The sequence below is a fragment of the Taudactylus pleione genome, unplaced genomic scaffold (assembly GCF_031769625.1).
Source record: "Taudactylus pleione unplaced genomic scaffold, aTauple2 ptg000153l, whole genome shotgun sequence".
NCBI lineage: Eukaryota > Metazoa > Chordata > Amphibia > Anura > Myobatrachidae > Taudactylus > Taudactylus pleione.
Window position 1 is genome coordinate 1,511,152 of NW_028284555.1, and position 71,273 is coordinate 1,582,424.

Below are 71,273 nucleotides of genomic sequence, written 5' to 3' on the forward strand. Positions count from 1 at the left end.
GTCTGGGGACCAGCTGTGACTGTGGAAGCAGGAGAGCCCTCTGTGTGTCTGATGACCAGCTGTGTCTGTGGCAGCAGGAGAGGACTCTGTGTGTCTGGTGACCGGCTGTGTCTGTGGCAGCAGGAGAGCCCTCTGTGTGTCTGGGGACCGGCTGTGTATGTGGCAGCAGGAGAGCCCTCTGTGTGTCTGGTGACCGGCTGTGTGTGTGGCAGCAGGAGAGCTCTCTGTGTGTCTGGTGACCGGCTGTGTGTGTGGCACCAGTAGAGCCCTCTGTGTTTCTGGTGACCGCTGTGTCTGCGGAAGCAGGAGATCCCTCTGTGTTGTGTGGTAACCGGCTGTGTGTGTGACAGCAGGAGATCCCTCTGTGTGTCTGGTTCCCAGCTGTGACTGTGGCAGCAGGAGAGCCCTCTGTGTGTCTGGTGACCAGCTGTGTACACGGCAGCAGGAGAGCCATTTGTGTGTCTGGTGACCAGCTGTTTTTGTGGCATCAGGAGAGCCCTCTGTGTGTCTGGTGACCGGCTGTGTCTGTGGCAGCAGGAGAGCCCTCTGTGTGTCTGGGGACCGGCTGTGTATGTGGCAGCAGGAGAGCCCTCTGTGTGTCTGGTGACCGGCTGTGTATGTGGCAGCAGGAGAGCCCTCTGTGTGTCTGGTGACCGGCTATGACTGTGGCAGCAGGAGAGCCCTCTGTGTGTCTGGTGACTGGCTGTGACTGTGGCAGCAGGAGAGTCCTCTGTGTGTCTGGTGACCGGCTGTGTGTGTGGCAGCAGGAGAGCCCTCTGTGTGTCTGGTGACCGGCTGTGTGTGTGGCAGCAGGAGAGCTCTCTGTGTGTCTGGTGACCGGCTGTGTGTGTGGCACCAGTAGAGCCCTCTGTGTTTCTGGTGACCGCTGTGTCTGCGGAAGCAGGAGATCCCTCTGTGTTGTGTGGTAACCGGCTGTGTGTGTGACAGCAGGAGATCCCTCTGTGTGTCTGGTTCCCAGCTGTGACTGTGGCAGCAGGAGAGCCCTCTGTGTGTCTGGTGACCGGCTGTGTACACGGCAGCAGGAGAGCCATTTGTGTGTCTGGTGACCAGCTGTTTTTGTGGCATCAGGAGAGCCCTCTGTGTGTCTGGGGACCGGCTGTGTGTGTGACACCAGTAGAGCCCTCTGTGTTTCTGGTGACCGCTGTGTCTGCGGAAGCAGGAGATCCCTCTGTGTTGTGTGGTGACCGGCTGTGTGTGTGACAGCAGGAGATCCCTCTGTGTGTCTGGTTCCCAGCTGTGACTGTGGCAGCAGGAGAGCCCTCTGTGTGTCTGGTGACCGGCTGTGTACACAGCAGCAGGAGAGCCATTTGTGTGTCTGGTGACCGGCTGTTTTTGTCGCAGCAGGAGAGCCGTCTGTGTGTCTGGTGACTGGCTGTGTGTGTGGCAGCAGGAGAGGCCTCTGTGTGTCTGGTGACCGGCTGTATGTGTGGCAGCAGGAGAGGCCTCTGTGTGTCTGGGGACCAGCTGTGACTGTGGAAGCAGGAGAGCCCTCTGTGTGTCTGATGACCAGCTGTGTCTGTGGCAGCAGGAGAGGACTCTGTGTGTCTGGTGACCGGCTGTGTCTGTGGCAGCAGGAGAGCCCTCTGTGTGTCTGGGGACCGGCTGTGTATGTGGCAGCAGGAGAGCCCTCTGTGTGTCTGGTGACCGGCTGTGTGTGTGGCAGCAGGAGAGCTCTCTGTGTGTCTGGTGACCGGCTGTGTGTGTGGCACCAGTAGAGCCCTCTGTGTTTCTGGTGACCGCTGTGTCTGCGGAAGCAGGAGATCCCTCTGTGTTGTGTGGTAACCGGCTGTGTGTGTGACAGCAGGAGATCCCTCTGTGTGTCTGGTTCCCAGCTGTGACTGTGGCAGCAGGAGAGCCCTCTGTGTGTCTGGTGACCGGCTGTGTACACGGCAGCAGGAGAGCCATTTGTGTGTCTGGTGACCAGCTGTTTTTGTGGCATCAGGAGAGCCCTCTGTGTGTCTGGGGACCGGCTGTGTGTGTGACACCAGTAGAGCCCTCTGTGTTTCTGGTGACCGCTGTGTCTGCGGAAGCAAGAGATCCCTCTGTGTTGTGTGGTGACCGGCTGTGTGTGTGACAGCAGGAGATCCCTCTGTGTGTCTGGTTCCCAGCTGTGACTGTGGCAGCAGGAGAGCCCTCTGTGTGTCTGGTGACCGGCTTTGTACACAGCAGCAGGAGAGCCATTTGTGTGTCTGGTGACTGGCTGTTTTTGTGGCAGCAGGAGAGCCATCTGTGTGTCTGGTGACTGGCTGTGTGTGTGGCAGCAGGAGAGGCCTCTGTGTGTCTGGTGACCGGCTGTATGTGTGGCAGCAGGAGAGGCCTCAGTGTGTCTGGGGACCAGCTGTGACTGTGGAAGCAGGAGAGCCCTCTGTGTGTCTGGTGACCAGCTGTGTCTGTGGCAGCAGGAGAGGACTCTGTGTGTCTGGTGACCGGCTGTGTCTGTTGCAGCAGGAGAGCCCTCTGTGTGTCTGGGGACTGGCTGTGTATGTGGCAGCAGGAGAGCCCTCTGTGTGTCTGGTGACCGGCTGTGACTGTGGCAGCAGGAGAGCCCTCTGTATGTCTGGGGACCAGATGTGACTGTGGAAGCAGGAGAGGCCTCTGTATGTCTGGGGACCGGCTGTGTGTGTGGCAGCAGGAGAGGCCTCTGTGTGTCTGGTGACCGGCTGTGTCTGTGGCAGCAGGAGAGGCCTCTGTGTGTCTGGTGACCGGCTGTGTCTGTGGCAGCAGGAGAGCCCTCTGTGCGTCTGGGGACCCGCTGTGTATGTGGCAGCAGGAGAGCCCTCTGTGTGTCTGGTGACTGGCTATGACTGTGGCAGCAGGAGAGGCCTCTGTGTGTCTGGTGACCGGCTGTGTCTGTGGCAGCAGGAGAGGCATCTGTGTGTCTGGTGACCGGCTGTGTCTGTGGCAGCAGGAGAGCCCTCTGTGTGTCTGGGGACCGGCTGTGTATGTGGCAGCAGGAGAGCCCTCTGTGTGTCTGGTGACCAGCTGTGTATGTGGCAGCAGGAGAGCCCTCTGTGTGTCTGGTGACCGGCTATGACTGTGGCAGCAGGAGAGCCCTCTGTGTGTCTGGTGACTGGCTGTGACTGTGGCAGCAGGAGAGTCCTCTGTGTGTCTGGTGACCGGCTGTGTTTGTGGCAGCAGGAGAGCCCTCTGTGTGTCTGGTGACCGGCTGTGTGTGTGGCAGCAGGAGAGCTCTCTGTGTGTCTGGTGACCGGCTGTGTGTGTGGCACCAGTAGAGCCCTCTGTGTTTCTGGTGACCGCTGTGTCTGCGGAAGCAGGAGATCCCTCTGTGTTGTGTGGTAACCGGCTGTGTGTGTGACAGCAGGAGATCCCTCTGTGTGTCTGGTTCCCAGCTGTGACTGTGGCAGCAGGAGAGCCCTCTGTGTGTCTGGTGACCGGCTGTGTACACGGCAGCAGGAGAGCCATTTGTGTGTCTGGTGACCAGCTGTTTTTGTGGCATCAGGAGAGCCCTCTGTGTGTCTGGGGACCGGCTGTGTGTGTGACACCAGTAGAGCCCTCTGTGTTTCTGGTGACCGCTGTGTCTGCGGAAGCAGGAGATCCCTCTGTGTTGTGTGGTGACCGGCTGTGTGTGTGACAGCAGGAGATCCCTCTGTGTGTCTGGTTCCCAGCTGTGACTGTGGCAGCAGGAGAGCCCTCTGTGTGTCTGGTGACCGGCTGTGTACACAGCAGCAGGAGAGCCATTTGTGTGTCTGGTGACCGGCTGTTTTTGTGGCAGCAGGAGAGCCGTCTGTGTGTCTGGTGACTGGCTGTGTGTGTGGCAGCAGGAGAGGCCTCTGTGTGTCTGGTGACCGGCTGTATGTGTGGCAGCAGGAGAGGCCTCTGTGTGTCTGGGGACCAGCTGTGACTGTGGAAGCAGGAGAGCCCTCTGTGTGTCTGATGACCAGCTGTGTCTGTGGCAGCAGGAGAGGACTCTGTGTGTCTGGTGACCGGCTGTGTCTGTGGCAGCAGGAGAGCCCTCTGTGTGTCTGGGGACCGGCTGTGTATGTGGCAGCAGGAGAGCCCTCTGTGTGTCTGGTGACCGGCTGTGTGTGTGGCAGCAGGAGAGCTCTCTGTGTGTCTGGTGACCGGCTGTGTGTGTGGCACCAGTAGAGCCCTCTGTGTTTCTGGTGACCGCTGTGTCTGCGGAAGCAGGAGATCCCTCTGTGTTGTGTGGTAACCGGCTGTGTGTGTGACAGCAGGAGATCCCTCTGTGTGTCTGGTTCCCAGCTGTGACTGTGGCAGCAGGAGAGCCCTCTGTGTGTCTGGTGACCGGCTGTGTACACGGCAGCAGGAGAGCCATTTGTGTGTCTGGTGACCAGCTGTTTTTGTGGCATCAGGAGAGCCCTCTGTGTGTCTGGGGACCGGCTGTGTGTGTGACACCAGTAGGGCCCTCTGTGTTTCTGGTGACCGCTGTGTCTGCGGAAGCAGGAGATCCCTCTGTGTTCTGTGGTGACCGGCTGTGTGTGTGACAGCAGGAGATCCCTCTGTGTGTCTGGTTCCCAGCTGTGACTGTGGCAGCAGGAGAGCCCTCTGTGTGTCTGGTGACCGGCTGTGTACACAGCAGCAGGAGAGCCATTTGTGTGTCTGGTGACCGGCTGTTTTTGTGGCAGCAGGAGAGCCGTCTGTGTGTCTGGTGACTGGCTGTGTGTGTGGCAGCAGGAGAGGCCTCTGTGTGTCTGGTGACCGGCTGTATGTGTGGCAGCAGGAGAGACCTCTGTGTGTCTGGGGACCAGCTGTGACTGTGGAAGCAGGAGAGCCCTCTGTGTGTCTGATGACCAGCTGTGTCTGTGGCAGCAGGAGAGGACTCTGTGTGTCTGGTGACCGGCTGTGTCTGTGGCAGCAGGAGAGCCCTCTGTGTGTCTGGGGACCGGCTGTGTATGTGGCAGCAGGAGAGCCCTCTGTGTGTCTGGTGACCGGCTGTGACTGTGGCAGCAGGAGAGCCCTCTGTGTGTCTGGTGACCGGCTGTGACTGTTGCAGCAGGAGAGTCCTCTGTGTATCTGGTGACTGGCTGTGTGTGAGGCAGCAGGAGAGCCCTCTGTGTGTCTGTTGACTGGCTGTGTGTGTGGCAGCAGGAGAGCCCTCTGTGTGTCTGGTGACCGCTGTGTCTGTGGCAGCAGGAGAGCCCTCTGTGTGTCTGGGGACCGGCTGTGTATGCGGCAGCAGGAGAGCTCTCTGTGTGTCTGGTGACCGGCTGTGTGTGTGGTAGCAGTAGAGCCCTCTGTGTTTCTGGTGACCGCTGTGTCTGCGGAAGCAGGAGATCCCTCTGTGTTGTGTGGTGACCGGCTGTGTGTGTGACAGCAGGAGATCCCTCTGTGTGTCTGGTTCCCAGCTGTGACTGTGGCAGCAGGAGAGCCCTCTGTGTGTCTGGTGACCGGCTGTGTACACAGCAGCAGGAGAGCCATTTGTGTGTCTGGTGACCGGCTGTTTTTGTGGCAGCAGGAGAGCCGTCTGTGTGTCTGGTGACTGGCTGTGTGTGTGGCAGCAGGAGAGGCCTCTGTGTGTCTGGTGACCGGCAGTATGTGTGGCAGCAGGAGAGGCCTCTGTGTGTCTGGGGACCAGCTGTGACTGTGGAAGCAGGAGAGCCCTCTGTGTGTCTGGTGACCAGCTGTGTCTGTTGCAGCAGGAGAGGACTCTGTGTGTCTGGTGACCGGCTGTGTCTGTGGCAGCAGGAGAGCCCTCTGTGTGTCTGGGGACCGGCTGTGTATGTGGCAGCAGGAGAGCACTCTGTGTGTCTGGTGACCGGCTGTGACTGTGGCAGCAGGAGAGCCCTCTGTGTGTCTGGTGACCGGCTGTGACTGTTGCAGCAGGAGAGTCCTCTGTGTATCTGGTGACCGGCTGTGTGTGAGGCAGCAGGAGAGCCCTCTGTGTGTCTGTTGACTGGCTGTGTGTGTGGCAGCAGGAGAGCCCTCTGTGTGTCTGGTGACCGCTGTGTCTGTGGCAGCAGGAGAGCCCTCTGTGTGTTTGGGGACCGGCTGTGTATGCGGTAGCAGGAGAGCTCTCTGTGTGTCTGGTGACCGGCTGTGTGTGTGGTAGCAGTAGAGCCCTCTGTGTGTCTGGTGATCGCTGTGTCTGCGGAAGCAGGAGTTCCCTCTGTGGTGTGTGGTGACCGGCTGTGTGTGTGACAGCAGGAGATCCCTCTGTGTGTCTGGTTCCAGGCTGTGACTGTGGCAGCAAGAGAGCCCTCTGTGTGTCTGGTGAATGGCTGTGTACACGGCAGCAGGAGAGCCATTTGTGTGTCTGGTGACCGGCTGTGTGTGTGGCAGCAGGAGAGGCCTCTGTGTGTCTGGGGACCGGCTGTGTGTGTGGCAGCAGGAAAGCCCTCTTTGTGGCTGGTGACCGGCTGTGTCTGTGGCAGCAGGAGAGCCCTCTGTGTGTCTGGTGACCGGCTGTGACTATGGCAGCAGGAGAGCCCTCTGTGTGTCTGGTGACTGGCTGTGTGTGCGGCAGCAGGAGAGCCCTCTGTGTGTCTGGGGAACGGCTGTATATGTAGTAGCAGGAGAGCCCTCTGTGTGTCTGGTGACCGGCTGTGTGTGTGGCAGCAGGAGAGCTCTTTGTGTGTCTGGTGACCGGCTGTGTGTGTGGCACCAGTAGAGCCCTCTTTGTGTCTGGTGACCGCTGTGTCTGCAGAAGCAGGAGATCCCTCTGTGTTGTGTTGTGTGCAGACCGGCTGTGTGTGTGACAGCAGGAGATCCCTCTGTGTGTCTGGTTCCCAGCTGTGACTGTGGCAGCAGGAGAGCCCTCTGTGTGTCTGGTGACCGGCTGTGTACACAGCAGCAGGAGAACCCTCTGTGTGATTGGGGACTGGCTGTGTGTGCGGCAGCAGGAGAGCCCTCTGTGTGTCTGGGGACCGGCTGTATATGTAGTAGCAGGAGAGCCCTCTGTGTGTCTGGTGACCGGCTGTGTGTGTGGCAGCAGGAGAGGCCTCTGTGTGTCTGGTGAACGGCTGTGTCTGTGGCAGCAGGAGAGCCCTCTGTGTGTCTGGTGACCGGCTGCGTCTGTGGCAGCAGGAGAGCCCTCTGTGTGTCTGGGGACCGGCTGTGTATGTGGCGGCAGGAGAGCCCTCTGTGTGTCTGGTGACCGGCTATGACTGTGGCAGCAGGAGAGCCCTCGGTGTGTCTGGAGACCGGTTGTGTCTGTGGCAGCAGGAGAGCCCTCTGTGTGTCTGGTGATGGCTGTGTGTGAGGCAGCAGGAGAGCCCTCTGTGTATCTGGTGACCGGCTGTGTGTGTGGTAGCAGTAGAGCCCTCTGTGTGTCTGGTGACCGGCTGTGTGTGGCAGCAGGAGAGCCCTCTGTGTATCTGGTGACCGGCTGTGTGTGTGGCAGCAGGAGAGCTCTCTGTGTGTCTGGTGACCGGCTGTGTGTGTGGCACCAGTAGAGCCCTCTGTGTGTCTGGTGACCGCTGTGTCTGCGGAAGCAGGAGATCCCTCTGTGTTGTGTGGAGACCGGCTGTGTGTGTGACAGCAGGAGATCCCTCTATGTGTCTGGTTCCCAGCTGTGACTGTGGCAGCAGGAGAGCCCTCTGTGTGTCTGGTGACTGGCTGTGTACACAGCAGCAGGAGAGCCATTTGTGTGTCTGGTGACCGGCTGTTTTTGTGTCAGCAGGAGAGCCCTCTGTGTGTCTGGGGACCGGCTGTGTGTGTGTGTGGAAGCAGGAGAGCCCTCTGTGTGGCTGGTGACTGGCTGTGACTGTAGCAGCAGGAGAGCCCTCTGTGTGTCTGGTGTCTGGCTGTGTGTGCGGCAGCAGGAGAGCCATTTGTGTGTCTGGTGACCGGCTGTTTTTGTGGCAGCAGGAGAGCCCTCTGTGTGTCTGGGGACTGGCTGTGTGTGTGTGTGGCAGCAGGAGAGCCCTCTGTGTGTCTGGTGACTGGCTGTGTGCGCGGCAGCAGGAGAGCCCTCTGTGTGTCTGGGGACCGGCTGTTTATGTAGTAGCAGGAGATCCCTCTGTGTGTCTTGTGACCGGCTGTGTGTGTGGCAGCAGGAGAGGCCTCTGTGTGTCTGGTGACCGGCTGTATGTGTGGCAGCAGGAGAGGCCTCTGTGTGTCTGGGGACCGGCTGTGACTGTGGAAGCAGGAGAGCCCTCTGTGTGTCTGGTGACCGGCTGTGTCTGTGGCAGCAGGAGAGCCCTCTGTGTGTCTGGTGACCGGCTGTGTCTGTGGCAGCAGGAGAGCCCTATGTGTGTCTGGGGACAGGCTGTGTATGTGGCAGCAGGAGAGCCCTCTGTGTGTCTGGTGACCGGCTATGACTGTGGCAGCAGGAGAGCCCTCTGTGTGTCTGGAGACCGGCTGTGTCTGTGGCAGCAGGAGAGCCCTCTGTGTGTCTGGGGACCGGCTCTGTGTGAGGCAGCAGGAGAGCCCTCTGTGTGTCTGGTGACGGCTGTGTATGTGGCAGCAGGAGAGCCCTCTGTGTGTCTGGTGACCGGCTCTGTGTGTGGCAGCAGGAGAGCCCTCTGTGTGTCTGGTGACGGCTGTGTGTGAGGCTGCAGGAGAGCCCTCTGTGTGTCTGGTGACTGGCTGTGTGTGTGGTAGCAGTAGAGCCCTCTGTGTGTCTGGTGACCGGCTGTGTGTGTGGCAGCAGGAGAGCCCTCTGTGTATCTGGTGACCAGCTGTGTGTGTGGCAGCAGGAGAGCTCTCTGTGTGTCTGGTGACCGGCTGTGTGTGTGGCACCAGTAGAGCCCTCTGTGTGTCTGGTGACCGCTGTGTCTGCGGAAGCAGGAGATCCCTCTGTGTTGTGTGGTGACCGGCTGTGTGTGACAGCAGGAGATCCCTCTGTGTGTCTGGTTCCCAGCTGTGACTGTGGCAGCAGGAGAGCCCTCTGTGTGTCTGGTGACCGGCTGTGTACATGGCAGCAGGAGAGCCATTTGTGTGTCTGGTGATCGGCTGTTTTTGTGGCAGCAGGAGAGCCCTCTGTGTGTCTGGGGACCGGCTGTGTGTGTGTGTGGCAGCAGGAGAGCCGTCTGTGTGACTGGTGACCGGCTGTGACTATGGCAGCAGGAGAGCCCTCTGTGTATCTGGTGACTGGCTGTGTGTGTGACAGCAGGAGATCCCTCTGTGTGTCTGGTTCCCAGCTGTGACTGTGGCAGCAGGAGAGCCCTCTGTGTGTCTGGTGACCGGCTTTGTACACAGCAGCAGGAGAGACATTTGTGTGTCTGGTGACTGGCTGTTTTTGTGGCAGCAGGAGAGCCATCTGTGTGTCTGGTGACTGGCTGTGTGTGTGGCAGCAGGAGAGGCCTCTGTGTGTCTGGTGACCGGCTGTATGTGTGGCAGCAGGAGAGGCCTCTGTGTGTCTGGGGACCGGCTGTGACTGTGGAAGCAGGAGAGCCCTCTGTGTTTCTGGTGACGGGCTGTGTCTGTGGCAGCAGGAGAGGACTCTGTGTGTCTGGTGACCAGCTGTGTCTGTGGCAGCAGGAGAGCCCTCTGTGTGTCTGGGGACCGGCTGTGTATGTGGCAGCAGGAGAGCCCTCTGTGTGTCTGGTGACCGGCTGTGACAGTGGCAGCAGGAGAGCCCTCTGTGTGTCTGGTGACCGGCTGTGACTGTGGCAGCAGGAGAGTCCTCTGTGTATCTGGTGACCGGCTGTGTGTGAGGCAGCAGGAGAGCCCTCTGTGTGTCTTGTGACTGGCTGTGTGTGTGGCAGCAGGAGAGCCCTCTGTGTGTCTGGTGACCGCTGTGTCTGTGGCAGCAGGAGAGCCCTCTGTGTGTCTGGGGACCGGCTGTGTATGCGGCAGCAGGAGAGCTCTCTGTGTGTCTGGTGACCGGCTGTGTGTGTGGTAGCAGTAGAGCCCTCTGTGTGTCTGGTGATTGCTGTGTCTGCGGAAGCAGGAGATCCCTCTGTGGTGTGTGGTGACCGGCTGTGTGTGTGACAGCAGGAGATCCCTCTGTGTGTCTGGTTCCAGGCTGTGACTGTGGCAGCAAGAGAGCCCTCTGTGTGTCTGGTGAACGGCTGTGTACACGGCAGCAGGAGAGCCATTTGTGTGTCTGGTGACCGGCTGTATGTGTGGCAGCAGGAGAGGCCTCTGTGTGTCTTGGGACCGGCTGTGTGTGTGGCAGCAGGAAAGCCCTCTTTGTGGCTGGTGACCGGCTGTGACTGTGGCAGCAGGAGAGCCCTCTGTGTGTCTGGTGACCGGCTGTGACTATGGCAGCAGGAGAGCCCTCTGTGTGTCTGATGTCTGGCTGTGTGTGCGGCAGCAGGAGAGCCATTTGTGTGTCTGGTGACCGGCTGTTTTTGTGGCAGCAGGAGAGCCCTCTGTGTGTCTGGGGACTGGCTGTGTGTGTGTGGGTGGCAGCAGGAGAGCCCTCTGTGTGGCTGGTGACTGGCTGTGACTGTGGCAGCAGGAGAGCCATCTGTGTGTCTGGTGACCGGCTGTGTCTATGGCAGCAGGAGAGCCCTCTGTGTGTCTGGTGACTGGCTGTGTGTGCGGCAGCAGGAGAGCCCTCTGTGTGTCTGGGGACCGGCTGTGTATGTAGTAGCAGGAGAGCCCTCTGTGTGTCTGGTGAACGGCTGTGACTGTGGCAGCAGGAGAGCCCTCTGTGTGTCTGGTGACCGGCTGTGTATGCGGCAGCAGGAGAGCCCTCTGTGTGTCTGGAGACCGGCTGTGTCTGTTGCAGCAGGAGAGCCCTCTGTGTGTCTGGAGAACGGCTGTGTCTGTGGTAGCAGGAGAGCCCTCTGTGTGTCTGGTGACCGACTGTGTGTGTGGCAGCAGGAGAGTCCTCTGTTTGTCTGGTGACCGGCTGTGTGTGGCAGCAGGAGAGACCTCTCTGTGTCTGGGGACCGGCTGTGTGTGTGGCAGCAGGAGAGCCCTCTGTGTGTCTGATGACCGCTGTGTGTATGGCAGCAGGAGAGCCCTCTGTGTGTCTGGTGACCGGCTGTGTGTGTGGCAGCATCAGAGCCCTCTGTGTGTCTGGGGACCGGCTGTGTGTGCAGCAGCAGGGAGCCCTCTGTATGTCTGGTGACCGCTGTTTCTGCGAAAGCAGGAGAGCCCTCTGTGTTGTGTGGTGACCAGCTGTGTGTGTAACAGCAGGAGATCCCTCTGTGTGTCTGGTTCCCAGCTGTGATGGTGGCAGCAAAAGAGCCCTCTGTGTGTCTGTTGACCGGCTGTGTGTGTGGCAGCAGCAGAGACCTCTGTGAGTCTGTGGACGGGCTGTGTTTGTGGCAGCAGGAGAGCCCTCTGTGTGTCTGTTGACCGGCTGTGTATGTGGCAGCAGGAAAGCCCTTTGTGTGTCTGGTGACTGGCTGTGTGTGTGGCAGCAGGAGAGCTCTCTGTGTGTTTGGTGACCGGCTGTGACTGTGGCAGCAGGAGAGCCCTCTGTGTGTCTGGTGACCGGCTGTGTATATGGCAGCAGGAGAGCCCTCTGTGTGTCTGGTGACTGGCTGTGTGTGCGGCAGCAGGAGAGCCCTCTGTGTGTCTGGAGACTGGCTGTGTCTGTGGCAGCAGGAGATCCCTCTGTGTGTCTGGAGACCGGCTGTGTCTGTGGCAGCATAAGAGCCCTCTGTATGTCTGGTGACCGGCTGTCTGTGTGGCAGCAGAGAGTCCTCTGTGTTTCTGCTGACCGGCTGTGTGTAGCAGCAGGAGAGCCCTCTGTGTGTCTGGGGACCGGCTGTGTATGTGGCAGCAGGAGAACTCTCTGTGTGTCTGGTGACCGGCTGTGACTGTGGCAACAGGAGAACCCTCTGTGTGTCTGCGGACCGGCTGTGTGTGTGGTAGCAGGAGAGCTCTGTGTGTGTCTGGAGACTGGCTGTGTGTGTGGCAGAAGGAGTGTCCTCTGTGTGTCTGGGGACCAGCTGTGTGTGTGGCAGCAGGAGAGCCCTCTGTGTGTCTGGAGTTCGCTGTGTGTGTGGCAGTAGGAGAGCCCTCTGTGTGTCAGGTGACCGGCTGTGTGTGTGGCAGCAGGAGAGTCCTCTGTGTGTCTTGTGACCGGCTGTGTGTGGCAGCAGAAGAGCCCTCTGTGTGTCTGGGGACCGGCTGTGTATATGTTAGCAGGAGAGCCCTCTGTGTGTCTGGTGAACGGCTATATGTGGCAACAGGAGAGTCCTCTGTGTGTCTGGTGACCGGCTGTGTCTGTGGTAGCAGGAGAGCCCTCGGTGTGTCTGGTGACCGCTGTCTCTGCGGCAGCTGGAGAGCCCTCTGTGTGGGGGCTATAAAAGAGATATGCAGGTTGAGTCTCCCATATCCACGATGCTTGGGACCAGAAGTATTTTGGATATCAGATTTTTCTGTAGTTTGGAATATTTGCATGCCATAATGAGAGATCTTGAAAATGGGACCCAAATCTAAACACAGAATTCTTTTTTGTTTCATATACACCTTATACACAGCCTGCAGGTAATTTAATACTATTTGTTTGATAACTTTGTGCACCAAACAAAGTTTGTTTACAAACATGAAATTCATTTGTTTCATATATACCGTATACACACAGCCTGAAAATGATGTTATAAAATATTTGTAATAATTTTGTGCAGTAAACAAAGTTTGCATGCATTGAACCATCAAAAAGCAAAGGTTTTACTATCACAGTCATGCTAAAAAAATTCAATATTTTGGAATAATTGGATATGGTAGACTCAACCTGTATAATATATATAAAATACAGGTTGAGTTACAAAATTATTACAAATATTTTATAACATCATCTTCAGGCTGTGTGTATACGGTATATATGAAACACAGCTATACACAAACACAGTCTCTGTGCCTTCCCACAGCAGCCTGACTGGTCTGCCTCCTCATCAGCCCACACCTGAGCTCTCTCCACAAGGCAGCACTTACACAACTTCCCAGAATGCTTTTCTACTCTGTGTGGGCGGAGCTGTCCTGCTTTACACAGAATCTGCTGCTCACCAGCACCACCTCTGGCGATACTGCCACATATCCCCCTCCCCAGCTTGAAACCCCTGGGTTCAGCTACATGGGACGAGGCATTCACATTGCGAAGTCCCTCTTCATTATTCTCAGAACCATCCAACGGATCCAAGATCATCCAGACTCTGGTAATTTCTGGGGGTCGCATCCTCCAAGTTCCGGAGTTAATTTTTATCCTCACTTTTTTCCTCACTTTATGGTACCAATGGTGGTACTTGCTTTCTTTATGCAGTACTTGAGGATCACCCTTGGGTACTGCAACAGACATTAAGAACTTGCAGTAACTTTTTTCAAAGAGACATACTTCATCTTTACTCTTGCCACTTAAACCTATTAAAGGCACATCTTTTGGCCAACTTCTACTTGACCCATCTTTAACCTGCAGTCTTGAAGCCCTGTATTGGCTACTGGCATATTTCACCAATGGCCCTTTGAAAGAAAAGGAGCTATCAGTGTCTTGAGAGTTATCAGCATCACAAATTCTGGACCTTGGCTTTATGTCAACAGACAACGTACTGGCACTGTCACCCTCAGATTCCTGACTCCCATGTCCACATAGGATACTTGAATATTTACTCCATTGATCCACATAATTTATCTCATGGCTTTGATGGCTATCTGCCACTTCATTAAGAAATAGATCTCTTGGATTTTCTTGTGCTCCCGATTTTTGAGCTTTGAAAATATAATGAACTTCCACATGTTCCACCAGCAAAGGTTGAAGTTCACTTTCCACTAGGGGTGAGCGGGTTCGGATTTCTGAAATCCGAACCCCCCCGATCCGAGGCCGATCCGAGTCAGGCTCGACTTTTCCCGCCTGACTCGGATCTGAAATCGAGGCAAAACGTCATCATCCCGCCTTCCGTGTCTCGCGGGTTTTGGATCCTATATAAGGTACCCACGTCGGCGCCATTTTCTCACTCGGCTGTGGACAGTGAAGAGGGAGGGTGGGAGTTAGGGCTGGCTGGGCTGTGTAGTGTAGTGTAGTGCAGAGTAGTGTTGTGCTGTGCTGTGCTGCGCTGCTGTTGTCCATAGGGGCTGTGTCCACTACTTCAAAGTCCATAGGGGCTGGCTGTGTTGTGCTGTGCTGTGCTGCTGTTGTCCATAGGGGCTGTGTCCACTACTTCAAAGTCCATAGGGGCTTGCTGGACTGTGTTGTGCAGTCAGTTGTCCATAGGGGCTGTGTTCACTCCAAAGTCCTGTGCAGTGTCCCAGTCCTAAAGGGGTGCTGTAGTGTTGTCCAGGGGGTGCTCTGTCCATCAGGGGTGCTCCCCCCAAGTGCTAAAAAAAAATATTTTTTCTGTGTTTGTGAATTGTGTGCACTGTGGCTGCACGTGCATCAACAAAGGAGCAGCGCCAAGCGTGCGCCTGTGTCCCATTAGTAAAGGGCCGGCTGGCTTGTCCATTAAAGGGTGCTGTAACCCCCAAAGTACACTCCAAACAAAAAATATATATATTTTCTGTGTTTGTGAATTGTGTGCGCAGTACCCGCACGTGCATCAACAAAGTAGTGCCAAGCGTGCGCCTGTGTCATAAGTAAAGGGCCGGCTGGCTTGACCATTAAAGGGTGCTGTAACCCCCAAAGTACACTCCAAACCAAATAAAAAAATATTTTCTGTGTTTGTGAATTGTGTGTGCAGTAGCCGCACGTGCATCAACAAAGTAGTGCCAAGCGTGCGCCTGTGTCATAAGCAAAGGGCCGGCTGGCTTGACCGTAAAAGGGTGCTGTAAGCCCCAAAGTACACTCCAAACCAAATCAAAATATATTTTCTGTGTTTGTGAATTGTGTGCGCAGTAGCCGCACGTGCATCAACAAAGTAGTGACAAGCGTGCGCCTGTGTCCCATAAATAAAGGACCGACTGGATTGACCGCTAAAGGGTGCTGTAACCCCCAAAGGGCACTCCAAACAAAATAAAAGAAAAATTTATGTGTTTGTGAATTGTGTGCACTGTGGCTGCACATGCATCAACAAAGGAGCAGCGCCAAGCGTGCGCCTGTGTCCCATAAGTAAAGGGCCGGCTGGCTCATTTCTTAAAGGGTGGTGTAACCCACAAAGTGCACTACTCTCCAGCAAAAATAAAAAAATATTTTCTGTTTGTGTGCGCCTTAGCCGCACGTATATATCAATATAACATAAATGGAGGACCAAACTTTCTCCGATAAAAACAAAATAGGGAAAGATCAAGAACCACTTCCTCCTAGTGCTGTTGCTGCTCCTGGGAGTTGTTCATCATCCCAGAGAGGAAGTAGAAACACCACTACTTTTAGTAAACAATTGACCCTCCAACAGTCCCTAGCGAGGAGGATGAAGTACGACAGCAGTCATCCTGAAGCAAAACGTATAACTGAGGCCTTGACTGCTATGTTGGTGTTAGACGTGCGTCCGGTATCTGCCATTAGTGCAGTGGGATTTAGACAATTGATGGAGGTAGTGTGTCCCCAGTTCCAAATCCCGTCTAGATTCCACCTGCATCCTCAAAGCAGCAGCAACAAGCGTGCGTCTGTCTGTTAAAGAGTGGTGTAACCCTCAAAGTGTGCTCCACAAACAATAAAAAAATTCTTCTTTTTTTTTCTGTCTTTGTGAAATGTGTGGGCTGTAGCCGCACCTGCATCCTTAAAGCAGCAGCGACAAGCATGCATCTGTCTGTTAAAGAGTGGTGTAACCCTCAAAGTGCGCTCCACAAACAATAAAAAAAATTATTCTTTTTTTTTCTGTCTTCGTGAAATGTGTGAGCTGTAGCAGCACCTGCATCCTTAAAGCAGCAGCGACAAGCGTGCGTCTGTCTGTTACAGGGTGGTGTAACCCTCAAAGTGCACTCCACAAACAATAAAAAAATTCTTCTTTTTTTTTCTGTCTTTGAGAAATGTGTGGGCTGTAGCCGCACCTGCATCCTTAAAGCAGCAGTGACAAGCGTGCATCTGTCTGTTAAAGGGTGGTGTAACCCTCAAAGTGCGCTCCACAAAAAATAAAAAATTCTTCTTTTTTTTTCTGTCTTTGTGAATTGTGTGGGCTGTAGCCGCACCAGCATCCTCAAAGCAGCAGCGACAAGCGTGCGTCTGTCTGTTAAAGGGTGGTGTTACCCCCAAAATGTTCTCCAACAAAATAAAATAATCTTTTTTTCTGTAGTTGTGTGTGAAATGTATGCACAGTAGCCGCACCTGCATCCTCAAAGCAGCAGCGACAAGCGTGCATCTGTCTGTTAAATGGTGATGTAACCCTCAAAGTGCGCTCCACAAAAAAATAAAAAAATCTTCTTTTTTTACTGTCTTTGTGAATTGTGTGGGCTGTAGCCACACCTGCATCCTCAAAGCAGCAGCGACAAGCATGCGTCTGTCTGTTAAAGGATTACATCGGTGACAGCATCCAAGTAGGCATGTCAGACAGTCCGTCCCTGTACTGGCAGGAAAAAGAGGCAATTTGGAGGTCCCTGTACAATCTGGCTCTATTTTACCTGAGTTGCCCCCCCTCCAGTGTGTACTCCGAAAGAGTGTTTAGTGCAGCTGGGAACCTTGTCAGCGAAAGGCGTAGGAGGTTGCTTCCACAAAATGTGGAGAAGATGATGTTCATAAAATGAATTATCAACTCTTCCAGGGAGACCAGCCTCCAGAACGTACAGAGGGACCTGTGGTTGTGGATTCCAGCGGGGAAGAATTAATACTCTGTGAGGATGAGGATGTACACAACACTGAAGAGGGTGAGGAATCGGTGGATGAGGAGGATGAGGATGACATCTTGCCTCCGTAGCGCCAGTTTGTGCAGGGACAGATTAATTGCCAGCTTGTTTTGTGGGGGCCCAAACGAACCAATCATTTCAGCCACAGTCGTGTGGAAGACCCTGGCGCTGAAATGTTTGGTTTGTTAAAGTGTGCATGTCCTGTTTATACAACATAAGGATGGGTGGTAGGGCCCAAGGACAATTCCATCTTGCACCTCTTTTTTTTCTTTGAATTATGTACTGTTTGGGGCCTAGTTTTTCAAACTGCAGTGTCACACTTAGATGGACCATGTGTTTGTGCCGCCCACTCGTATCTCTTAGCATAGTCATCCAGCTACCTCGGTGCAACCTTTTGGACATAAAAACACTATTGTGAGGTGTGAGGTGTTCAGAATAGACTGGAAATGAGTGGAAATTAAGGTTATTGAGGTTAATAATAGCATAGGAGCAGAAAAACCCACAAATTCTGTGATTTTAGCTGTTTTTATGTTTTTTTTAAAAACACACCCCTACTTTCCACAGAGGTCTTTATTTTCCAATTCACTTTAGCTGGACATTTTGCTTCAAGCTTTGTAATTTGAAACCACTTCACTTCCTCACAGATAAATTCAGCTGTATTGAAAGTTTTATCCTGGTTGCATGATGGCATTACTTTATATACACGAGAATTACTCTTCACAAGACTGTTACCATTAACTGCCTGTAAGGTTCTGTTTTTCACTGCAAAAATGCATGAATTGGGCACAGTCACATCACTGTGATCATATAGTGACATCAGAGTCTCATCTTTGGAAGCCATCAACATATCTGTAGACTTCTGTACATCTTGTACCTTTGGCTCACGGGTTATGTGATCACCATCTATATACGTTATTTCTTTATTGCCAATTTCAGACACGGTGTTGCAACCTGGACCTGCGTGCCTTTGGGTGGACTTAACACCTTCAGCTATTACTGTAAGCTGAAAGTCACTGCAAGGAATCTCATCCACTTTTCCAAGAAGGACCTTTAGGGAATTACCCAACTCCGATACTTCTGTCCCATCTTGTACACTGGTATCGTTAATGAGGACATCTCTATGGTCCCACTGCTCATCACTCAAGACACTCTGTATGCCAGCCTTTTCAGGATCAACCTGTAACAATTGCTGCTTATGTTTATGTACTTCTGCCACACTAGGTTCAGTGAAGACATCAGACGCCATTTTGGATCCTGAATCCAACTTCAGAATGTTATTTAACTTATTTTCCTCTTCTGATTTTCCCACTATCATGTGGAACTTTTCCTGAGCCATAGACATCTGCTCTTCCAGCTGGGCAATTTTCACCATGGCACTTTCCAACTTGCTCTTAGCTTGTAGCAGATTGGTCTCCACAACTTCAAATTCAGCAACTCTCAACTTTTGTACAATTATTTCAGACTCTGCCATGTTTAATTCACATGCAAATCCATTTCTTTGGTATTCCTCTCCACTTGGAGTCTTTGCAACTCGTCCTGTGTACTTAGCAGAACCTTCTGAAGGTTCTCACTCTGTTCTTGCAACATCCAAGCCCTGCCATGGGCAAGGTTAAGCTCTCTCTCCAAAGATTAATTTTGCTTTGCGGCTTTATGCAGACTTTCCTCCAGGAATACATTTCTTTCCATCAGACATTCTGAAACTGCTTTAGCTGCAACTAAATTGTAGTGGAGAGTTTGTACTTGCTCCTTTATAGCTGACTTTAAGACGGATCATCTCCATTTGTTTTCCTTCATGGTCTGTCTCCCACTGAGTGCGAGTCTGCAGCATCTGGAGATATTTCTCTTTCACTTCACAAAACTTTTCAGCCAGAGAACTTTTCTCCCGTTCACAATCTTTAAGCTTTACTTGATTGCCACAATCAATTGGACACAATTAAAGAGTTTTTTTCTTTTAGCACCAGAGTCAGATCCACCACTTTCACTTGCGTGCGCTCTACATCACTCTGATGTCTCTGGACACATTCTTTCAACTCTTCTACTTCCTGCTGAAGTACCACACACTTTTGCTGCATTTCAACAATATCTTGCTCTAATTCATCATTCTCTGCTAGGAGCACATCATTCTCATACTTTGTAACATGTTGGAACATTTTAGCCTCCTCAAGGCTTTCAGACATAACCGCTAATTTGAGGTCAGTCTCTTTAAGAACTTCAAGTCTTTTTTCTTCTTCTTGCACCAATGCTATTTTCAAAGACGACAACTCACTCTGTAACTTCTTTTCAATTTGCGCATGCAAGAGCTTCTCTTTTCTACACTTGTCCTCCAAGTCATTTATCTGGTCGCAATAGCGCATAAGTGTTTCACGCCAAACTTCACACAGAGAGTCAACTTTTCCCATGCTGACATAGTCCTCTCCTAGTGGACCTTGCACCATACACTGACCACACACCCTGACATCTTTATTCTGCTTTTTAAATGTCTCTTTCAATGGAATAACATTTGCCCCATCAATTTGAAAGGATTCACCACAGAGGATTTCAAACAGCTTTAAATCACTTCCATGTAACTGACTTTCTTCACATTCAGACTGTAAACTCCAGCCCGGGTTTTCCATCTCTCTAGACTGAGAATGAACCTTTGTAGGTGGTCTACCTTTAGAATTTTTCTTTTTATTTCCCATGGCACAAAATACACAGGAACATTTTTTTGTTTTCACTGTATCACACTTTGTCTTCAAAAGTGTTTTCAACACAGCAAAACATTTTTCTTCATGTGGCACTACAATTACCAGCATGTATCAAACAGTCTCAATAGCCTTTCAATAGGAACCTCTGCTCCCTCGGTACAACACCTTGACTTAATGAGCATGAGCAATTCACCATGATAAACCACACAATTTGTTTTACCCTTCCAATGCTGAGGAAGTGCACATTTCTCTTCACAGACAATATATTTGCACTTTTCTCTTTTGCAAAACACTTGAACACTTCTGTTTCTGACAAGCTTTGCATCTCCCATAAGCAAAACAATTCTCCAGCAACTTTTGTAACACTTATTTTTCTTCCTTTCCATGGAAAAGATGTACACTGTCACAATAGTGCACACTTGCAGACAATTTTTTTGTTTAAACAAAACTTCACAATAAACTTATCTTCTCTCACCACCATGAAGAGCATTCCACCATGCAGGTGCAGTGGGCCTCCCAATGTCCATTTACTTGCTGTAATCCACCTTTTTTTTTTCTTGCATAGACCTTTAATGCTTAGAATCTTGTGCGTAGAATCTTTATGCCCGCATTCTCCACCATATGTGATATCTTGGGGGTAATTAGCTCGGCAGAAGGTGGATTGGTGGAGTGTTTAGGTGCTTAATGAGGGTCCACACACAGCTTTCAATTAAATAAATGATGCTTTACCTTCCAGCATGGAAAGTCAGGAAACAAACAGAAAATAATAAACAGCCTAGCCCCTATTTAGGGTGTCTAACTCACTTCTTGAACCCTCTCTATAAAGTTGCTGCTAATCTACCAATAAAGTCTCAGCCTGCTTCTCTGCAGATTTATCGCCAGCTCCAGCCTAGCTTGGCTGCCACAGCTATACAAACACAGTCTCTGTGCCTTCCCTGTATCCTCCAGGTATTCAGTAGGCCCTGGCTTCCTCAGCCTGCAGCCCAGCTGCTTCAATTTCACACAGTCTGAGAGTCTTGTGGTCCCCCCTGCCTCCTACGGGTACAGACCCAGGCCTCCTGGCCCCCAATGGCTTGCTTAGCTTCACTGGGCTCTCTGGCTGCCACAGTCCCACACAGACTGTCTCCAACAGCAGCTTGACTGGTCTGCCTCCTCATCAGCCCACACCTGAACTCTCTCCACAAGGCAGCACTTACACAACTTCCCAGAATGCTTTTCTACTCTGTGTGGGTGGATCTGTCCTGCCCCACACAGAATCTGCTGCTCACCAGCACCACCTCTGGTGATACTGCCACAATATATATATAGAAGGGGGTTGGATTGTTTTCCAAAAGGGGGACAGTTGAACAGGGGGGATATGGAATACAGGAATAGACGTAAGAATTTAAATAAATTAAAGAAAAAAGAACATGCGCCTAATAGTGTAGTAAGTTGTTATCAAGTGGATCCCTGTTGATCTGTATCAGTTGTACCATTGTCGTACCCTAATGCTGAGCCGGCCCAAGACCCCCTCGATTACTGTGTGAAATAAAAGTGAATAAAGTGTACATAACGATAAGAGATGTGAGGTTCGGTTTTCCTGAAATACAAACACACCGGAATTTAGGGGTTCCGAGTCAAATAGAGTCCCAGTTCGGAATCACTTTCTGGTTCCGAGTGGAACCAAGTCCCGGCTCTGGCCTGCTGTCAGATCGGAACTCGGATTTTGGATTGCATGTAAATACTTTTTCTTATCAATACGCCTCAATTTATTAGGAATCCAAATCTGAACCAAACGAAATACAAAGCAAAAGACGATGATCCACCATAACGTCCTCCACTCTCCAGGGATGCTTCTGATGTTAGATTAACCACCGGATCCTCGGTAAGGTCCCCACAGTGTGTGTGTATTCCAGCTATTCTCACCTTTGTATAAATGCTGGCAGCAATCACACAGACTCCAATACTCTGCAGCGGTATCAGCAGACATCGCCGGATATATAGTGCGCCAGTCGCAGGTGTATCCAGGGTGTCAGTTTGATGTTAATATACAACTGTGGATGATCATGTTGATCCCAGCTGGTCCCGACTGATGTACTATATAGCCGACGGTATATGCCTCTCTGCTGATATCACTGCAGTCTGTTCAGTGCCACCTCTGAAACGTGCCCAGAGCCAGCCCTGGTGGCAGGCGGGTACAGGCGGGCACTGGCCCCATAGGACCAATGAGACCCTACCCTCCAACATGACCGCTTCCATTAGGTACAATAAGCTCTGCTCCCGGACTTCCCACTTAATGTATGATTGCAGCCACCTGTGTTGAACTAGGTAATTGATGAGACAGGTGTATCAGCACAGGTGTCTACAATCATACATATAGTGGGAATTCCAGGAGCAGAGCATATTGTACCTAATGGAATGGGTCATGTTGGAGGGTCTGTGAGTCCTGGGCACCCGCTTGTACTGCCTTGTCGGTAATCCAGTTTTGATCTGACTCAGGTGCTCTCATGCTGCGAAACCAAGCAAAGGCGCTGAGTCACCTTACACCGCAGTCAGTCACCAGCCTCCTCCACCATAACCAGTCAGTACTGCCCCACAGCCGGGGTGTATATACCTGCCCCTCACACCTCAAATAGGTGAGGAGTGGTGTCTCCATTAAATAAAGTTAGGAGCCAACCAGTATGGCTTGTATGAAGTTTTGCTACTGCGGATGATGTAACATGGGGCCTCCATTTGTACAGTCTGAATCAATAGCTCATATTAGGATACTTGTAAGCCATTGAATTGGCATGAGCAGATTGAGAACTCCTGCATTGTGACCTCAGTAGGAACTATCCCTATCTGGGGAGAAGTAAATCCCACTTTGCAGACTGCAAGCTTATTATAGCATGCATAAACCATAGACGCGTACGTGCACTGAAGCCCCCACTCTTTGTGAAGGTTAATTCTTTTGTGATTATAATCATGATCACATGGGAACATCTTTAGTAAGGGTGTTCAACATCTGGTTCTCCAGCTGCTGTGGAACTACACATTCCAGCATGCCCTGCCACAGTTTTGCTATTAGGCCATACTACAACTTTGACAGGGCATGCTGGGATGTGTAGTTCCACAGTAGCTGAATAACAGTATATTGTCATCGTTTTGTTTAGCGGGAAATGGTAAAATGAGCTGAGGTCTTGAGCGGCCTGTTCCCTGGCTGAGCCCTGGCAGACGGCGGTCCTAATGCGGCAGGTAAATAGATTTGCACAGGGAAAATCACAGATGTTCTAATCTCCAAATGACACAGTTATAAAAAGATGGAGAAACCCTGAGACATTAATAGATAGGCTTGTCATATTGTCCCTTTAATTTGGGAGACATGTGAATTACCCAGGCTCTGTGGCTGATTTAAAACCAGGTGAAATGGAGACTTGAAGCCAGCCAGCCACAGAACCTGTGTAATTCATTTGTGTCCCGAATTAAAGGGATGATATGGCCCGCAAATGTAATAGAGGAACATTCTGGGGTAAGTGTGACTAATTGCTCTCTGACTATCATTTTGTTTTCTCCATACACAATTTGCAGTGCAGGACTGTATTTCAAAGCATTGACCTTTTGCAGAAATCCATTGTGACTAATTATCAAATAGCTAGCAGTGTTTACTGTTTGCAAAAATGCAATTTTGTTCCTAAATAACCTTGAATCCTGTGCAACCAACGAGGCTGAATACTCTCAGCATCTAGTCAGGGGCTCTCTTGGCAGAGGCAGTCTGCTGGCCTGGCACCTCTCTGAGCCTCCTTCCAGAGCCACCGTCAGCAGTCTGCAATTCCCTGCCCGCCGTTCCGGCCTCAAATAATCTCCAGTTTGTAACGTTATTTGTAAGTTGAAAACTAGAAAGTTAATTTGGGTGGAACCCAAAAAACAGGGAAATAAGCCGAGAAGCTGAGGAATAGACAGTGAAATATTTACCATTAGCGCAGGCGGATGGGACCCTAAAGACATGGAGAAGGGCTGTGGAATAGGATTGGTGCCGGCAAAGTTGAAAACTCTTAAGAAAGTCATTCAACGTCCCACAAATTTTTTATTTTATACATTTTATTTGAAACAATGACTCATTTTGTAATCATTTACAGAAAGATAACAATCTAGGAACAATAGCTATGGGGGAAATGTATTAAGGAAAGTTTTTATTTCTTTTACTTTAATGACTGTGTTTTGGTGATTTTGCCGGGTGATTTGGTGGTTCTGAGAGGCGAGACACCACAGTATGAGGGACATTACCTGTCATGGTGCATAACAATAAATAACTCCTCCCTCCCAATCATTAATTGTCCCGCCCCCTAGGCCAGCTCCAGCACCCATGGCTATTGGTAGCAGGGTACTAAAATATTATTGTACTTATTGGCTATTTACTAAGAATATTGCTCAACATTGCTTTTATTTAATATCAGTGCCTCATATGTTGTTTTACAAACAATTGTTCTCCCCATAGTTTTTATGTAATAATTGTCGCCCTGTATACCTGTAATGTTATATGACTCTTAGTGCCCCTGTTTATACTATTTTAAGTAATAGTGATGACTCAGTCTAAGTAAGATCTATGTATGATCTAATTTGTTTGGCAACATAACTATTTGTACATGGCTTAGAAGCAGGTCAGATATATCATACAGCTCTGCAATCTGGCGGGGGCATTATGCAACAGGTACAGTACCACCTATCCTAGTGTATCATTGCCTATTATAGAGTGTAAGCCAGCGAGCATGGCCTTCTTACCTCTCCCTGCCTATTATTAGCCAGACTTGTTTTATTACTGCCTGTTCCCAATTGTACAATACAACAGAATATCCTGGCGCTATAAAAGTAACTGCTAATAAATAAGTAAATAAATAAATATGCACACTCTTCTCCTGGGATTAAACCCCCCCCCACTGCCTAAACCTACCTTCCCCCTAGTACCTAAACCTAGCCGCTCACACCCTAACCCTCCCTCCCCGCTGCCTAAACCTACCTTCCCCCTAGTGCCTATACCTAGCCGCCCACACCCTAACCCTCCCTCCCCGCTGCCTAAACCTAACCTCCCCCTCCCCACACCCTAACCCTCCCTCCCCGCTGCCTAAACCTAACCTCCCCCTCCCCACACCCTAACCCTCCCTCCCCGCTGCCTAAACCTACCCTCCCCCTAGTACCTAAACCTAGCCGCTCACACCCTAACCCTCCCTCCCCGCTGCCTAAACCTACCCTCCCCCTAGTGCCTAAACCTAGCCGCCCACACCCTAACCCTCCCTCCCCGCTGCCTAAACCTAACCTCCCCCTCCCCACACCCTAACCCTCCCTCCCCGCTGCCTAAACCTAACCTCCCCCTCCCCACACCCTAACCCTCCCTCCCCACTGCCTAAACCTACCCTCCCCCTAGTACCTAAACCTAGCCGCCCACACCCTAACCCTCCCTCCCCGCTGCCTAAACCTACCCTCCCCCCTAGTGCCTAAACCTAACTTCCACCTCCCCGCACCCTAACCCTCCCTCCCCGCTGCCTAACCCTAACACTCCCTAACCCCGCTACCTAACCTCACCCTAACACCCCGATACTTACCTTTGGGATGCCGGCGGTCGGGATACTGGTGCCGGGATCCCGTCCTCGTGGGATTTCAGCGCCGGTATTCAGACCGTCTGCATCCCGCATGCTGGGATGCCGGCTACATCCCGTGGTTACTGGTGCCAGGATCCCGCCCTCTAGGGATTTCGGCGCCGGTATTCAGACTGTCGGCATCCCGCACTGATGCCGACTACATCCCGTTTCATTTGGAGAGGGCTCTGCAGAACCCTGGTGACAATGCAGCACATTTTATGAACCAGTGAAGGCTGCAGAGACGCAGGAACAGCGTCTGTCATACAGAGCAGCACAATATGAGCGGAATCATTAACAATGCAACACAATAGCTACTGTACAAGACTGTCCCTGACTTTTACTGCCTGCAAAGCACAAACCATAGCTGCTCGGAGGATTGCGCTCAGTAAACACATTTACATGTAAAGTTCATTGTAACCTCTAGTAAGAAGATATGTTTATGTATAAGACACATTTAGCTGGGGGTGAAGGAGAAAAGAAAAACATATTTCATGAGTAAAATACATAGAAAATTAAAAGAAAATTAAAAAGCAACTGCACAATCTCAGTCCTAAACCGTAGTTCTGGGTACGGGATGTTTATGCTCCTGATAGGTGGGATGTCGGCGCATAAAATGCTGACACCAGAATCCCGACACCAGTCAGAATCTTGACCACCATCATCCCGACTGTAAGTATTGGAGTTAGGGGGAGGGTTAGGATTAGTGTTAGGGTTAGGCACTAGGGGGAGTATTAGTAGGGAGGGGAGGGTTAGGGTTAGGCTGCGGCAGGCTTGCCTACCTTCCCGATTTGGCCGGGAGCCTCCCGATTTTCGGGTGCCGCTCCCAGCCCCCCAGAAAGGCAGACAAGCCTCCCGGAAGTGTTTGACCCTCCCGACCTCCCCCCTGAAAAGACTACAAACCCCCGCAGCGGGGGAGGGCATTGACGCGATTCACGCAGAATCGCATCATCGTGGCCCAGCCCCCTGCTTCACAATGCCGAAAATAACGGCACTGTGAAGAGGGGACGGAGCCACGATGATGCGATCATGCGGCACCGCCCCAATGTGGCACAAAATGACCTGCCCCACCCCCGGCTCTGCCCCCAATGGCCGGCCCCGCCCCCTTGCTGTTAGCCGACAATCAGCTCCCTCCCGGAAGGCTGGAGCTGATTGTCGGCAAGTATGGGCTGCGGGGAGGGAGAGTTAGGGTTAGGCTGCAGGGAGGGAGAGTTAGGGTTAGGCTGTGGGGAGGGAGAGTTAGGGTTAGGCTGTGGGGAGGGAAGTAGGGAAGGTTAAGCTGCAGGGAGGGAGTGTTAGGATAAGGCTGCAGGGAGGGAGGGTTAGGGTGAGGATGCAGGGAGTGTTAGGGTTAGGCTGCAGGGAGTGTTAGGGTTAGGCTGCAGGAAGGGAGTGTTAGGGTTATGGTGCAGGGAGCGTTAGGGTTAGGCTGTGGGGAGGGGGGGTTAGGGTTAGGCTGCTGGGAGGGAGGGTTAGGGTTAGGCTGCAGGGAGGGAAGGTTATGGTTAGGCTGCAGGGAATGTTAGGGTTAGGCTGCAGGAAGGGAGTGTAAGGGTTAGGCTGCAGGGATGGTTAGGGTTAGGCTGTGGGGAAAGAGGGTTAGGATTAGGCTGCAGGGAGTGTTAGGGTTAGGTTGCAGGAAGGGAGTGTTAGGGTTTTGGTGCAGGGAGGGTTAGGGTTAGGCTGTGGGGAGAGAGGGTTAGTGTTAGGCTGCAGGGAGTGAGGTTTAGGGTTAGGCTGTGGAGAGGGAGAGTTAGGGTTAGGCTGTGGGGAAGGAGGGTTAGGGTTAGACTGCGGGGAGGGAGGGTGAGGGTCAGGCTGTGGGGAGGGAGGGTTAGGCTGTGGGGAGGGAGGGTGAGGTTTAACTGTGGGGAGAGAGGGTTAGGGTTAGGCTGCAGGGAGTGAGGTTTAGGGTTAGGCTGCGGGGAGGGAGGGTTAGGGTTAGGCTGCGGGGAGGGAAGGTGAGGGTTAGGCTGTGGGGAGGGAGAGTTAGGGTTAGGCTGTGGGGAGGGAGAGTTAGAGTTAGGCTGTGGGGTGGGAGAGTTAGGGTTAGGCTGTGGGGAGGGAGTGTTAGGGTTAGGCTGTGGGGAGAGTGAGTTAGGGTTAGGCTCTGGGAATGGAGGGAGGGTTAGGGTTAGGCTGCAGGAAGGGAGTGTTAGGTTTAGCCTGCAGGGAGGGTTAGGCTGTGGGCAGGGAGGGTTAGGGTTAGGCTGCAGGGATTGTTAAGGTTAGGCTGCAGGAAGGGAGTGTTAGGGTTAGGCTGCAGGTAGGGTTAGGGTTAGGCTGTGGGGAGAGAGGGTTAGGGTTAGGCTGCAGGGAGTGAGGGTTAGGGTTAGGCTGTGGGGAGGGAGAGTTAGGGTTAGGCTGCGGGGAGGGAGATTTAGGGTTAGGCTGTGGGGAGGGAGAGATAGGGATAAGCTCTGGGAAGGGTGGGAGGGTTAGGGTTAAGTTGCAGCGAGGGAGGGTTAGGCTGTAGGGAGGGAGTGTTAGGGTTAGGCTGCAGGGAGGGAGGGTTAGGCTGTGGGGAGGGTGGATTAGAGTTGGGCTGCAGGGAGGGAGGGTTAGGCTGTGGGGAGGGAGGGGCAGGGTTAGGCTGTGGGGAGGGAGTGTTAGGGTTAGGCTGTGGGGAGAGTGAGTTAGGGTTAGGCTCTGGGAATGGAGGGAGGGTTAGGGTTAGGCTGCAGGAAGGGAGTGTTAGGTTTAGCCTGCAGGGAGGGTTAGGCTGTGGGCAGGGAGGGTTAGGGTTAGGCTGCAGGGATTGTTAAGGTTAGGCTGCAGGAAGGGAGTGTTAGGGTTAGGCTGCAGGTAGGGTTAGGGTTAGGCTGTGGGGAGAGAGGGTTAGGGTTAGGCTGCAGGGAGTGAGGGTTAGGGTTAGGCTGTGGGGAGGGAGAGTTAGGGTTAGGCTGCGGGGAGGGAGATTTAGGGTTAGGCTGTGGGGAGGGAGAGATAGGGATAAGCTCTGGGAAGGGTGGGAGGGTTAGGGTTAAGTTGCAGCGAGGGAGGGTTAGGCTGTAGGGAGGGAGTGTTAGGGTTAGGCTGCAGGGAGGGAGGGTTAGGCTGTGGGGAGGGTGGATTAGAGTTGGGCTGCAGGGAGGGAGGGTTAGGCTGTGGGGAGGGAGGGGCAGGGTTAGGCTGAAGGGAGGGTTAGGCTGTGGGGAGGGAGGTTTAAGGTTTGGCTGCGGGGAGGGAGTGTTATGGTTAGGCTGCAGGGAGGCAGTGTTAGGATTAGGCTGTGGGGAGGGAGGGTTAGGGTTAGGCTGCAGGGAGGGAGGGTTAGGCTGCAGGGAGGGAGGGTTAGGCTGTGGGGAGAGAGGGGCAGGGTTAGGCTGCAGGGAGGGTTAGGGTTAGGCTGTGGGGAGGGAGGGAGGTTTAAGGTTAGGCTGCGGGGGGGCAGTGTTATGGTTCAGCTGCAGGGAGGTAGGGTTAGGGTTAGGCTGCGGGGAGGGAGGGGCAGGGTTAGTCTGCGGGGAGGGAGGATTAGGCTGTGGGGAGGGAGGGTTAAGGTTTAGGCTGCGGGGAGGGAGTGTTAGAGTTAGGCTGCAGGGAGGGAGGGTTAGGCTGCAGGGAGGGAATGTTAGAGTTAGGCTGCAGGGAGGGAGGGTTAGGCTGCAGGGAGGGAATGTTAGGGTTTTGCTGCAGGGAGGGAGGGTTAGAGTTAGGCTGCAGGGAGGGGGGATTAGGCTGCAGGGAGGTAGTGTTAGGGTTAGGCTGCAGGGAGGGAGGGTTAGGGTTAGCTTGCAGGGAGGGGGGATTAGGCTGCAGGGAGGGATTGTTAGGGTTTGACTGTGGGGAGGTAGCTTTATGGTTAGGTTCTGGGGAGGGAGTGTTAGGGTTAGGCTGCAGGGTGGGAGGGTTAGGGTCAGGTTGCAGAGAGTGAGGGTTAGTCTGCTGGGAGGGAGGTTAGGGTCAGGCTGCAGGGAGGGTTAGGGTTAGGCTGCAGGGAGGGAGGATTAGGCTGCAGGGAGGGAGTGTTAGGGTTAGGCTTTGAGGAGGGAGGTGGGAAGGTTAGACTGCAGGGATGGAGTGTTAGGGTTAGGTTGCAGGGAGGGAGGGTTAGGGTTAGGCTGCAGGGAGGGAGGGTTAGGGTTAGGCTGTGGGGAGGGAGGGTTAGGGTTAGGCTGCAGGGAGGGAGTGTTAGGCTGTGGGGAGCTAGGGGTAGTGTTAGGCTGTGGGGAGGGAGGGTTAAGGTTAGGCTGTGCGGAGGGAGTGTTAGGGTTAGGCTGCGTGGAGGGAGGGGCAGGGTTAGGCTGTGGGGAGTGAGGGTTAGGCTGTGGGGAGGGAGGGTTAAGGTTTGGCTGCAGGGAGGGAGTGTTAGAGTTCGGCTGCAGGGAGGGAGGGTTAGGCTGCAGAGAGGGAATGTTAGGGTTAGGCTGCAGGGAGGGAGGGTTAAGCTGCAGGGAGGGAATGTTAGGGTTAGGTTAGGTTAGGCTGCAGGGATGGAGTGTTAGGGTTAGGCTTCAGGGAGGGAGGTTTAGGGTTAGGCTGTGGGGAGGGAGGGTTAGGGTTAAGTTGCAGGCAGGGGGGATTAGGCTGCAGGGAGGGAGAGTTAGGGTTTGACTGTAGGGAGGGAGAGTTAGGATTAGGCTGTGGGGAGTTAGGATTAGGCTGCATGGGGGGAGAGGGGGTTAGGCTGCAGGGAGGGAGGGTTAGGCTGCAGAGAGGGAATGTTAGGGTTAGGCTGCAGGGAGGGTGGGTTAGGTTGCAGGGAGGGAATGTTAGGGTTAGGTTAGGTTAGGCTGCAGGGAGGGAGTGTTAGGGTTAGGCTGCAGGGAGGGAGGTTTAGGGTTAGGCTGCGGGGAGGGAGGGTTAGGGTTAAGTAGCAGGCATGGGGGATTAGGCTGCAGGGAGGGAGAGTTAGGGTTTGACTGTAGGGAGGGAGTTAGGGTTAGGCTGTGGGGAGTTTGTATTAGGCTGCACGGGGGGAGAGGGGGTTAGGCTGCAGGGAGGGAGGGTTAGGCTGTGGGGAGGGAGGATTATGGTTGGGCTGCAGGGAGGGTTCGGGTTAGGCTGTGGGGAGGGAGGGGCAGGGTTAGGCTTTAGGGAGGGTTAGGCTGTGGGGAGGGAGGTTTAAGGTTAGGCTGCGGTGAGGGAGTGTTATGGTTAGGCTGCAGGGAGGCAGTGTTAGGGTTAGGCTGTTGGTAGGGAGGGTTAGGGTTAGGCTGCAGGGAGGGAGGGTTAGGCTGTGGGGAGGGAGGGGCAGGGTTTGGCTGCAGGGAGGGTTAGGGTTAGGCTTTGGGGAGGGAGGTTTAAGGTTAGGCTGCGCGGGGGCAGTGTTATGGTTCGGCTGCAGGGAGGGAGGGTTAGGCTGCGGGGAGGGAGGGGCAGGGTTAGTCTGCGGGTAGGGAGGATTAGGCTGTGGGGAGGGAGGGTTAAGGTTTAGGCTGTGGGGAGGGAGTGTTAGATTTAGGCTGCAGGGAGGGAGGGTTAGGCTGCAGGGAGGGAATGTTAGAGTTAGGCTGCAGGGAGGGAAGGTTAGGCTGCAGGGAGGGAATGTTAGGGTTTTGCTGCAGGGAGGGAGGGTTAGAGTTAGGCTGCAGGGAGGCGGGATTAGGCTGCAGGGAGGTAGTGTTAGGGTTAGGCTGCAGGGAGGGAGGGTTAGGGTTAGCTTGCAGGGAGGGGGGATTAGTCTGCAGGGAGGGATTGTTAGGGTTTGACTGTGGGGAGGGAGCTTTATGGTTAGGTTCTGGGGAGGGAGTGTTAGGGTTAGGCTGCAGGGAGGGAGGGTTAGGGTCAGGCTGCAGAGAGTGAGGGTTAGTCTGCAGGGAGGGAGGTTAGGGTTAGGCTACAGGGAGGGTTAGGGTTAGGCTTCAGGGAGGGAGAATTAGGCTGCAGGGAGGGAGTGTTAGGGTTAGGTTGCAGGGAGGGAGGGTTAGGGTTAGGCTGCAGGGAGGGAGGGTTAGGGTTAGGCTGCAGGGAGGGAGTGTTAGGCTGTGGGGAGCTAGGGGTAGTGTTAGGCTGTGGGGAGGGAGGGTTAAGGTTAGGCTGTGCGGAGGGAGTGTTAGGGTTAGGCTGCATGGAGGGAGGGGCAGGTTTAGGCTGTGGGGAGTGAGGGTTAGGCTGTGGGGAGGGAGGGTTAAGGTTTGGCTGCAGGGAGGGAGTGTTAGAGTTCGGCTGCAGGGAGGGAGGGTTAGGCTGCAGAGAGGGAATGTTAGGGTTAGGCTGCAGGGAGGGAGGGTTAGGCTGCAGGGAGGGAATGTTAGGGTTAGGTTAGGTTAGGCTGCGGGGAGGGAGTTAGGGTTAGGGTGCAAGGACGGAGGTTTAGGGTTAGGCTGCAGGGAGGGAGGGTTAGGGTTAAGTTGCAGGCAGGGGGGTTTAGGCTGCCGGGAGGGAGTGTTAGGGTTTGACTGGAGGGAGGGAGAGTTAGGGTTAGGCTGTGGGTAGTTTGGATTAGGCTGCAGGGGGGGAGAGGGGGTTAGGCTGCAAAGAGGGAGTGTTCGGGTTAGGCAGCAGGTAGGGTGTGTTAGGGTTAGGCTGCAGGGAGGGAGGGTTAGGGTTAGGCTCTCGGAAGTGAGGGTTAGGGTTAGGCTGCAGGGAAGGTTAGGGTTAGGCAGCAGGGAGGGAGGATTAGGCTGCAGGGAGGGCAGGTTAGGGTTAGGCTGTGTGGAGGGAGAATTAGGGTTAGGCTGTTGGGAGGGAGTGTTAGGGTTAGTCTGCAGGGAGGGAGGTTTAGAGTTATGGTGTGCGGAGGGAGGGTTAAGGTTAGGCTGTAGGGAGGGAATGTTAGGTTGCAGGGAGCGATGGTTAGGGTTAGGCTGCAGGGAGGAAGGGTTAGGCTGCAGGGAGGGAGCGTTAGGGTTAGGCTGCAGGGATGGGGGATTAGGGTGCAGGGAGGGAGTGTTAGGGTTAGGCTGTGCGGAGGGAGAGTGAGGGTTAGGCTGTGGGGAGGGAGGGTTAGGGTTAGCTTGCAGGGAGGGGGGATTAGTCTGCAGGGAGTGATTGTTAGGGTTTGACTGTGGGGAGGGAGCTTTATGGGTAGGTTCTGGGGAGGGAGTGTTAGGGTTAGGCTGTAGGGAGGGAGGGTTAGGGTCAGGCTGCAGAGAGTGAGGGTTAGTCTGCAGGGAGGGAGGTTAGGGTTAGGCTGCATAGAGGGTTAGGGTTAGGCTGCAGGGAGGGAGGATTAGGCTGCAGGGAGGGAGTGTTAGGGTTAGGTTGCAGGGAGGGAGGGTTAGGGTTAGGCTGCAGGGAGGGAGGGTTAGGGTTAGGCTGCAGGGAGGGAGTGTTAGGCTGTGGGGAGCTAGGGGTAGTGTTAGGCTGTGGGGAGGGAGGGTTAAGGTTAGGCTGTGCGGAGGGAGTGTTAGGGTTAGGCTGCGTGGAGGGAGGGGCAGGGTTAGGCTGTGGGGAGTGAGGGTTAGGCTGTGGGGAGGGAGGGTTAAGGTTTGGCTGTAGGGAGGGAGTGTTAGAGTTCGGCTGCAGGGAGGGAGGGTTAGGCTGCAGAGAGGGAATGTTAGGGTTAGGCTGCAGGGAGGGAGGGTTAGGCTGCAGGGAGGGAATGTTAGGGTTAGGTTAGGTTAGGCTGCGGGGAGGGAGTTAGGGTTAGGGTGCAGGGAGGGAGTGTTAGGGTTAGGCTGCAAGGACGGAGGTTTAGGGTTAGGCTGCAGGGAGGGAGGGTTAGGGTTAAGTTGCAGACAGGGGGGTTTAGGCTGCCGGGAGGGAGTGTTAGGGTTTGACTGTAGGGAGGGAGAGTTAGGGTTAAGCTGTGGGTAGTTTGGATTAGGCTGCAGGGGTGGAGAGGGGGTTAGGCTGCAAAGAGGGAGTGTTCGGGTTAGGCAGCAGGTAGGGTGTGTTAGGGTTAGGCTGCAGGGAGGGAGGGTTAGGGTTAGGCTCTGGGAAGTGAGGGTTAGGGTTAGGCTGCAGGGAAGGTTAGGGTTAGGCAGCAGGGAGGGAGGATTAGGCTGCAGGGAGGGCAGGTTAGGGTATGGCTGTGTGGAGGGAGGATTAGGGTTAGGCTGTTGGGAGGGAGTGTTAGGGTTAGTCTGCAGAGAGGGAGGTTTAGAGTTATGCTGTGCGGAGGGAGGGTTAAGGTTAGGCTGTAGGGAGGGAATGTTAGGTTGCAGGGAGGGATGGTTAGGGTTAGGCTGCAGGGAGGAAGGGTTAGGCTGCAGGGATGGAGTGTTAGGGTTAGGTTGCAGGGAGGGAGGGTTAGGGTTAGGCTGCAGGGAGGGAGGGTTAGGGTTAGGCTGTGGGGAGGGAGGGTTAGGGTTAGGCTGCAGGGAGGGAGTGTTAGGCTGTGGGGAGCTAGGGGTAGTGTTAGGCTGTGGGGAGGGAGGGTTAAGGTTAGGCTGTGCAGAGGGAGTGTTAGGGTTAGGCTGCGTGGAGGGAGGGGCAGGGTTAGGCTGTGGGGAGTGAGGGTTAGGCTGTGGGGAGGGAGGGTTAAGGTTTGGCTGCAGGGAGGGAGTGTTAGAGTTCGGCTGCAGGGAGGGAGGGTTAGGCTGCAGAGAGGGAATGTTAGGGTTAGGCTGCAGGGAGGGAGGGTTAAGCTGCAGGGAGGGAATGTTAGGGTTAGGTTAGGTTAGGCTGCAGGGATGGAGTGTTAGGGTTAGGCTTCAGGGAGGGAGGTTTAGGGTTAGGCTGTGGGGAGGGAGGGTTAGGGTTAGGCTGCAGGGAGGGGGGATTAGGATGCAGGGAGGGAGTGTTAGGGTTAAGCTGTGCGGAGGGAGAGTTAGGGTTAGGCTGTGGGGAGGGAGAGTTATGGTTATGCTGCGGGGAGGGAGAGTTAGGGTTAGGCTCTAGGAAGGGATGGTTAGGGTTAGGCTGCAGGGAGGGAGGGTTAGGGTTAGGCTGTGGGGAGGGAGGGTTAGGCTGTGGCGAGGGAGGGGGGGTTAGGCTGCAGGGAGTGAGGGTTAGGCTGCAGGGAGGGAGTTTTAGGGTTAGGCTGCAGGGAGGGAGGGTTAGGGTTAGGCTACATGGAGGGAGGGTTAGGCTGTGTAGAGGGAGGGTGGGGCAGGGTTATGCTGCAGGGAGGGAGGGATAGGGTTAGGCTGTGGGATAGGAGAGTAAAGGTTAAACTGCGGGGAGGGAGTGTTAGGATTAGGTTGCAGGGAGGGAGTGTTAAGGTTAGGCTGCAGGGAGGAAGGGTTAATGTTAGGCTGTGGGGAGGGAGGGGCAGGGTTAGGCTGTGGGGAGGGAGGGTTAGGGTTAGACTGTGGGGAGGGATGGTTAAAGTTAGGTTGTGGGGTGGGAGTGTTAGGGTTAGGCTTCAGGGAGGGATGATTAGGGTTAGGCTGCATGGAGGGAGGATTAGGCTGCAGGGAGGGAGTGTTAGGCTGCAGGGAGGGGGGATTAGGCTGCAGGGAGAGAGTGTTAGGGTTAGGCTGTGGGGAGGGAGGGTTAGGGTTAGGCTGTGGGGAGGGTGAGTTAGGGCTAAACTGTTGGGAGAGAGCGTTAGGGTTAGGCTCTGGGGTGGGAGGGTTAGTGTTAGGCTGTGGGGAGGGAGTGTTAGGGTTAGGCTGCAGGGAGGGAGAGTTAGGGTTAGGCTACGGGGAGGCTGGGTTAGGCTGCAGGGAGGGAGTGTTAGGCTGCAGGGAGGAAGGGTTAGGGATAGGCTGCGGGGAGGGAGGGTAAGGGTTATGCTATGGGGATGGAGGGTTAGGCTGCAGGGAGGGGGGATTAGGCTGCATGGAGGGAGTGTTAGGGTTAAGCTGTGGGGAGGGAGGGTTAGTGTTAGGCTGTGGAGAAGGAGGGTTAGGGTTAGGCTGTGGGGAGGGAGGGGAGGTTTAGACTGTGGGGAGGGAGGGTTAGAGTTTGGCTATGGGGAGGGATGGTTAGGGTTAGGCACTAGGGGGAGGGTTTGTGTTAGGCTGTGGGGAGGGAGGGTTAAGGTTAGGGCATAGAGGTAGGGTTAGGGTTAGGCCGTGGGGAGGGAAGGTTAAGGTTAGGCAATAGGGGTAGGGTTAGGGTTAGGCCATGGGGAGGGAAGGTTAAGGTTTGGCACTAGGGGTAGGGTTAGGGTTAGGCTGCAGGGAGGGAGTGTTAAGATTATGGTGCGGGGAGGGAGGGTTAGGCTATGGGGAGGGAAGGTTTGGCTGCAGGGTGAGAGTGTTAGGTTTAGGTTGCAGGGAGGGAGGGTTAGGTTTAGGGGTCGGGTTAGGATACTTACCTGCACCTGTCGGGATCAGGGGCGGATTGGTCCACCAGGACAGCGGGTAAGTTCCCCCTGGGCCAATCCCATCTCCCTCCTCTGCCGGGCTGGCTTACCCAGCCTGAGAGGCCGTACACCCTGCATACTGGTACGGGCTGATTCATGCTTCTGCCCAGCCAGTTGGAGCACATCCGGGATTTGCGTGTCACGTGTGAACGCAAACCGAAGTTGTCATCGGCTCCCGGCTAGCAGGCACCTCTGGGTGCAGTTAGCCGGAAGCAGCAGCATAGTGTAGGTGCTGCTGCTCTCTTGTTTAAGTATTAGCTACTGCAGGTGTGTGGGGGAGACTGAGTATTAAACACTAATCACCCTCCTCTCACCCCATGACGTACACTCACTCACCTGGCCCTAGACACAGTGCCCCCCAGGGACAGTCACAAAAACTATAACCTCTAGCCCCACTCGTCCTCTGCCCCAAGGACATACCCTGCATGCCATAGCTCACTGGCCCCTGGGACATACACTGCCTGTTCTACACCACCCCAGCCCCCCCCACCCACATTACTGGGGACATACAGTACACTACAGACTCACCACCCCTCTAACATCCCCACCCTACCTGCTGGCCCCCTATAAGAAGTATCCCCCAGCCCCAAGAACATATACTATACACTCTATCCCACCGGCCCAAGGGACATACACTGTCCGCTCAATACTCCCGGCCCAGCCTGCCCCTCAGCAATGAGGACATACATTACCCACACTACCCCTCCTAAAGTACTCAGATTCATACACTCCCCAACTTACCTACTGACCCCCTAGACACAGTATCCCCCCAACCCAGGGACATACACCACCCTACCACAACTATGACCACCCTCCCTGGTCCCAGGGACATACACTTCATGCCCCAGCCCACCGACCCCAAGGACATACACTGCCTGCCCTACCCCCATTGGGCCCAAGGACATACACTGCCTGCCGCACCCTCCTTGGCCCCAAGGACATACACTACCTGCCCTACCCCCTCCTGGTCCCAGGGACATACACTGCCTGCCCTACCCCCTCCTGGTCCCAGGGACATACACTGCCTGCTCAACCTCTGCCAACCCAGCCTCAGTGACATATACCACCTGGCCTACCTCCCACATTTGCCTCAATTACATAAATGAACCACCCTACTCCCTGGCCCCAAAACATACAGTTTACCCCCCGACCCGTGGACATACAGTACACTAACCCAAACCCCCTTGTCTCTGGAACATACACTACCCCCTCCCCAAGGGACAAACACTAACTGCCCCCCCAGTCCTTAGGACATAAATCACCCACCTTGCCCCCCCAGTCCCCGGATGTGGTTTGCAAGGCAGTTGGGTTCAGCCAATTCTTCCTGCAGTACCTGTGTTGCTACTTTTGCCAGCCTGGGCACCTCAGTGATCACAACAAGCTATAGCTCTGGGGAACTAAACAGTCGAATGCACATCGCTTTTGGAGGCGGAGCCAAGCATGTCAGCCAGCAGAAAGGTCGCTCCTCTGTGAGGGACTGGGGCAATTATGTATGTGTTATTTTTTTTTCCTGTGAAAACCATTGTGTTTTTTTTCTCCTGTGGGGGCCAATGTGTTTTATCTTTTTCCGTTGGGGCCAATGTGTTTCTATTTTTTTCCGTGGGGGCCATTGTGTTTGTTGTTTTTCTGTTGGGGCCAATGTGTGTGTTTTTTTTCCTGTGGGGGCCAATGTATTTTAGTTTTTAATGCGGGGGCCAATATATTTTAGTTTTTTATTACGGGGTCCAATGTGTTTTAGTTTTTTATTGTGGGGTACATTTTATTATTTCTTCTGTTGGGGGCCATTGTGTTTTGGGCAATGTATTGAGGCCATTGTGTTTTTAATTTTTTTCCTGTGGAGGCCAATGTGTTTTATTTTTTCCCTCTGGGGACCAATGTGTTTTATTTTTTCCTGTGGAGGACGAATGTGTTTTATTTTTTTCCTGTGGGGAACCAATGTGTTTTATTTTTTCCCTCTGGGGGCCAATGTGCTTCATTTTTTTCCTGTGGAGGACGAATGTGGGTTTTTTTCCGTGGGGGCCATTGTGTTTGTTTTTTTTCTGTGGGGGCCAATGTTTGTTTTTTTTTCCTGTGGGGGCCAATGTATTTTAGTTTTTTCATGCGGGGGCCAATATATTTGAGTTTTTTATTGTGGGGTCCAATGTGTTTTAGTTTTTTATTGTGGGGTACATTTTATTATTTCTTCTGTTGGGGGCCATTGTGTTTTGGGCAATGTATTGAGGCCATTGTGTTTTTAATTTTTTTCCTGTGGTGGCCAATGTGTTTTATTTTTTCCCTCTGGGGGCCAATGTGTTTTATTTTTTCCTGTGGAGGACGAATGTGTTTTATTTTTCCGTGGGGGCCAATGTGTTTCTATTTTTTCCGTGGGGGCCATTGTGTTTGTTTTTTTTCTATGGGGGCCAATGTTTGTGTTTTTTTCCTGTGAGGGCCAATGTATTTTAGTGTTTTCATTCGGGGGCAATATATTTTAGTTTTTTATTGCGGGGTCTAATGTGTTTTAGTTTTTTATTGTGGGGTACATTTTATTATTTCTTCTGTTGGGGGCCATTGTGTTTTGGGCAATGTATTGAGGCCATTGTGTTTTATTTTTTTCCAGTGGGGGGCCAATGTGTTTGTTTTATTTTTTTCCTGTGGGGGGCCAATGTGTTTTATTTTGTTCCTGTGGAGGCCAATGTGTTTTATTTTTTCCCTCGGAGGGCCAATGTGTTTTATTTTTTTTCCTGTGGAGGATGAATGTGTTTTATTTTTTCCTCTGGGGGCCAATGTGTTTTATTTTTTTCCTGTGGGGGCCAATGTTTTTTATTTTTTTTCCTGTGGGGGCCAATGTGTTTTATTTTTTCCTTGCACTATGTTTGTCGTCTGCACGTGCATCTGAGTTGCACTGTGCATGCATTTCCAATGGTGTTCATACAGAGTTGCAGTACAGATTCATACGCACTCACCAAGAAGTGTGTCAGAAATGTTGTGTTGGGCTGTCAAAGGGGATTGGCTAATCAGACTCAGGTGTATAGTAGTATGGGCGTGTTGCTGAAAGTGGTTCCGTACAGAGACGTAGAATTGCTTTCATTGGAGGCCATACTGAGACGGATAGCATAGGGCTGGGGAAAGTTTCAATGGTGCGACAGATGGTGGGGTACAGAGTCTGATTGCAGCGTATGTAGGCACTAACAGTAGGCGTCTCGGTCCTTGCATATTAGGACATACAGATGTACACTGCAGCAAAAAATGCCAGGAAGAGCGCAACTATGTCCAACTGAGAATCAGGCCCTACAAGGAGGGATCCCGCCCCCTTGACATATCCTGCCTCTTCAACAGACCCCACCCCCATTAGGGGTGCTTCCATAAATTTCCATGGCTGATTTTCCATCCCAATCCGCCCCTGGTCAGGATTATGACCGCTTGGGATCCTGAGCATCGCCACCCTGTACCCAACTCACAGGTACTGGCAAGCAGATGTCTTCTGCAGTATCGCTGTTAGTAAAGTCCCTGAGACTCTCGCTGACATTATTAAACTGTAATAGCTTTACTCTCAGACCTACCTATGTGTTCCCAACCAATCATCTCTCCCCTACTAGTAGATAGTGAGGCCCATTCAGTTGCAGGCAAGTGCGTTATGTGGTCAGATCTTTCAATATATAGCACTGCACATACTCTGTAGCTGAGTGCATGCCCATTTCACAGATGTACCGTACGCATTGCAGTTGCACTTGTGGGAGAATGGGGGTAACTGGGTGTTAACGGGGCATTTGCAAGTAGGCTGAGTTTAGCGAGGGGCCTGTAATGACGTTTTCTCTTTGGCTGTTTAACACATGTTTGAAATTAATCATTAAAATGGGCATTTAGTCAGTGAGGTGTCCCTATTTTCCAGCAATTATCTCTCATACCAATGATCCTGATATCACACAGTATTCCCAGCATTGTGCTCATATTGAATGTGACAGTTCTGACCCAGCAATGGCGAAACATTGAACACAATAAGCTGTGAGTGTTGGGGCATTAATGATGGAACGGGGAGTATAGTAAATTAAGGGTTTCCATGGGAACCATGCTCAGGATTCCAGTCTTTTGGTGATATTTTATGCTGTTTACATTCCAGTGAGGAATGCGTAGTTGGGGAGAGCATCGTGTGTATTCTTGAACGGCACATGCTCCAGAATTATGTGCACGCCTCTATGGGGTCAATCCTAATAGGTGCACATTGCAAGTAGTGAGTTTGTTTCTTGAAACTTGCAGATTTTGCAGCGAAGCGCGCTCCTGAGAATTCTCCAATCCAATTAAAAATGCCTATTGGCACTACTCGCAGCAGAGGGGTGCAAACTGACTGCCAAATGAGATTTGAAAAATATGCATGAACATGTGGGGAGACCATCCTGGACCCCCCAAAATGGATAATTTTGTTAGCAGGACCATATAGAAGGCTGTTTGTGGGCATTAGGAAGGTACTGTAGGTTTTTAAATGGTGTTAAATGGCTGATTTGTGTGTTTTTTTTTTTTTAAATGCAAGAAAATTATAAAAAAACTAACTTTTTTGTTTAATCTCAAACAAATGAAACGAAAAATGCAAAAAAAAATTAGGAAAAAAAGTGATTTTGGGGTACTTTGAGGGCACCTTGAAAAATTAAAAAAAAAATGATAAAAACAATTATTTTTCAATTAAAAAATTATTGTAATATAATTTTGGGGTGCCTAAACTAACGAAAAAGTTGTTTTTGGGGTAATTTGAGCACAATTTTCTTCTTAACCCCAAAAAATGACATGTAATTGTAGGACTAATCAATCTAATTGGAAACTTCCAATTGCCTAATTAGTCAATATAATTTTGTACTGCAGTGATATGTGGTGATAAGACATTTTACTAATTTTGTTAAATATGTTTTTCATTCAATGATGGAAATTCATAGTAGGGGTGAGCGGGTTCGGATTTCTGAAATCCGAACCCCCCCGAGCCCCCCCGATCAGAGGCCGATCCGAGTCAGGCTCGACTTTTCCCGCCTGACTCGGATCTGAAATCGTGGCAAAACTTCATAATCCCGCCTTCCGGGTCTCGCGGGTTTTGGATTCTATATAAGGTGCCCGCGTCGGCGCCATTTTCTCACTCGGCTGTGGACAGTGAAGAGGGAGGGTGGGAGTTAGGGCTGGCTGGGCTGTGTAGTGTAGTGCAGAGTAGTGTTGTGCTGTGCTGTGCTGTGCTGCGCTGTGCTGTTGTTGTCCATAGGGGCTGTGTCCACTACTTCTAAGTCCATAGGGGCTGGCTGTGTTGTGCTGTACTGCTGTTGTCCATAGGGGCTGTGTCCACTACTTCAAAGTCCATAGGGGCTGGCTGGACTGTGTTGTGCAGTCAGTTGTCCATAGGGGCTGTGTCCACTCCAAAGTCCTGTGCAGTGTCCCAGTCCTAAAGGGGTGCTGTAGTGTTGTCCAGGGGGTGCTCTGTCCGTCAGGGGTGCTCCCCCCAAGTGCTAAAAAAATATATATTTTTTCTATGTTTGTGAATTGTGTGCGCAGTAGCCGCACGTGCATCAACAAAGTAGTGCCAAGCGTGCGCCTGTGTCATAAGTAAAGGGCCGGCTGGCTTCACCGTTAAAGGGTGCTGTAACCCCCAAAGAACACTCCAAACCAAATAAAAAAATATTTTCTGTGTTTGTGAATTGTGTGCGCAGTAGCCGCACGTGCATCAACAAAGTAGTGCCAAGCATGCGCCTGTGTCATAAGTAAAGGGCCGGCTGGCTTGATCGTTAAAGGGTGCTGTAACCCCCAAAGTACACTCCAAACCAAATAAAAAAATATTTTCTGTGTTTGTGAATTGTGTGCGCAGTAGCCGCACGTGCATCAACAAAGTAGTGCCAAGCGTGCGCCTGTGTCATAAGTAAAGGGCCGACTGGACTGAACGTTAAAGGGTGCTGTAACCCCCAAAGTACACTCCAAACCAAATAAAAAAATATTTTCTGTGTTTGTGAATTGTGTGCACTGTGGCTGCACGTGCATCAACAAAGGAGCAGCGCCAAGCGTGCACCTGTGTCCCATTAGTAAAGAGCCGGCTGGCTCATTTCTTAAAGGGTGGTGTAACCCACAAAGTGCACTACTCTCCAGCAAAAATAAAAAAATATTTTCTGTGTTTGTGTGCGCCTTAGCCGCACGTATATATCAATATAACATAAATGGAGGACCAAACTTTCTCCGATAAAAATAAAATAGGGAAAGATCAAGAACCACTTCCTCCTAGTGCTGTTGCTGCTGCTGGGAGTTGTTCATCATCCCAGAGAGGAAGTAGGAACACCACTACTTTTACTAAACAATTGACCCTCCAACAGTCCCTAGCGATGAGGATGAAGTACGACAGCAGTCATCCTGAAGCAAAACGTATAACTGAAGCCTTGACTGCTATGTTGGTGTTTGACGTGCGTTCGGTATCCGCCATTAGTGCAGTGGGATTTAGACAATTGATGGAGGTAGTGTGTTCCCGGTTCCAAATCCCGTCTAGATTCCACCTGCATCCTCAAAGCAGCAGCGACAAGCGTGCGTCTGTCTGTTAAAGGGTGGTGTAACCCTCAAAGTGCGCTCCACAAACAATAAAAAAATTCTTCTTTTTTTTTCTCTTTTTGAAATGTGTGGGCTGTAGCCGCACCTGCATCCTTAAAGCAGCAGCGACAAGCGTGCATCTGTCTGTTAAAGGGTGGTGTCACCCTCAAAGTGTGCTCCACAAACAATAAAAATATTCTTCTTTTTTTTCTGTCTTTGTGAAATGTGTGGGCTGTAGCCGCACCTGCATCCTTAAAGCAGCAGCGACAAGCGTGCGTCTGTCTGTTAAAGGGTGGTGTAACCCTCAAAGTGCGCTCCACAAACAATAAAAAAATTATTATTTTTTTTCTGTCTTTGTGAAATGTGTGGGCTGTAGCCGCACCTGCATCCTTAAAGCAGCAGCAACAAGCGTGCGTCTGTCTGTTAAAGGATTACATCGGTGACAGCATCCAAGTAGGCATGTCAGACAGTCCGTACCTGTACTGGCAGGAAAAAGAAGCAATTTGGAGGTCCCTGTACAAACTGGCTCTATTTTACCTGAGTTGCCCCCCCTCCAGTGTGTACTCCGAAAGAGTGTTTAGTGCAGCCGGGAACCTTGTCAGCGAAAGGCGTAGGAGGTTGCTTCCACAAAATGTGGAGAAGATGATGTTCATAAAATGAATTATCAACTCTTCCAGGGAGACCAGCCTCCAGAACGTACAGAGGGACCTGTGGTTGTGGATTCCAGTGGGGACGAATTAATACTCTGTGAGGATGAGGATGTACACAACACTGAAGAGGGTGAGGAATCGGTGGATGAGGAGGATGAGGACGACATCTTGCCTCCGTAGAGCCAGTTTGTGCAGGGACAGATTAATTGCCAGCTTGTTTTGTGGGGGCCCAAATGAACCAATCATTTCACAGTCGTGTGGCAGACCCTGGCGCTGAAATGTTTGGTTTGTTAAAGTGTGCATGTCCTGTTTATACAACATAAGGGTGGGTGGGAGGGCCCAAGGACAATTCCATCTTGCACCTCTTTTTTTTCTTTGAATTATGTACTTTTTGGGGCCTAGTTTTTCAAACTGCCATCCTGTCTGCCACTGCAGTGTCACTCCTAGATGGACCACGTGTTTGTGCCGCCCACTCGTATCTCTTAGCATAGTCATCCAGCTACCTCGGTGCAACCTTTTGGATATAAAAACACTATTGTGAGGTGTGAGGTGTTCAGAATAGACTGGAAATGAGTGGAAATTAAGGTTATTGAGGTTAATAATAGCATAGGAGCAGAAAAACCCACAAATTCTGTGATTTTAGCTGTTTTTATGCTTTTTTAAAAAAAAATACAGATCCAAAACACAAAACCCAGAACCCAAAACACGGAAGGGTGGTTTTGGCAAAACCAATCCAGATCCAAAACACGAAGAAAGATCCAGATCCAAAACCAATCACGAAAAGTGGCCGGTGCACACCCCTAATTCATAGTAATGCAGAGTTGTGAGTGCATTTAAACACACCTCATTCCAGACTGATTCTTTTGCATACACTGGTGCAAGTGAGCATCAAAAAATATGACGGCGAAAATCCACATTTATTTTCGTGCGGTATATTGTACCTTGCAACATTTGAAAGACCTGAACCTGAAAGGGTCCCTGGCTACATGCTCGCTAGGCCACACCCCCTAGTGTATAACATTTCGGGACATGACTGCGTGTCACATCTCCGTTTTTCGTCATGGGCGCGAGCAAGCACTCTGGCAGCTCCTGGGCTTCCCCCAGCCTCTCGTGGTACATTGCTGATGACGCTTGTATGAGAGAGGGAACTCTTATGCACCCCCTCTGCCCACAGGACATTGCAGCCCGTCAGTGTGACAGTGCCCAAAAGGCGGAACTGTCCTGCTGAAATCGGAACGGTTGGGGGGTATGAACGTGGTAGTATTTATCTCTGCAATGGCCAATATCTGAGCAATACTCATTAGGGATAACTGAGGTACTTACAGTAGGGGGTATAGTTGATCGATTTAAAATCAATGAACATCGACCTTTAGTAAATACACCCCCAATAGTTTCTGCACTGTGACCTTAAAGAGAAAAGCTTCAGACATAACAACTGCACCTCCCCCATTTAGGGGCTTTTATTAACCAATATAGCTATAATGTTTCTAGCCATTAAACCTATGCTAAATAAATAAGAACTTTGCTATGTAATTTTTAAACATAGATGATTAGAATATATCATTTGTACGGCAGTGCCCCTTTAACGTCCTCTAATGAAATATAGAAAATATACCGGTTTGTATCCCTGTTAATTAATGATCCTGTAAACATTACGCGCTAGATTACACCTGCTCATATATCCCCCCGTTACCGGTAATTCTTGTCACCAATTTCTTCATTATCTTCATTACATTTGTGCTGCGCGATTGGTAACCTCCAAACCTCCCTCTTCTCTTTCCACATATTTGCTTAGATTGCTTACTGCTGGGGGAAAAATCCCTCAGCCTGTAATAATAATTTCATGGAATTCTAAGTATTACGCTAATGTGTCGCCTGCTCGTAATTTGTAGTCTTGCCGCAGGCTGCGATACTGGCTCTGCTTGATCTCGGAATACATAAGCATCATTATTACTATGAACAAACTAAATAATTTTCTACTTCTCTGGGTCGCCGAGTTTTCGACTAAATTAAAGTAGATCTGGGAATACATTAAACATTTTTTTTTTCTTTTTAAGGAAAAGGCCTAAATCTCACTAGCTCCGTCTTTGGAATGATATTCAAGGCTTACATTAAGAGAGAACCAAAACGTCAATTATCAGGAGGGGAAGTGAGTCTCAGGTTCCATTCTGGGTAAATGCGCAAAATTTCACCCCGACTTCTCTCAAACATATATTTACGAGATTATTTTTCTATCCGATGGTTGTAAAATAACAACTGTGTAGAAATGTGTCTGGAGTATAAAATATTACATTGTACAGTGAGCGTCGCAGTCCTAGCACAGTCGGACGCACGGCTGTACACCAGGGGAGAGCAAGGTAGCGGCTTTAGTACATAAAGTCGTAGACACATCTTCAGGAAAGACGCAAGGACATCCGCCGCTGTGTCTGACTTTGAATCAGGCCCTATAGATTTAATTCACCAAATATGGCATTTAGGTGAAAAATTTGTACTGAACCAGTTACTGATAACTAGAGATGTGCGGTTTGGTTCTCCAGAAAACCGAATCCACCCGAATTTCGTCAATCCTGGTAAATCCGAGTCATGGTTTTAATGTTTTTGTGGCTTGGAATTCAGATTTTAAATCCGAGTTTCGGGTTTTGGATTGCATAAACTACATGATTTTAGCTTTTTTTAAAACTTTTTATCTAGTTTTTATTTAGAAAATCCAAATCCAAAACCAAAACACTTGAGGGTGGTTTGCAAAACCAAATCCAGATCCAAAACTTTGAAGGAGATACAGATCCCAAACCAAAACCAAAACACGGCAGTCGGCACGCATTCCTACTGAAAACCAATTACCTTGAATCTTCCTCATGCGCGCACCGCACTGAGGGCGTGATTCAGAGCCGGACGCTCTGAATCTGGGCGTTTTTTTTTTTTTTTGGTGCGGCCTCCGGGCTGCTCGCACAGCTGTGGGTGACCACCCACAGCTATTGTGAGCGGCCAGGTGATGGTCGCGATGGTCTCAACCATCGCGACCATTGGGGCTTGCGATGAGACCCTTGCGGTAGGGTCTCATTCCCGCAAGACCCAGTGAGCTTCTGGGTCTTAATAGAGCCGGAAGCTGACCACTGACATCACTCGTGATGTCAGTGGGGCCGCCCCCAAACGGCAGGCATTCCGTCGGGAACGCCTCCGTTTGGCCAGCCACCCCCCCTGCCCACCTCCAAAACGGTGCATGCTGTCGATCAAAATCGACAGCCGCTTCCTTTTGGTGCGAGACCTGGAGCGACAGAGCGCCTGTCGCTAGTCGGGTCTCGCGCATGCGCACTTCGGAGCCAGCTCCGGTGTGCGCATGCGCAGTGGCCAAACATCAACCCGCTCGCGAGCGCATAGCGCTTGTGAGCGGGACTGAATCAGGCCCTGAGCGGAAACATCTGCGTGCCTGGCTTGCCGCACATTTTGTAGCTAAAGGCGACATTGGCAAGTTACAGTGTCTCTTGCATTTGAATCTGTTTCTCACAAAAAATAAAATCGTAAACAAAAAAAAGCAAAGTCTGGCGCAAAAAGTACAATAGCAACGAAGATGTTAAACATGAACGCTCTCTACATAACTAAACCAGCCAAACACTTCCCCAGAGGCGCATGAGCCATTCTGATATATTCAGGGCAAGGTGTTGTGTTCAACTGATAATAAAACACACCACAACCAGAACAACAAGCAGAGATAACAATTGTCATTTTTATTGCAGTTTGACAAGTGTCATTTGCAAGCGCAGGGATATATAATCGTAGAATCCTCACTCTCACCTTGAAAACGAGGGTCAGCGTCTGACATTGCACAAATATATGCTTCACGCCGGCCTGTCGTTCTTTCTTTGTGTGTCTGGGAATGTTTTATGAATCTAATTGAGCATAAGAATCAAGTTTCTCAGACAGACACAATTTATTTGGAAGAAAAGAGATGCAGCAGAAAGTTATTGATTTTGGAGAAATCTACACCTCGTGAAAAATTAAGCAGACATTTGCAGGGGATCGATACGATTATCTTTGCTGTTTTAAAACTGCTTAATCTGATCAAAAACACATCTTCGGTACAGAGCTGTGTGCCGTGCACCTAACGCATTTCGCATACATCGATTTACTTTCTAATATCTGACCTCTGTTTTTCCACACATACAAGTGCTGGCTTTACAAAATGAAATCTTATTTCACAGGTGAACACAAGAAATATCCCCGGCGTTCCAAGTCTGTCTATAAATAAATATATTATTCCTTTAGATAAATGTAACCGAACACTGACCCATGCAATCACCTACAGAAAATGACATTCTCTGTGTGAAAAAATGGGGAGAGGGGGTTTCCAGGCTCTTATCTGATTATAAAGGTAATGTTCATATCGCCTACATTTCCAAACATGACAAGACCTTGCTGTGATAGTACTGAGCAATGGAAATATCCCACACTGACCAAAGTCATTATTATAGTAATTTGTATAATGAAGGGGGTGAGGAGATGTTCTAAACCTTGAAAAGAGACAAAGTGGAAAGAGATAAAATACTAGTCAATCAGATCATTATTGCAATGTTACAGGATGTGTCTGAAAAATGTCAGTTAGGAGCTGATTGGTCGGTAAATTATCTCTCTCCACTTTATCACTCCCTAAGACTTTAGTACATCTGCCCTCCAGGATGAAGCAATGGGGAATGTTCCACACACGGAGAAATGTCTACACAGTGTTTATTAGGAAATTGTGTATATTGTGTATACAGAGCAATCTAAAGGGGCCTATTCATTAGCAGATGTATTTCTGAGCGACAAAAGACAAAAGATATCCCTTGAAAAAATATAGGTGGCTGACAGATTTTGGCAAACGACGAACGATGAACGATATCGCATAACATCATTCAGGGAGTGGATTTTTTCTCTGCAGCTGCTGCTAATATCTTTCGTCGTTCGTCGTTTACCGCATATAAACTGCACGATATTGCTAATATCGTACAGCTATATGCGATAATTGACCAACATGTTGGAGAGATGATAGATGCGATTTATCGGCCGCGGGAGTGCGCATCTGTCATCGTTCAGGGCCTATCCATTAGCAGATATAATGAACGATTGAACAATATATCGTTCAATCATTAATTTTATCTGCTAATGGATAGGCCCCTTAAATGTGATGCATAACATGCAATGGGACACATTGGGGTAAGTGCAGCTGGATGCCGCACTTAGGGCCTGATTCAGGTCCGGATGGTGTAGTGAGTATATTCGCAGTGTTCCGCATGTGCAGAATGGCGCCAGCATTTCTGCTCACACCCTCAGGAGGCTTTGAGCAAAAATATATGATAAACCCATGGTTAGAGGGCCCAAAAAGCAGTTAGTGTCCTAACTAGGACTTTAGATGGGTTTAACCATTTAATGTGACTAAACCCAGTCTAGTTGGGCATGAACACTGGGATAATTAATGGGCGCCCAGAGCAACTGAATTGCAACACTGGACGCCCATTAATTATCGCCGCCCACAAAACAATTTATGTGCCCCCAGAGAAGGGTAGCTGGTTTCTGACTGATCTGGTGCACCCAGCATGGAGCTGGTGCAAGTGCAGATACTAATCTGCAACTCAGAACCATCCCCTTTATCTGCCCAGGACAGGGCCATAGGGAGTGGTGTGAGAACGGTGCCATTGCCCAGGGCCCTCTGTCATTGCCGCACGGCCCCTGCATCTGGCTAGCAGAGTTCCTGGAATGGCACCCTGTGGCCAGTAGCACTCCAGGAACGCACCCTGCTGTGTGTACAGCCACCCAGAGCGTCCGGGCAGCTCTGCCTTTTCTCTTGCAGACACCCATGCCCCCTCGCGTGAAATCACATGTTCAGGGGGTGAGGGGGCAGAACAGGGTGACAGTGAGCCCTGTTCTGGTGCTGCTCCAGGGGTTAGTTATAGTGGCTACTACTGTGGCCAGGGCTATCATCTTGCATTCCCATCAATTTCACTGCAAAATGGCGGATATGCAGGAGGAGACTAGATGGTCTGCCCCAAAATGGCGGATTTTTGGGGAGACTAGATGGGCCAAGTGGTTATTATCTGCCGTCAAATTCTATTTTTTCTATGTTTCTAGGGTGATCTGCTTTAGCTGAGAGTCTGTGGGGACTGCCCGAAATTTGCCAGTCTCCCAGACGTTCCAGGAGAGGAGGCAAACGTGATCTAATGACATTCTGATACAGTGCCTTCAGGTTTTTCCACCACGCCGCACATCTCGGTGCTCGTCTCATTTGCTGATCCCTCTGCCTGAGACCAGAGCGTGCCCCAAGCCTCTGTGTGGTGTGTGGGTATAGATAAGATATTAGATCTAGCTCACAGGTAACAGTGCAACACTTGGTGTAAATCCATCGCATCTAATAGGAATGCTGCTGGTCTCCCGGACTATGTAGAAATGTGTTGCAGCTTTTCCCTGTGCACCAGTTCCAAAATTACCCCACATCTATTGCTGTGTTTCTGTCATGAATTGTTTCATGCTCTGATTGGCTACAGGATGGTTACTGCGTTGCCCTGTTCTCCAATGAAACTCTCAAGCATATGACTGTAAGGGTTAAACATTACAAGTAGCAGGTTCACAGATCACCCAATAATTAGACACGTTTAGAAAAGCCGAACAAATGTAAATTTTTGCACTTTACCCAGAAATACAACCGATAAACAGAATGTCAGCTTATACCTATAGGCATTGTTAATGATGTCAAAATCCTTCCAATGGATTCCCAGTCACAGCTGTACGTCCCCTTACCTTGGAATAAATGAATATGAATGCTGCAGAAATAACACCTTGTAGATGAAAAATACATGAAACATGCGTTACTGTCACGGGAATGAGCAGGGATGATACATCATTATGGAAAATTCCGTCCTTGTTCCACCAAAGACTAGTTTAGCTTCTCCGTGACCAGAATGTTTCTGTGAACATGAAAAGAAGCTGAGTTTCATTTTTTGTCATATACAGCAGGTGTTACTGCGCCAGGAGCTACACCTGGGCTACCTGGAAATTCAGTGACACATCACACCAGCCGGATTTATGTCATTGGGGAGAGAGGAGAACGGTGGCGTCAGGATGGGGCCCTCTAGTCATTTCGTAGCAATGTGGCCAGGCGCGGATGTCCCCTATTCCCATATCCCGCAGGGCTTAGGGCCTCCTGAGCCTGGAGATTCAAATTATATTGGACCCATCTTAAGTGTTGACCTGGTCCCATAAGAGTTTGTCTCCCTGGTGTGATTATATATTTATATAACTTTCTTCTACAAATTCCTATATTGACGCTTCTCCTCAACAATTACTAAGTCATTTCCTAAACATCAATTAATAGATTCATCTTTGTTAAGGGGGTCCCACCTCACTTTGCTTCAGTCTTTGGTGCCTGGAGCTACTGCTCAATTAGACCCCATGTTAATCCAATTTCCATAAATAATGTAATGTGTGAGGAAGCAGATTGCCTTTGCAGTCTTTGGTTGCACATTTGGGCAATTCTCCTGAACAGTCTGTGACCCTCGGCCCGCCAGACGGACATTACACCTTTTTGAGGGGTTAAAAGAGATTCTTGTGAAGTGTTGCTTTCCATTGTGTTATAGCCGTGAGAGCCAAGGTGGTTACTCCTATTATCCAGAGTTATAAGACCACTGCAGTTAGGACCAATTTACAATATGATTTTAAATGGATGATTAATGTTTATGTGTTTACAAAAAAAAAATGAGCAAATTGCGTATAAAAATTTTGACATCCGTCCCTATGGCAACCAGGTCACATATTGAGTTCGCAACTCCTAGCACATAGAAGCATGAGGACATTCAATGCTGACCACAAAAGAGACGCTTCTGGGTGTCCAATCCCTGCGACATAATACACACTAATGATGTTGATGGTCGTTGGATGCTTCTGATTGGCTGAGCACACCGGAACTCCTCCCACTTATACTATTAATGTTGTAGTGTTTCTGCTGTGATCTATTCGCATAATTGCAGTAAACTTTGGCAGTCAGGGCCTGATTCAGAACCGCTCGTAAGCGGCCGCTCGTTCGCTCTGAGCAATGTTCGCCCAACTGCGCATGCATTTGGGTCGTAATGCGCATGCGCAAACCAGTCATTGCGGTCGGAAATTGTGCCCTCGCAAAACAGCGAGGGGCTGCTAATTTGATTGACAGAATGTACCGTTTGTAGGTGGTAACAGGAGAAGGTGCTTGAAAACGGGGGAGTGGAGATCCGAACGCAGGCGTGCCTAACGGTCAAAAGGGCGTTTAATGGGAGTGCATGATTAGTAAAGGAGCGTCATCGACCACGTCACTTGGTTGTCTTTTAGCCTGAACTGCTCACAGTGATAGCGGTAAGAAAAACCTACCACAAGCACTGCGAGCAGTTTAGATGCCTTTTGATGTACCTGAAGCGAGCGCATTTTTCGTTCGCTCTCTCAGACATAGAGGCGTCAACAAACCGCAAAGAGCGAGCGCTCAATTTAAATAGCTGGCCCCTTTTTTGGAACGACTGTCCGCAAATAGCGTCCGGCTCTGAATCAGGCCCTCAGTCCACAACAAGAAACAGCAGATTCCTGCGTCAAGTTTTAAAAGGACAACAGACATTTGTATTAATTTCAATTTCAATTTCTTTTATTTTACATTTACGTCGGGATTTAGTATCCTTTTCCAAGCTAAATGCAACTTTATTATATAATAGTAATTAGTAACATTGTCCAGAACTAGCTGGACTTTATTGTGTATGAATTATTTAATATTAGTTTAGCATTTAGGCCTCTCACTGGTGCCTTATTCATATCATTCGATATGTGTTTTGCATTTTTTTTGTCACGAGTTGTGATTTTATTTTCTATGGCGCAAGAGCGATCTGTCACGAACGTGATTGCGATTGTGTACAACTAAGGGGGCAAAGTACAGTACATTAACCCTTGCTGAGTGTTTTCTCACCCCTGTGTTGAGGCCATTTTCCAATGTTTGCGCTCGTCACATTCTAACATCTGCATCACTGATTTTTTTTTATATGGTACCCAAACAAATTATACAAATTATACCTTGTCATTTTCTCTTTTTTTTTTTTCAGGAGACTTTGTATTTACAGAGAATAATATTAATAACTACAATTAAAAAAAAACATTAACTTTTTTTTTAATGCAATTTCAAATGCAATTTTTAAAAAAAAATTATTTTATAAACATCACAAATAAATACTTTGTGGTTCCCCCTTCAGCATTAATTTACTGTTCCCAAATTGAATCCAGCAGGCTTCTACGTGTCGGTTTTCACACAAAAAAAAGAACACTTGATAATTATAACACATTTTTGTTTTTTTAGAATTTTCACTGTCTCAATTTAAACGCTAACTATTTGTAGGAATAATATTCCCCAACAAGGCCTAGCATTAGGAGACCGACTGCTTTAAATGTGGGGACCTTTTTTTTCTTCTATCGACACAATATGGGAGAGATCTGGGCGTTAGATACCCCAATGTGTGGAAATATTTTTGCATGTGTGATGTGATGAATATTTAGCAGGTGCACTCGGGCCCCTAATTTCTGCAAGTGTAACGGGCCCGTTCACTTTAAGGCAGTGGTCAGGGAACAGGGGTAAATTATCCCACATGGGGTAAAAATTAAATTCCTGGGGGTAATGGACGGACAGCTGGGCATGCATATACTATAGAATGATTCATATGCATGCCCGGCTGTGCTGCAGGGAGGCTTTAAGCCGGATGCCCACTGAGATGTTATTACCAGCGGGCGCTTGGCTCCTTTCCTGCAGCGCTGTGTTAGCCGGAGGCTGGAGTTCTCTTCTGAACTCCAGCTTCCGCCTCTCTCCATGCGCACTATGGGATAGATGTCATGACGTCTCTCCCATAGTTCCGAGGAGCAGCCGGGCGGACAGGACGGCGGCGGATGCAGGAGCAGGGATTAAGGTAAGTGTTTTTTATTTATTTTTTTTGTACAAGCAGCACTACAGGGGCATTATATGGGGGCACTACTACAGGGGCATTATATGGGGGCACTACTACAGGGGCATCATATAGGGGCACTACAGGGGCTTTATATGGGGGCACTACTACAGGGGCATAACTATGGGGGCACTACTATATGATTTCCTTCCTTTCAAATCAAGGGGGTAACATCGGCGTATCTAAATATATTTTGGGGTAAAAGGTATAAAAGTTCCCTGACCACTGCCTTAAGGAATAGGCCCCTGAAAAAGGAATAAAAGTGCAGACCAAATAATTTTATCTTCCAAGGTATCCATATTGAGCCTGGGGTCCATCAGCTGGGCTTGTCAGGTCTATAATTGCTATGTACTGTGCAGGATAGAACATCTTCTGAACGAGGAAATATCTGCACATTGCATATTGTAATGAGCAGTTACATAGTATTCCGATACTTCAACTTCATTGGGGATTAATGTAATTCTGTGACTACTCCCAGATCCCTGTGTTCCCGTCTGGCTGATTATTTTACAGTTCACATTCTGGTGTAGAGTAAACTTTCCAGCAGGAAGATACAGACCAGTTGTTGCAGTAACAGAAAGTTCATCCTCATTTTCAACTTGTTTTCATTATTCCTCACCCCGGGGATCTTGCATTTGTTAACATTTAAATGCAATTTCCATTAGTAAGTGGCAGCCAAATGAAACCGAAGATCGAAATCCAATGAAATGAGCTGACTCTACGTGGCCTGATTATACCTTCTCATCATAAGCTATCAACAATTGTAATTAGTCCGCCGGTGATTTCTGCAGTAGGTTAGAGCAGGGATATTCCTGTTGTACCTGCCATTACCTCAGGGGCACTGATGAAAGGTACAGTGCATTAACCAATACGCTAATGACCACCGTGAGCTGCGGTGTGTAATAATAAGGCTGGACGGGAAGCTCTGACACCTGCTGGCACCTGTTAATGTTAGAAGTACAAGAAACCAGCGAGAGCCTGTGACCTGCTTCCCTTATTGTTACTACAATGGGGGGTCTCAGCTTTTCCGTTATAGCGTACCCCCCCGCTTACAAAGGTTTATGGTGAGAACTTTTATGACTGTGATGAGGAGCAGATGCCTTAGATGTGTCACTTACAGGACCTGATACAGAGGCGCTTAGGGTCTGATTCAGACCCGGTCGCTAGATGCGTACGCTCGCTCCTAGCGTATGCAAATTCGGAACACACCCAGCAAGGCAGGCGATCGCACGGCAAGGCATAAGCACACCCACTATATCTTGGAGTGCGATCGCTTTGTGTATGCAGATGCCCACCAGCCTGTCTTAAGACGCCCACTTGTGCACGTTAACTCCAGGAAGTGTATGCAACCATCGGTACATCTGGTACCATCGGGAGCATTCACAGCACTTGTGGTTGCCTTTAGCCTACCGCAAGAACTGCGATCACTTCAGTGTAAAAACCAGATAGGTGACGTGTACTATGACGCTGCCTATTAATTATGCACGCCTCTGAAACAGTGTTGAAACACTCGGGCACGCCTGTGTTCGCACCTCCTCTGCCCCGTTACTACAGCCCTGCCCCTGCTACCACCCACAAACGGCCTCTCCTGTCACTCATTCCACTGGGCTGTCTTTGCTGGGCAAGCGAGCGCTTACCGATCACTCGGACTAGTTTGCGCACGCACACTGTGATGCATACGCATGCGCACATTTGCAAACATCGCCAGCAATGAGCATACGCTTGCTAGCGACCGGGTCTCAATCAGGCCCTTAGTGCACGCAATACTGATGTTCGTGCAGTAGTTGAGCGATTATCTGCAACTGTGCATGTGCAAAATATTCTGAAAACCCCCAATGGCGCAGGCGTTACTGAGTGTAGTGTGGAATATCAAGGTTGTTCCTGGGAGTTGGGCTGAAGTGAAAGCAAAAAAAAAACAATCTGTGACGTGGGCGTGTTATGGGAAAGTGGTTGGCGTGTCAGTGAAAGCGAATGCGTTCTCCGGCACAGAGCCACAGCCACAGAGGCCATGTTTAGGTGGAGTTCAGGCAAAAACACTGCGCCAGCCATAGGGGTCCGAGTGTCTATGGTGCATGCAATGGTTCAGCGTGTATGGGCACAGGATGCAGCAAGCCGAGAAATGCGGTAAAACCAAGAAAATTCAGCTTTCACTGCATTTCTCATATGCACCAAGCCCCGGAATTCGATGCACTACCGGACTTGGTTTCGGTGGGTAATGCCATCTTCCTGATGGTGCTACCCATAGATGCCTATGGGCTTCTATCGGGAGTGAGCTGAGAGAGGGATCCAATCTAACCCCTCCCAGCACCCCCCGTGGCGCGCGCGTCCTTCTGCACATGCACAGAAGGACGCTGCAGGGGCTTCTGGGTCATAGACCAGGAAGCTCCTTCACCGCAAAGGGCCGCTCTTAACCACAGCTGTCCTTTGCAGGTTTCGTCAAGCATGTGATGACCGGCAGGAATGCATCCCGTCCTATGGCCCTGATTCAGAGCTGAACGCTCTGAGCAGAATGCTCGCTCTGAATCAGTGCCGTCCTATTTAAATGTGGAGCGGCCTTATGGACGCTCGCATAGCTGTGGGTTACCACTCACAACTTATGCGAGCGTCCATGATGATGGTCGTGATGGTCAAGACCATCGCGACCATTGGGCTTGCGACGAGACCCTGCGGTAGGGTCTTGCTGCCGCAAGCCCAGGAGTGATTTTGGCTCTATCAGAGCCAAAGTCTCTCCCACTGACATCATTACTGATGTAAGTGGGGTCGGACTCAGACGGTAGGCGTTCCCATGGGAACGCCTCCGTCTGGCCGCCACGCCCGTGGCACGCCCACCAAAGGGGGCGTGCTGTCAGTCACCATCGACAGCACGCCCCCTTTGGTGCGAGACCCCGAGATCTCGTCGCTCGCCGGGTCTCGCGCATGCGCACGATGGAGCTCCCTCCGTCGTGCGCATGCGCATTCTCACAACATCGACCAGCTTGCAAGTGAACTTTGCTCGCGAGTGGGTCTGAATGACCCCCTATATCCCATGTCTGCTGTCTGGTTGTCATCCTTGACTTTGCCCTCTCATTAGCCTCCAACAGTTAATCCCTCCTGCAATCCTGCTGCTGTACCTGCCAGGTTTCCAGGTTTCTTCAGTCCATCCTCAGCTCCGCTGCTCTCGTTTCCCTTACTCTCCGCTCTAGCTCACTTAAAGTCCCCAACCACTCTCACCCCCAGTGTCGTAACAGGGCAGGAGTTATGTGCCGCATCCAAAACCAAAGGGGAGAGATTGTGAATTTTACCTGATGATATACTGACATGGCTCAAACCCACTTAAGGAAGTCAGCAACGTAAAATAATGTTTTTCCTTTGTCCTGAAAGTCATATTGGATAAAGCTGCAATAACTGCAATTATTTCTCATTTAGGAGAACATTTGCTCCTCTTCCCATAGACAACCCTACCATAAACGCCTCATTAAATCCATTTGGAAAACTAAAGCGAAACCCGTCACTGTTTCGTCTTCTGCAGTCACCAGGGGGCGGCTGTCGGCGCCATCGCATTACATCTCTTCTCACACAACCCAATGTCCAAGAGTAACCTGTCTGTTAACGCCTTATACTTCATACATAAGCCGAGAATTAATACCTATCACACAACCCTCTGGACATCATTTACAAGGTCGGCTCTACTGATCATTGCAGGCGTTTTACAGCTCAGCGGATGAAATGTACAAACAGAAGCCACTCTCGCCCCAGGAGCTGGCTTTCTAAATGAGATCATTTATCATGTTGATTTGCTAACTATAGGGGTCATGAAAATTTGGGTATTACTGTGGTCCTCAGCGTGTCATTCTGTAGGGTCTACTACAGTCCTGTGCGTTGTAATTGTACATATTGATTATTTCTGACGCTGTTCATAGCCTACAATAGCTTCCCCCTGCTTTGCATGTGAAGGTAACCGACACAATTTAAACCAGGACAATGTTGGTAGAAGTACCAGTGCAACTGCATCTGACAATAGGGGGGTGGATGGTTTTATGTACATATTATATTCTCTACAATTATCACACAAACACTCACATGACAGTAGCTTATCAGTAATGCTGGATTTTCCGACGGCCCACAGACAAAGACAGGCTTTCATCACTGCCGAGGCCTTTAAACGTCTATTTCCAGGGTTATTGGGAGTGATATACTGAAATACAAACATATTTGCATCCAATATGTAATCTGTCAGTCTGAGCGTTGTAAAAATAGATCAGAGGGAAGGGGTTCCTGTCTGCTGTAACTGCGTGTCAAAGGAAAAGAGATGATTAATATATCTATCCAGGGACACAAACACGTGTTAAGCTGCTGCGGCAATTATAAATGAGATGACAATTGTAAGCAAACGGACCAAATGAGTCGCAATCCTTGGTTTATAGGCTGCAATTCCTAAAATCTGTAGAGGTTTTGATTAGCAAACTAATAAATGGCGACATGTATTTACGGAACCCCAGTTCTGCTTTTCTGAATAAATTATTTATGTGTTTGTGTGTGCGCAAAATGTAGGTAGTTGCTTTATAGTTATTATTATTATTTTCTCATAGTGTTTTTTTTTAACCACTTAAATATGCCAAACTAAAAAATGATGACTATAGGGCTGATACCAGCTGGAGCAATATGGGGAACTTTCACGCACTGTGGGCCTGATTGAGCCCGATGGTCGGGAATCTGTGCAGGCGCCTTACCCGTTCTGCGCATGTGCAGAACGGGTCTGCGATCCCTCGCGCAGACTGGCAGCAGACTGTCATTGATTGACAGTCTGCTGCCGTTTGTGGGCGGGGAGGGGGTGGCAACAGCCTCTGTTTCCTGAAGCGGAGGTGCCTCTGGGGGAGGGGAAGAGGCCAGGATGCCTCTTGCTGCATTGCCATGATTGTAAGGCATACTTGCCGATATTTGACTTATCCTCCCCGGGAAAAGTCCAGGAGGAGAAACAGATGGGAGGTGTTGGGGGTGGGGTCAGATGGATTGCCCTTTAAGCCCCGCCTCTTGTGACAAGTCACTGCGGACAACTCATATTTAAATAAGGGGGCAGGGCCAAATGATGCAATTCTCATAGAATCGAGTCATTAGGTCACTCGCCCTAGTAGCGGACCTACCGGTCCGCAATAAAATTCTCCGTATTCTGCCGACTTACATAGTATAATAATTTCATTACATGCTAGCCCATTCACAGAAAAACAAATAGTTAAATAATCTCTGATCAGACCTGCTCATATAGCTTGAAGGGTATTTATATATAGAAGACAAATAGTCCGTTTCCAAGCCGACTGATATGGTTATAACTACTAAAATATAGAATATATTTTGAACTCGTGTATGTACACATATAATTTTGCTGTCCCATTTCAAGAGACTGACGGAGTCAAAAAGCCGTTATTATGGCTCTAAAGATAATGCAGTCACTTTTAGAACATCAGCCCGCACGAGCAGATAGGAAAATAATAGTTAATCCATATCCCAAATAAAGATGTCAGGACCAACGGAGTTGGCTTGCAGTCTGCTGTATACTCTGAGGTGGTCACTCACCGCTAATCACTAGGACGCTGGTCATCTAATTTGCTAGTACATTACGGAGCGCCATCTCTCTCTCTGATAAAATACACGTGTCATCTTTGTGAAGTCATCAATAAATGTCACAAAGTCTCTGTATCCACTCATAGGGGCATATCCACTTAGCCACGGGTTTTCACCCACGGCTAATTGACAGGCAAAAGTCCCGTGACGCGGGGTTTAGCTATCCAATTAAATAGCTGTTTCCCTGCATCATTAGACTGGGACTCCCGCGCGAGAACACACTGATTCCGCGAGAACTGCGGAATCAGTGTGTAATACCCTCTCTCACAAGGCCGAATAGGGCGGCTTCATGTGGATTTTACCTCGCACCTGCATGAGGTGCTAGGTAAAGTCAAACAGCGGGTACTCGCGTGCAGGGTCTCAGGGACACCCGCGCGTGGAATCCCCGCTAATTGAATCCCGTCCAGTGTGACAATTAGATATGCCCCGTAGACTTTACTTTCTTTGGACTACACACCTCTGAAAATACTATTTCAAGTGTTTTTGCAGCTCTGTTTATTGATTTTGGAAATAACTGACAACTTTGTTTCCCTGCAATATAGCTCTCACATATGGGTTACTCTGCATAAGTCACCAACATTCCTGTGACCATCCCGTTCAGTAGCTTTTGAACACTTTCATATATAAGGTGACCAAATCTTCTGTGCCAGAGTTCCAGTGACTGTTACTCAGTTGTCATCATTGTGCAACAGTGATGAGTATCAAGGATGTACAACTGTTGACAACTTGTGCCTGTAGCTATGACAGTCCCTCTTCTGTTTCTCACAATGCACTTTCCTTTAGCAAAGTGAACTCTGTGGCCTCTCTGACACTGATGAAGATAATATTTGTTCCCATTCTGGTATATAAGGCACACCTTGGTTCTCTGTAACTTTTGTTCTTGTCCCAATTTTTAAGCAACATGTAATTGTTGCAACTTCAGTTGCTGTAGGGACACGATTGCCAATTCCTTTGATAGTGATAGGTTCGCATTTGGTTAACTTGATGAACCATTCCTCATTGCAGCTTAAATGCCTGTTGCACCCTTATCATATACCAGTAATCCTTTCAGTGGCTATCTGCAACACTCAGGGCTGACTCATCTCCACCGTTGCATTGCTTGCTTTGTATAGAATTCACATTTTTTGTCTGCACTCAATTGCTTTGTTCATATCTTGTGGTAATTGTAACACTTGCTTTTACATTTTCTGAAATTTTCACTTTTTGTCTGTGATGCAGTTGTCTCAGCATTCTTATCACAGGGCACACACTCTTAAACTGTGATCACTCTGTGTCTTTTGTTAACTTTGCTGTGTTTGCCTCCAACACCTCAACCAAGAAGTCAAACTCAGATGCCAAGTTCTGCAGCATTGCTGTAGCAATCTATTCATCATCCACTCTCACTCCAACAGACAGACGTTAGTTGCTGAGAAACAGGCAAAATTTTGTTTATATAATCACTCATACTGCTATGTTCATTCAATAAGGTGTCATACAATTCAAGTCTTAAATTTATCCTCCCCATGAGACCTCCATCTTGATATGTTGTTTGCAGTGCTGTCCACATGTATTTTGCTGACTTTTTCCAATGTACTATAGAGTACATGTGTTGCTCCACAACTAAGCCTATAGTCCCCTTGGCTCTCTGTATACAATCTGGGCTTGAATCTGCACCTGGTTCTCCAGTGACCTTCCACAACCTTTCACACCTTACTTGCATTTTTATAGCAAGCTTTGAGGTTGTATAATTTTCTGCACCTTTTATATTGATAAACCCCATTATGGGTGTAACTCCTGTGTTAAAGGTTCTTACATGCATGACTTTGCAGCATCATAGCAAGTGAAAATAATCCTCAGTATATTCACAATATACTAAAATGAAATTTGATGGAAATGATGTGTGTGCAGGTGTTGGTATTGCAGAGTTATACAGGCACACACTATAAATAGCCCAGTTACTTAATCAGTGGGGCCAAGGGCTCTATTTATTAACATTATTTATACTAAAATAAAGTGAAAAAAGGTGTTTTCACACCCTTTTCACGTTATTTTAAATTCACCTATATTTACTAAAGGGCAATTGGAGTAGAATTGGTAAAATTCTACTCCAAGCCCTAATTACCACTAATTTTTAGTAATCAGATCGCATTTCCCATAATTGTAATTGGAAATGTGATCTAACCAAAGTTACTAGAAATAAAATGTGAAAAAATACCAGGGAAAGCCCTGTGATAATAATGCCACCTGGAGGTGGCATTATCCAGGGTCCCCCCAAGTTACCAAACTCCTGCTGTGCTCTTTAGCGTCGGCTGGTTGGCACATGCGCGGCAGCTTGTCACTGTATTTTTTTTTTAGAAAAATACAGTGAGAAGACTGCGGCAGGGATTCACAGGGACAGAGCTTTAATGCTAGATGCTTATTGGCTGATTGCAGACTCACCTCTGAAATAGATAGGGCGTTCCTCATGTCAATAGTTTAGGATTTTGTGGACATATTTTATAATACTACTTTCATTAATTCATACATAAGGAAGATTATACATGCTGTTTTATAATGTCTTTTTTTAAATTAAACCTAATAGCAAATGTGTTTTTCATTATAAAAAAAAAAAAATGTTATAAATTGCTTCTTGTGTTTAGGACCTGGTGGTGTGAAAGTGTATCTCTATGTAAGTGTACCTCTATGTAAGTGTACCTCTATGTAAGTGCATCTCTATGTAAGTGTATCTCTATGTAAGTGTACCTCTATGTAAGTGTACCTCTATGTAAGTGTATCTCTATGTAAGTGTACCTCTATGTAAGTGTACCTCTATGTAAGTGTATCTCTATGTAAGTGTACCTCTATGTAAGTGTACCTCTATGTAAGTGTATCTCTATGTAAGTGTACCTCTATGTAAGCGTATCTCTATGTAAGTGTAACTCTATGTAGGTGTATCTCTATGTAAGTGTCCCTTTATGTAAGTGTATCTCTATGTAAGTGTACCTCTATGTAAGTGTATCTCTATGTAAGTGTATCTCTATGTATGTGTACCTCTATGTAAGTGTATCTCTATGTAAGTGTATCTCTATGTAAGTGTACCTCTATGTAAGTGTATCTCTATGTAAGTGTACCTCTATGTAAGTGTACCTCTATGTAAGTGTACCTCTATATAAGTGTATCTCTATGTAAGTGTATCTCTATGTAAGTGTACATCTATGTAAGTGTACCTCTATGTAAGTGTATCTCTATGTAAGTGTATCTCTATGTATGTGTACCTCTATGTAAGTGTATCTCTATGTAAGTGTACCTCTATGTAAGTGTATCTCTATGTAAGTGTACCTCTATGTAAGTGTACCTCTATGTAAGTGTACCTCTATATAAGTGTATCTCTATGTAAGTGTACCTCTATGTAAGTGTACCTCTATGTAAGTGTATCTCTATGTAAGTGTACCTCTATGTAAGTGTATCTCTATGTAAGTGTACCTTTATGTAAGTGTATCTCTAAGTAAGTGTACCTCTATGTAAGTGTATCTCTATGTAAGTGTACCTCTATGTAAGTGTACCTCTATGTAAGTGTATCTCTATGTAAGTGTACCTCTATGTAAGTGTATCTCTATGTAAGTGTACCTCTATGTAAGTGTATCTCTATGTAAGTGTACCTCTATGTAAGTGTACCTCTATGTAAGTGTATATCTATGTAAGTGTACCTCTATGTAAGTGTACCTCTATGTAAGTTTACCTCTATGTAAGTGTATCTCTATGTAAGTGTACCTCTATGTAAGTGTACCTCTATGTAAGTGTAGCTCTATGTAAGTGTATCTCAATGTAAGTGTACCTCTATGTAAGTGTATTTCTATGTAAGTGTACCTCTATGTAAGTGTACCTCTATGTAAGTGTATCTCTATGTAAGTGTATCTCTATGTAAGTGTACCTCTATGTAAGTGTAGCTCTATGTAAGTGTACCTCTATGTAAGTGTATCTCTATGTAAGTGTACCTCTATGTAAGTGTATATCTATGTAAGTGTACCTCTATGTAAGTGTATCTCTATGTAAGTGTACCTCTATGTAAGTGTAGCTCTATGTAAGTGTACTTCTATGTAATGGGGGGCATCCACTAGACGATTTTATCCCTGTCCAACCTCTTAACCATTTTCCCTTGAAGTTTCCCTTGAAATATGATCTTCCACCCTGAACAAATTGCAAAAGATTTGCAAAAGATCTAACAATAAACTATGTTGTTTTAATCTGTGATTGAGAGCTTTCAGCTATAGTGGGCAGACAGTGGTTCATCGTTTGATCGTTCAGCGTGAACGATGTGTAAACGATGTGTAAACGATTTGTAAGAAATAAAGTGAAATTGACCTGCATGTTCAGTAGATGGAGGAGACGATCAAACGACCAGCAGGAGCGCGCATCATACATCGTTAGAACAATTACTGCACGATTTGCAAACGATGTTTGAACGATGATCGAACGATGATCGAACAATTTTATCATTATCGTTCAATCGTTCAACTTTATCGTCTAGTGGATACCCCCCTTAAGTGTACCTCTATGTAAGTGTATCTCTATGTAAGTGTACCTCTATGTAAGTGTACCTCTATGTAAGTGTATCTCTATGTAAGTGTACCTCTATGTAAGTGTATCTCTATGTAAGTGTATCTCTATGTAAGTGTACCTCTATGTAAGTGTATCTCTATGTTAGTGTACCTCTATGTAAGTGTACCTCTATGTAAGTGTACATCTATGTAAGTGTACCTCTATGTAAGTGTATCTCTATGTAAGTGTAACTCTATGTAAGTGTATCTCTAAGTAAGTGTACCTCTATGTAAGTGTACCTCTATGTAAGTGTATCTCTATGTAAGTGTACCTCTATGTAAGTGTACATCTGTGTAAGTGTATCTCTGTGTAAGTGTACCTCTATGTTAGTGTATCTCTATGTAAGTGTACCTCTATGTAAGTGTATCTCTATGTAAGTGTATCTCTATGTAAGTGTACCTCTATGTAAGTGTACCTCTATGTAAGTGTATCTCTGTGTAAGTGTACCTCTGTGTAAGTGTATCTCTGTGTAAATGTTCCTCTATGTAAGTGTATCTCAATGTAAGTGTATCTCAATGTAAGTGTAGCTCTATGTAAGTGTATCTCAATGTAAGTGTACCTCTATGTAAGTGTACCTCTATGTAAGTGTATTTCTATGTAAGTGTACCTCTATGTAAGTGTACCTCTATGTAAGTGTATCTCTATGTAAGTGTACCTCTATGTAAGTGTAGCTCTATGTAAGTGTACCTCTATGTAAGTGTACCTCCATGTAAGTGTACCTCTATGTAAGTGTACCTATATGTAAGTGTATTTCTATGTAAGTGTACCTCTATGTAAGTGTACCTCTATGTAAGTGTACCTCTATGTAAGTGTAGCTCTATGTAAGTGTACCTCTATGTAAGTGTATCTCTATGTAAGTGTACCTCTATGTAAGTGTATATCTATGTAAGTGTACCTCTATGTAAGTGTACCTCTATGTAAGTGTAGCTCTATGTAAGTGTACTTCAATGTAATGGGGGGGCATCCACTAGACAATTTTATCCCTGTCCAACCTCTTAACCATTTTCCCTTGCAGTTTCCCTTGAAATATGATCTTCCACCCTGAACAATTTGCAAAAGATTTGCAAAAGATCTAACAATAAACTATGTTGTTTTAATCTGTGATTGAGAGCTTTCAGCTATAGTGGGCAGACAGTGGTTCATCGTTTGATCGTTCAGCGTGAACGATGTGTAAACGATGTGTAAACGATTTGTAAGAAATCAAGTGAAATTGACCTGCATGTTCAGTAGATAGAGGAGACGATCAAACGACCAGCAGGAGCGCGCATCATACATCGTTAGAACAATTACTGCACGATTTGCAAACGATGTTTGAACGATGATCGAACGATGATCGAACGATTTTATCATTATCGTTCAATCGTTCAACTTTATCGTCTAGTGGATACCCCCCTTAAGTGTACCTCTATGTAAGTGTATCTCTATGTAAGTCTACCTCTATGTAAGTGTACCTCTATGTAAGTGTATCTCTATGAAAGTGTACCTCTATGTAAGTGTATCTCTATGTAAGTGTATCTCTATGTAAGTGTACCTCTATGTAAGTGTATCTCTATGTAAGTGTACCTCTATGTAAGTGTACCTCTATGTAAGTGTACATCTATGTAAGTGTACCGCTATGTAAGTGTATCTCTATGTAAGTGTAACTCTATGTAAGTGTACCTCTATGTTAGTGTATCTCTATGTAAGTGTACCTCTATGTAAGTGTATCTCTATGTAAGTGTATCTCTATGTAAGTGTACCTCTATGTAAGTGTACCTCTATGTAAGTGTATCTCTGTGTAAGTGTACCTCTGTGTAAGTGTATCTCTGTGTAAATGTTCCTCTATGTAAGTGTATCTCAATGTAAGTGTATCTCAATGTAAGTGTAGCTCTATGTAAGTGTATCTCAATGTAAGTGTACCTCTATGTAAGTGTACCTCTATGTAAGTGTATTTCTATGTAAGTGTACCTCTATGTAAGTGTACCTCTATGTAAGTGTATCTCTATGTAAGTGTACCTCTATGTAAGTGTAGCTCTATGTAAGTGTACCTCTATGTAAGTGTACCTCCATGTAAGTGTACCTCTATGTAAGTGTACCTCTATGTAAGTGTATTTCTATGTAAGTGTACCTCTATGTAAGTGTACCTCTATGTAAGTGTAGCTCTATGTAAGTGTACCTCTATGTAAGTGTATCTCTATGTAAGTGTACCTCTATGTAAGTGTATATCTATGTAAGTGTACCTCTATGTAAGTGTATCTCTATGTAAGTGTACCTCTATGTAAGTGTAGCTCTATGTAAGTGTACTTCAATGTAATGGGGGACATCCACTAGACAATTTTATCCCTGTCCAACCTCTTAACCATTTTCCCTTGAAGTTTCCCTTGAAATATGATCTTCCACCCTGAACAATTTGCAAAAGATTTGCAAAAGATCTAACAATAAACTATGTTGTTTTAATCTGTGATTGAGAGCTTTCAGCTATAGTGGGCAGACAGTGGTTCATCGTTTGATCGTTCAGCGTGAATGATGTGTAAACGATGTGTAAACGATTTGTAAGAAATCAAGTGAAATTGACCTGCATGTTCAGTAGATAGAGGAGACGATCAAACGACCAGCAGGAGCGCGCATCATACATCGTTAGAACAATTACTGCACGATTTGCAAACGATGTTTGAAAGATGATCGGACGATGATCGAACGATTTTATCATTATCGTTCAATCGTTCAACTTTATCGTCTACTGGATACCCCCCTTAAGTGTACCTCTATGTAAGTGTATCTCTATGTAAGTGTACCTCTATGTAAGTGTACCTCTATGTAAGTGTATCTCTATGTAAGTGTACCTCTATGTAAGCGTATCTCTATGTAAGTGTAACTCTATGTAGGTGTATCTCTATGTAAGTGTCCCTTTATGTAAGTGTATCTCTATGTAAGTGTACCTCTATGTAAGTGTATCTCTATGTAAGTGTATCTCTATGTATGTGTACCTCTATGTAAGTGTATCTCTATGTAAGTGTATCTCTATGTAAGTGTACCTCTATGTAAGTGTATCTCTATGTAAGTGTACCTCTATGTAAGTGTACCTCTATGTAAGTGTACCTCTATATAAGTGTATCTCTATGTAAGTGTATCTCTATGTAAGTGTACCTCTATGTAAGTGTACCTCTATGTAAGTGTATCTCTATGTAAGTGTATCTCTATGTATGTGTACCTCTATGTAAGTGTATCTCTATGTAAGTGTACCTCTATGTAAGTGTATCTCTATGTAAGTGTACCTCTATGTAAGTGTACCTCTATGTAAGTGTACCTCTATATAAGTGTATCTCTATGTAAGTGTACCTCTATGTAAGTGTACCTCTATGTAAGTGTATCTCTATGTAAGTGTACCTCTATGTAAGTGTATCTCTATGTAAGTGTACCTTTATGTAAGTGTATCTCTAAGTAAGTGTACCTCTATGTAAGTGTATCTCTATGTAAGTGTACCTCTATGTAAGTGTACCTCTATGTAAGTGTATCTCTATGTAAGTGTACCTCTATGTAAGTGTATCTCTATGTAAGTGTACCTCTATGTAAGTGTATCTCTATGTAAGTGTACCTCTATGTAAGTGTACCTCTATGTAAGTGTATATCTATGTAAGTGTACCTCTATGTAAGTGTACCTCTATGTAAGTTTACCTCTATGTAAGTGTATCTCTATGTAAGTGTACCTCTATGTAAGTGTACCTCTATGTAAGTGTAGCTCTATGTAAGTGTATCTCAATGTAAGTGTACCTCTATGTAAGTGTATTTCTATGTAAGTGTACCTCTATGTAAGTGTACCTCTATGTAAGTGTATCTCTATGTAAGTGTATCTCTATGTAAGTGTACCTCTATGTAAGTGTAGCTCTATGTAAGTGTACCTCTATGTAAGTGTATCTCTATGTAAGTGTACCTCTATGTAAGTGTATATCTATGTAAGTGTACCTCTATGTAAGTGTATCTCTATGTAAGTGTACCTCTATGTAAGTGTAGCTCTATGTAAGTGTACTTCTATGTAATGGGGGGCATCCACTTGACGATTTTATCCCTGTCCAACCTCTTAACCATTTTCCCTTGAAGTTTCCCTTGAAATATGATCTTCCACCCTGAACAAATTGCAAAAGATTTGCAAAAGATCTAACAATAAACTATGTTGTTTTAATCTGTGATTGAGAGCTTTCAGCTATAGTGGGCAGACAGTGGTTCATCGTTTGATCGTTCAGCGTGAACGATGTGTAAACGATGTGTAAACGATTTGTAAGAAATAAAGTGAAATTGACCTGCATGTTCAGTAGATGGAGGAGACGATCAAACGACCAGCAGGAGCGCGCATCATACATCGTTAGAACAATTACTGCACGATTTGCAAACGATGTTTGAACGATGATCAAACGATGATCGAACGATTTTATCATTATCGTTCAATCGTTCAACTTTATCGTCTAGTGGATACCCCCCTTAAGTGTACCTCTATGTAAGTGTATCTCTATGTAAGTGTACCTCTATGTAAGTGTACCTCTATGTAAGTGTATCTCTATGTAAGTGTACCTCTATGTAAGTGTATCTCTATGTAAGTGTATCTCTATGTAAGTGTACCTCTATGTAAGTGTATCTCTATGTTAGTGTACCTCTATGTAAGTGTACCTCTATGTAAGTGTACCTCTATGTAAGTGTATCTCTATGTAAGTGTATCTCTATGTAAGTGTACCTCTATGTAAGTGTAGCTCTATGTAAGTGTACCTCTTTGTAAGTGTATCTCTATGTAAGTGTAACTCTATGTAAGTGTATCTCTAAGTAAGTGTACCTCTATGTAAGTGTACCTCTATGTAAGTGTATCTCTATGTAAGTGTACCTCTATGTAAGTGTATCTCTATGTAAGTGTACCTCTATGTAAGTGTACATCTGTGTAAGTGTATCTCTGTGTAAGTGTACCTCTATGTTAGTGTATCTCTATGTAAGTGTACCTCTATGTAAGTGTATCTCTATGTAAGTGTATCTCTATGTAAGTGTACCTCTATGTAAGTGTACCTCTATGTAAGTGTATCTCTGTGTGTGTACCTCTGTGTAAGTGTATCTCTGTGTAAATGTTCCTCTATGTAAGTGTATCTCAATGTAAGTGTATCTCAATGTAAGTGTAGCTCTATGTAAGTGTATCTCAATGTAAGTGTACCTCTATGTAAGTGTACCTCTATGTAAGTGTATTTCTATGTAAGTGTACCTCTATGTAAGTGTACCTCTATGTAAGTGTATCTCTATGTAAGTGTACCTCTATGTAAGTGTAGCTCTATGTAAGTGTACCTCTATGTAAGTGTACCTCCATGTAAGTGTACCTCTATGTAAGTGTACCTATATGTAAGTGTATTTCTATGTAAGTGTACCTCTATGTAAGTGTACCTCTATGTAAGTGTAGCTCTATGTAAGTGTACCTCTATGTAAGTGTATCTCTATGTAAGTGTAGCTCTATGTAAGTGTACCTCTATGTAAGTGTATCTCTATGTAAGTGTACCTCTATGTAAGTGTATATCTATGTAAGTGTACCTCTATGTAAGTGTATCTCTATGTAAGTGTACCTCTATGTAAGTGTAGCTCTATGTAAGTGTACTTCAATGTAATGGGGGACATCCACTAGACAATTTTATCCCTGTCCAACCTCTTAACCATTTTCCCTTGAAGTTTCCCTTGAAATATGATCTTCCACCCTGAACAATTTGCAAAAGATTTGCAAAAGATCTAACAATAAACTATGTTGTTTTAATCTGTGATTGAGAGCTTTCAGCTATAGTGGGCAGACAGTGGTTCATCGTTTGATCGTTCAGCGTGAACGATGTGTAAACGATGTGTAAACGATTTGTAAGAAATCAAGTGAAATTGACCTGCATGTTCAGTAGATAGAGGAGACGATCAAACGACCAGCAGGAGCGCGCATCATACATCGTTAGAACAATTACTGCACGATTTGCAAACGATGTTTGAACGATGATCGAACGATGATCGAACGATTTTATCATTATCGTTCAATCGTTCAACTTTATCGTCTACTGGATACCCCCCTTAAGTGTACCTCTATGTAAGTGTATCTCTATGTAAGTGTACCTCTATGTAAGTGTATCTCTATGTAAGTGTACCTCTATGTAAGTGTATCTCTATGTAAGTGTATCTCTATGTAAGTGTACCTCTATGTAAGTGTATCTCTATGTAAGTGTACCTCTATGTAAGTGTACCTCTATGTAAGTGTACATCTATGTAAGTGTACCGCTATGTAAGTGTATCTCTATGTAAGTGTAACTCTATGTAAGTGTATCTCTATGTAAGTGTACCACTATGTAAGTGTACCTCTATGTAAGTGTATCTCTATGTAAGTGTACCTCTATGTAAGTGTATCTCTGTGTAAGTGTATCTCTGTGTAAGTGTATCTCTGTGTAAGTGTACCTCTATGTAAGTGTACCTCTATGTAAGTGTACCTCTATGTAAGTGTATCTCAATGTAAGTGTAGCTCTATGTAAGTGTATCTCAATGTAAGTGTACCTCAATGTAAGTGTACCTCTATGTAAGTGTACCTCTGTGTAAGTGTATCTCAATGTAAGTGTACCTCTATGCAAGTGTAGCTCTATGTAAGTGTACCTCTATGTAAGTGTACCTCTATGTAAGTGTATCTCTATGTAAGTGTATCTCTATGTAAGTGTAGCTCTATGTAAGTGTACCTCTATGTAAGTGTACCTCTACGTAAGTGTACCTCTACGTAAGTGTACCTCTACGTAAGTGTACCTCTATGTAAGTGTACCTCTATGTAAGTGTATCTCTATGTATGTGTACCTTTATATAAGTGTACCTCTATGTAAGTGTACCTCTATGTAAGTGTATCTCTATGTAAGTGTACCTCTATGTAAGTGTATCTCTATGTAAGTGTACCTCTATGTAAGTGTATCTCTATATAAGTGTACCTCTATGTAAGTGTACCTCTATGTAAGTGTATCTCTATGTATGTGTACCTCTATATAAGTGTACCTCTATGTAAGTGTACCTCTATGTAAGTGTACCTCTATGTAAGTGTATCTCTATGTAATTGTATCTCTATGTAAGTGTAGCTCTATGTAAGTGTAGCTCTATGTAAGTTTAGCTCTATGTAAGTGTAGCTCTATGTAAGTGTACCTCTATGTAAGTGTATCTCTATGTAAGTGTACCTCTATGTAAGTGTATCTCTATGTAAGTGTATCTCTATGTAAGTGTACCTCTATGTAAGTGTAGCTCTATGTAAGTTTAGCTCTATGTAAGTGTAGCTCTATGTAAGTGTACCTCTATGTAAGTGTACCTCTATGTAAGTGTACCTCTATGTATGTGTACCTCTATGTAAGTGTACCTCTATGTAAGTGTATCTCTATGTAAGTGTACCTCTATGTATGTGTACCTCTATGTAAGAGTATCTCTATGTAAGTTTATCTTTATGTAAGTGTACCTCTATGTAAGTGTACCTCTATGTAAGTGTATCTCTATGTAAGTGTACCTCTATGTAAGTGTACCTCTATGTAAGTGTATCTCTATGTAAGTGTACCTCTATGTAAGTGTATCTCTATGTAAGTGTATCTCTATGCAAGTGTAGCTCTATGTAAGTGTATCTCTATGTAAGTGTATCTCTATGTATGTGTACCTCTATGTAAGTGTATCTCTATGTAAGTGTACCTCTATGTAAGTGTATCTCTATGTATGTGTACCTTTATATAAGTGTACCTCTATGTAAGTGTACCTCTATGTAAGTGTACCTCTATGTAAGTGTATCTCTATGTAAGTGTACCTCTATGCCTGATGTAAATTGGCGCTATGGCTTCAGAGCTGGATGAAGCTAATTTACAACCAGTTGTGGATGCTTTATATTAAGTTATGTACATCGAGTAACAGTATAAAGGCCCGCGCCTATGCCTCCCCCCCATGGCCCTAAGGCAGGGAATCTGTTTGCCATTTCAAGGACGTCTTTTCAAAGTTCACATATTGCGGCACTAATAAGAGGGTTGGTAAAATGTTACATTTATATTTGCATATGCAACACTGAGAGGGTTCCTTGCATCAGGCCACAGTTACATCCCATCAGTGACTTCACACAATGACACTGGCATGGATTCGAGGACTTTTAGAAAAAGACTTGAATGCTAATTAGCAAACTCCCTCCTGGAAGCCGGACCACATACTGCACCATTTTCCAGGCACTTTTATCATTAGGACAGCAGAACACTGCAAAATGAGGAGAATTAATTGCTCTTGTATAAGGTCTGCCCTCTGTGCTGCTAACAAGCCAAATATTTAGGATTCTGCTTGATATTTGTACAAAATAATAATTGCACATTATAGTGTATATATCACGCAGAAAATGTTTATTTGAAAATGTATTTTAAAAAGTACATGGATAACTGTATGCATTTTGTTCAGTTATAGGCCCTGATTCAGAGCCGGACGCTCTGACCAGAGCGCTCGCTCTGAATCAGGGCCCACCTCCATTAATATGGAGTGTCCTCCTGGACGCTCGTATAGCTGTGGGTCACCACCCACAGCATATACGAGCGTGCAGGATGATGGTCGCGATGGTCTTGACCATCGCGACCATCGAAACTGCGAGCAAAAGCCTGCGGTTGAGCTTTTCAACCGCAAGGCCAGGAGTGATTTTGGCTCTATCAGAGCCAAAATCACTCCCACTTCAGACGGTAGCCGGCTTCCCTCGGGAACGCCTCCGTCTGGCAGGCACTCCCTTGGGAACGCCTCCGGCTTCCCTTGGGAACGCCTCCGTCTGGCAGGCACGCCCCCGGCACGCCCACCAAAGGGGGCGTGCTGTCAGTCACCATCGACAGCACTCCCCCTTTGATGATACACTCCGAGCGAAGGAAAGTCCTTGGCTCGTCGCATCTCGCGCATGCGCACGACGGAGCTCCCTCCGTCGTGCGCATGCGCAGTGCGGACCATCGACCCACTTGCGAGCGGACAGCCGCTCGCGAGTGGGTCTGATTGAGGGCCATAATTCCCTGAGGTCTGCT

The 71,273-nt window shown here is 48.1% G+C and overlaps 1 protein-coding gene across 1 annotated transcript; it reads right to left on the reverse strand.

The window, feature by feature from the left end:
• Positions 1-27,570: 27,570 nt before the first annotated feature.
• LOC148522170 (uncharacterized) lies at positions 27,571-32,649 on the reverse strand (the record flags this gene model as incomplete). Its single annotated transcript, XM_088474306.1, has 7 exons — positions 27,571-27,638; positions 28,419-28,568; positions 28,817-28,967; positions 30,649-31,006; positions 31,238-31,312; positions 31,917-32,096; positions 32,534-32,649. Coding segments are annotated over 7 exons (1,098 nt in total), but the record flags the coding sequence as incomplete, so codon positions are not given.
• Between the last annotated feature and the right edge of the window lie 38,624 nt (positions 32,650-71,273).